The sequence below is a fragment of the Populus nigra genome, chromosome 18 (genome assembly GCF_951802175.1).
Source record: "Populus nigra chromosome 18, ddPopNigr1.1, whole genome shotgun sequence".
NCBI classification, from domain to species: Eukaryota; Viridiplantae; Streptophyta; class Magnoliopsida; order Malpighiales; family Salicaceae; genus Populus; species Populus nigra.
Genome location: NC_084869.1, coordinates 9,649,430 through 9,721,518, shown reverse-complemented (window position 1 = coordinate 9,721,518; position 72,089 = coordinate 9,649,430). Strand labels below are relative to the sequence as shown.

Sequence of the window (72,089 nt, the reverse complement as noted above, 5' to 3'; positions counted from 1 at the left end):
TATAGAGTTTGAAATAAAATATAGAATTTATGCCATGCTATCTTTTCCTCGTACAATGCTCAATGTCACTATAAATTTGTTTTTTTTTTAATTTATTGTAGGTTGGCCATTCGTCAGAATGCTGTGATGTAGAAAAGCATAACATGAATGATTCAATATATACTGGATTAAATATCTAATGAAGTAAATAACCATCTCTATTACCTTCATGTTTTTAAGTTGGGATGGTTATTTAATGCTAATAAATAATGATATGATCTAATAATCCCTCACGTTTAATATTTTTCCAAAAAAGAGTTTTATTTTTTGAAAAAAAAATTCCCAATATTTGTTTTTCAATATTTTATTTATTTATATATTTATGTCTTTTTATTGTTTTATAAACTAATCTAGAATGTAATGAAGAAGAGAATACTATGGACATGCGATAGCAAGAAGTATTATCAAACCTAGGGGCTAGCAAACTTAACCCTGTTTGTTTTTGCGTTTCAAAAGTGTTTTTTAAAAAATTTAAATTTATTTTATTTTTTTCTTTACTTTAAATTAATATTTTTTAGTGTTTTTAGATCATTTTGATACGCTGATATCAAAAATAATTTTTTTAAAATAAAAAAAAAACATTATTTTAATACATTTCTGAGTGAAAAATATTTTGAAAAGCAACCGTAACTACACCCAAATAAGAAATTGAAAATTAGAGAAAAAAGATTGGGGAAAAAATTGAAAATTTTCTATTTTTAGGGCTAAAAATCTAATTTATTGAAGAAAAAGGACTGTCATGTTTTTTTTTCTTGCAGGAGCTCTTGCCCCTGCCAAGCCCTCTTAATTTTGCCCCTAATTAGATCGACTTATAAATTAACTAATACTAAGTTTTCTCTGAAATATTTTAAAGATGCACCTGTATTGCATTTAGATAAATGAAGTTTTTTCAAGATAATATCCAATTCAAACTCAATTTTATAAATGAAATACTTATATATACTCTGGCATTGTATTTTACATCATTTATTTAAAATGAGAACTTGTTTTATTAAAAAATTTAAAATGTAAGGGTGCTAAATATATATATAGTAAATGATTTTATCTTATAGTAATTGGAATTTCTATGTACTTGAGATATTGAGGATTATAAATGTGGTCACCCTCTAAATTTTTATAATTAATAGCCCTAACAAGGCGATGTAAATATGGTGCACTAAAAAAATAAAAAATATAAGTATTGTAATTGGTGTGATTAAGAATCCAAAATTATGATGGAAACTATTGCCATCTCTCTAAACAATGGAAATTAAGATATAATCTCATTAAGCTAATTAATAACCCTACCGAGTTAATTCTCCTAAAGCCTGGCTTAGGCTAGTTGATAAAATTAAGCTGCACGTAGTGTTGATTATGAGAAATGTTGTTCAATTGAGATGTTTTATCTCATGAGGCATATATAGAAAAAACTGGAGTATTGGACGTTTGTTCGCTATGATTTAATTTATAAAGGACTGAAGTCATAATAGCAACGAGTCACTGCATCTTGAAGAATATCATTTAGATAATAATATAAATGATTTTTAAAACTTTACTTAATAATTAGAGTTATTAAATTGATTTGATTTTTTAATATGGTATCAGAGTCTTATTAATTAAATTGTCACGAGTTCAAATCTCGATCTCACTATCCTCATTCTAATTAATAAAAATTAAACATAAAATAATATAGAACTATATATATAAATTTTAAATTTAAAAGGCAACCATTCTAATTAATAAAAAATTTATATAAGTCTAAAGGGTCCACTTTTATTTTAATTCATAAAAATAAAATATAAAATAATATAAATATGTAAAAATTTCAAATTCAAAAAACTTTTAATTTAAGAATAAAAAACTAATCTTCAACCTTCTTACTTAATTCCATGTTCATCAATCACAGTAGCATAGTACGTACTGTCAATACACACTATGGCATTACGGATCATAGATTTGTGTCAGCTACTTACTCTGCTCGATATAATCAGATCAAAACTGATTAGTGGACAGTAATCGTGGGCAAATTTTACAAGACTCCATATGATTCTGTCGTAGAAGGAAGAAGAACGTACTGTACAGTTATATCGAGTTGGTACATCTACAAACCAGCAGTCCTTTCTAGGCGTATTATATTCACTGAAAGACTTGCTCAGGGAAGACATTAAAACAAATACAAATGAGAAGACATTCACCACAATACTTATAATATCAACAGTAAGTCATGATACCATACTGGTATATATATGATCAAATTCAATGCAGGAATGATATCTGGTTAGGAAAATCTGATCATAAAATTGAAGAAGAGCAAATTATCCAGTTGGTTTAACTTATTTGGATTGTTCCCAATTGACATAGTAATTAAAGATTTTGAAATGAAAATGGGTGGCAATTAGAAAAACTTTATGTAGGTTCATCTCCCATTATTCTTATATATACACGCACACAGAATGCAAGGAGGAAAAAGAATGGTTAACACTCATGAATTAGGATTGCATGATTAGCATTTTAGATGATCTTGATGGAATTGATTAATCTAGTAAAAGAATAGGAAATGCTTGTTTTAAATTATGAAATTCTATTTTTGGCCATCACCTAGCACTAGATAATTCATATTCAAGCAAAGCTTATGTGTGGTAGGGCATGCAAGTTCCGATTGAGATATAAATATTATCTCAAAAAATTATTTCAACAAAAATAACTTGAATTATTAGATATAACTCTAAAATTTATAAAAACTCATATTATCTTGTATTGTCAATTAATTGTAATTAAAAGAATGAACTATTTAATCAACAATACTCTGATAATATATCTAAAAATAATATTAATTCAAGAGTTTAAACTATTAGATAAAATCTTAAAAATAATTTTATATTACTTGCTAAGATATTCCTAGTTAACTAAAAGGTTTACTTCTTAAAAAGTCAGTGATTTAATATAACAATCATTTTTTTTTTATAGTTGCTTGAATAAACTTGGTTGTATAATATGATATAGAAGTGGTTTTTGAGTTCAAATTGTGGTGCCCCTGTATGTATTCTTTATGGTTCTTTTATATTATTAGCAAATTATAGGTAAATACTATAATACAAGTTTCACATTAATTATACATAATTAATTTCTTAGAAATATGAGATGCATGTTTAATTAAACGTCCAGTGTTCTTCTCTCAATATGTTGATTAGGGTAACCAATGAGATATAATAACCTTGTGTAATTATACTTAATTACTGCCTGTGGATCTGATATGAGAGACAAAAATCAGAAGGTTCTTTCTCTTGCAAGGGAATTAAAAAAGAAAAGAAAATCTAAAGTCGTCACATTTAGTATGATCTATATATTCAACGATACACAAATTAATTAATATTCTTTTCCATCTAATCACTTAACGAAAAACACAGCAAAAAGAGAGATCTACTTAAGAAATTCAGTGTTCTTCTTTCTTTAATTTTTAATAAAAATACGTATTACAATAGTGCATGAGAAAGGGATATGTGAAGGAATGAAAATGGGAGACATCCCCACATCCTTGATATTATTATTAGATGAAGGGTCATAGTCATTCTTTTATAGTGTACCTCTCATTTATTACCTTTGTCTTTTGCCTCAATTCCTTCTCCATTCACTAAATTCTCTTTGGTCTCCTCTCTAATTGCTACTGAATTTCTTACTCTCTCACACACACTCCCTCCCCTCAACTCCTAAACTTAGGGTTTCCTCTATGAGGAATCACCTGCTATAAATCTGTGTTGTTCCTCTCTTCATTAGCCAAGGCAACTTTATCTTTGGAGGGAACAAAGAGCATACATCTAGTTCTTGAGAGCTCTCCTCCAAGGGGGGGAAAAAGGTACTTCTCTTTTAACTCACATAATCAAAGAAACCTAGCTAGATCACAAGAAGGTGAGCATTTGTAGCTTCTTTATCCCCTCACTATGCTAAGAGTTCTCTCCTGTTTTTGTTGTTTTTGACAAGCTAAAAGCTAAAAGATGCTAGAGTCCTTTGAGTTAATGCCTCTGATTTAGGCTTTGCTATGTTCATATGTACTATATATGAATATCCAATTATGATGAATTTACTATTCAGATCCCATGTTCAACAAATTTCACAAGGATATCATGACTCTAAAATTTGTCATGCAACTGAAATCATCTAAATTTAGACGGCAGACTGAATTATGTGTGAGTAAAAAGAAAGAGAGATGATGACACGGGAAATAAAAGAGACAGAATCTCTTAACGAATTTTAAAAAAGCAGAAGCAGAAATTAAGCTTTTGTGGTTTTAAGTTCATACAGAAAATGAAAGTAAGAAGGAAAGCAGAATTAAATGGGGCCGGGAGGAGAAAGAAAGAGAGTGTGAGGTAGTTAAGTACCAAAGAAAGGGAAATGACAGTTATTTATCAGATTTCAGTAGCTATGCAGGCATCGATCCAATATTTTGTTTTTTCTTTCCCTCTTTATGGGAGATAAGGGATTTGTGCGTGTGTGTTTGTGTCAGATGGAGAGAAAAGAGATGTGGGATGGGATGCACATAAAGAAATAAACACAGCAGACATGGATTTGTGATTTTCTCAAACTTGAGTTTGGCAGGAGAAAGCTTACGAAAAACAATTTAGGATGCTTCTACTCAAATCTCAAACCTAAGCAGAATTATCGTATTAAACCTAGTCCAGAAGTTCTTTGTGAAATGAGGTAGTAAATAAGGGGGGAAAGATAGAGAACAAATTAAAAGAAAGGAGGAAGAAAAAATTTAAAAACAGATGCAAATATATTATGCATGACATAACATTCTAGCTAGATGAATCTGAAAATTGGAGTGGAATAAAAAGATCAACGAACTTCAATTAAGTGTAGATCACAAAAAAATGCCTGATGGGGTTTGTGTATACTCTCCTTGTACAGAGAACATGGCTTCATCCAGCTCTTACAACTCTCCCTGTGCTGCCTGCAAGTTCTTGAGGAGAAAATGTATGCCAGGCTGCATCTTTGCACCTTACTTCCCACCAGAGGAGCCTCAAAAATTCGCCAATGTTCACAAGATCTTTGGAGCAAGCAATGTGACAAAGCTCCTCAATGAGCTTCTCCCTCACCAAAGAGAGGATGCAGTGAACTCTCTTGCCTATGAAGCCGAGGCAAGAGTAAGGGACCCGGTTTATGGCTGTGTTGGTGCTATCTCCTTTCTCCAGAGACAAGTTCAAAGGCTCCAAAAGGAACTCGATGCAGCCAATTCTGATCTAATTCGCTATGCCTGCAGTGAAATCTCAACTGCATTGCCTGCACCACCAGGGGCAAGCTCAATTCAATCAATGGCTCCTCGTCAAAGGCCAATTGAGTATAATAGAAGGATGGGCAATGAAGGGGGTAACTATCATGCTCCTGGCATGCCATTTCCTTACACTCTTCCTTGGAATGATAACCCTTCAGGTGATAATAATGAAGGAGAAGGAGGAGGAAGCAACATGTGATCATTTCAGAGAGAGAAGCCCCATGTAGGGTTTATAGCTACCCTGAGGGTGCATGACCTTATCAAGGAACTCATCATCTCGGTATGGAATTATAAGGTTTCTAGCTAGCTAGCCTCACATGGGCTCTTTAGCTAGAACACTTAATTTAGTCTTTACATAGTAATTTAATTGGTCGGTGTGGTAATTATACGCATGGCCTGCTAAAACCAAGAAGTTAAGTATTCTGCTTGAGGTTTTAGCGTGGTATATATTTGGGGACCTAAATAAGGCTGTAGAGCATGGTGTGTGCGCGTGCGTGCAACCTTTGTTGAGTCATTGGTGCAACTCTAGGCATGTGCATGTGGAGTTGCTATTTCCCTGTCATTGTTTATGTTTGAGAATAAATGATATAAAACTTATTTAAGTTTAAAGAGGATTCTTTAGCCTAATTAGTCTACGGTTTAGTCCTCCTTTACACTAAATATTCTTACTTCTCTTTCTGCGTTTTTCAGGTGGACCACTGAGTTACTTTTCCTGCTAATTTTATTCAACTAATTCTTAGCCATAGGTTTCTAAAAGACCCATATGTACACAAGATGTCCGAATTGATCCTCCGAGTCTCAAAAATATGAACACAGTAAGTTCTTCTTCAAGACCTTCGTTTAGGTGTTTTTGTTACTGTTGTCAAGGTAAAAAAAAACATAGAAAGAGTTGCACTATATAACTTGCCGAAGTTTCTCTCTTTAATTTTTTGATAAGCCACAGGCTAACAAGCTTCTACAATAAACCTCCAAGAGGCAAATAAGCTTCTTCTTCTGTTTTTTTCTGTGAATATATGTGTGAACTGAAATTTCTAGAGTGAATGTCTTTTCTTCTTGTTTCTATGGTTTTTCAAATATCTAGAACAGTAACAAAGGTTTTTTTTTTTTTCCCCTTCTTTGGATCCGTTTCATAAAGTAGTTGTTTTCCCATGTAAGGGCCTTCAGCTTCTGCTTCACTCGCCCATTTACTGTTATCATGCCCTATATTTCCTACACAAAACAGTAACCTTTATAAGCCAAAAAACATGAACAGTACCCTAGCAGCCTTTCTCTCTCCCCCCTCCCTCTCTCTCTTGGATAATCGGGCGCTTAATTATGAAAGATGTAAGAAGAAATCGTCCTCACATATGTCATCACTACACATATCCTGAAGAACTGACGTATATTTTAACAAAAACAGCCATATGTTAGAGGAAATATATAGAAATCCCAGAAGGAACAGTGACACGGAGAGAAAAAAATAAAACCCTAAATTAAGCCCAGATGAATCCAGAAAATTTTAGTTTTTATTAGTGTTTCAAATTGCACTAACGGAAGTCATTAACATGATCAGCAGCAGGTACTCTAATTATTTTCTCTAGGAAAAAAAAATTAACTAAGGTACAAGGGCATGTCTCCATAAAACTTGAAGCTAAAAAAATGTTTCTTAATTTGTTAGTTCATCTCTAACTCTCTCTCTCTCTTACACACGCACGCACGCACGCACCCACATATACATACATGACATTTTGATTATTAATAGTGTTTTTTTTAATTTTTTTTAAATAACACAAACAAAAATAAAAAAAATATCCGGCAAACTATAACATCTAAATATTGAGGAAAAAAAAGGTTTAGTGCAATCAATTACTTTTTTTTTTTTTGAAAAGTTACCTTTGACACCTTGTAATTTGGCTCATAATGTGATTATTACTATAGTTTAAAAAATTATTATTTTCATCATGAACTTTGTACTCGGCCAATATTTAACATTATCATAAAAAAAAAAACCTTTTAATTAGTTATAGGATTATAGTTATTTTTTATTTAATGACTAAAGAGTTTTTATATTAAATATTACAAAATTTTCATTGAATAAAAAAAACCCTATCTATCTTTTTCCACCCATCTTCTTCCTATCAAGAATCATAGCTCATATTCTATCTATTTTTTTCACCTATACACCAAACTTAGTCCTTACCTTCTCTATAACGACCAAACAAAAAAATCAAGATCAATCATAGAGTTCATTGAAAAATCAAGGGAACTTTTTTTTTTCTAATCCTTAGCAATAATCTTATAAGTCTTTTAGATTATTTTTATTCCTACCAAAATTTCAGTAGAGTTTTTTCTTAAAAAGATTTAGTCTTAAATTTTCAGTTTCATCATCTAATTAACAAACAATCTTGATCCAATCATCATGGATCATTTCTCCACACAATATCATATATCTTCACGGCTTTCATCATTAATCAATTACAACGCATCTCTCAACACAAATCAAAGCATAACAAACATTAAAAATGGCATACATTATCAATTTAGAACATTTAAACCTATTCAATAATTAAATACCTAAGTTAAGAATTGCATACACAATGAAATTATGTTATTTGGATTACATGCCATGACAAACAAATTAATTGTTTACAATTCAAAAGGGCTTAAAAAATCATAATTACATACAAAAGCGGTACCTAATACTAGTAAGATAATATAACAATATCTACTGCTCATGATGAGTCTAAGATGGACCTGAAAACAAGTAATTAACCTTATGAATAACTAATTATCATCACAAGCATTAAAAGAAAATGAATAGTCTATCATCATGAAATTCATCAATCTATCACTTTTACTTTTGCAAGAATAATCGTTTAATTTAATCTTTTTTTCACAACTTCCCAATCTACTCAAACATCTTCTATATCATCAACCCATTTTCATCTATTCCTTACGGATACTAATAAATCCAATAATTTCCATTATGAAACACCAATGATTCCGACTTTTTTTTTTGTTATCAAACAATCTGGTCCATTCCCTTACATAATACCAATAACTTTGGTCCCTTTCTAGTCACTAATCAATCCAGCAATTTCTTTATGGAACGTTAATAGCTTTGCTTCCCTTTTGATCGCCAATCAATTCGAGAATTTCCTTATGGAATGCTAATAATTCCATCCTCCCTTTTCATTCACCACTCAATCCATCCAATAATCAATCTCATTCTTTTGTTAATCGTTTCCACATTATTTCTATTATTCAAACTCAAATCATACACTTCAAGGAATAACAAATATGAAATATTAAAACTTAAATACATGGTAAGATGTCGAGCACCTACTTGGAGCCTATGAACATGAAGTTATACAAGCCTGTTGTCGTTGTCCTGCGACCTTCCTTGCATTATTAGGGTCAAATTATCAAACTTAGAAATTCATAGTAAGAACTATATTCCAATTTTAATCCTATTTTCAAATCAATAATGAAGAAATCCATGCAATTAATACACACTTCAATAATAAATTTATAAATTCATGCATATAAATTCAGTTAAGTATTATTTCTCCTTTTCTTTCTTTTTTAAAAGTCATCCTATACCATTAAAATATCATATAAAATCATCTCTTGACACAAGTTTTGATACAATTTAATTACCCCTAAATCCCCAATTAACCAACCAAAACTACCAAGGAATACTTCCTTGGGTTTCCATTTAATTTCTTGTAGTTTTTTTCTTAATTTTGACACTTCAACAATTCATATAGACATAATTCATCATAATTATCATAACAATTAGGTTAAAAAATCTCAAATTTCCTTTTTCTTCACCTAAGCTAAAATCTAATCTAAAAAGGGAAGCATGGTTTTGTTCCAAATGTTTCACAATTCTCACATTACACAATAGTTTTTCATGCCCAAGAACACAATTCTAAGCTAAAAACATCATTCTAATTAACACAACACCTTAAAACTAACATTCCATAATGTAAATATAACATAACAATTAATCTCTAAAACACATCAAAACTTCAATCAACTCTCAACTAAGTTTCCTTACCTTTTAATGATAACTAATCAATGCAAAAATAGAAAAGAAATTCCAAGTTTCTTCTCCTCCCTTCACTTCCTCTTTTATCCTTCAAAACTCTAACTATAAAGCTTAAAGGAACCCTTAAATCTTAGGATTTCTTCTTCTGATCCACTAAAAAGTCTCCTTGATCTAGATCATTCAGTGTTCTCTTCTTCAAATTTGGTGGCACAAAATCAAAATCCTCTTCCTCTCTCTTGTGGAAAAACCATCGACCATACTCTCCTAAAAGGCCACCCACACACACCCACACACACACAACCTTTACGTCTTTTTCAACTCTGTTTAATCGAAATCCCTTATCGTCTTATTTTAAAATATCATACCTAAGTTCATTAATCATAAACTTTCTTTCCAATTATTACCATTCTTCCAATTTTAAATGTTAAATTTTCTTTTCTTCACCGAGTTTAATTTTTTATAATAATTTTACCAACAATATAAAATTTTATATGGGGATTTAAATTCTCTTTCGTTTGATTCAATGAAGAGTTAATTTTGGACATTTTGTATTTAATATATATGTGAGTAATTTGTTCTTTTCATCGTATTTAAAAACTTTTGTTGACCGAGGATGTAAATGCTAATTTTTCAAACTATAACAAGTAATTGCAATATAGACTAAACTACGATATATTTTCTTTTTTTTTTATCCAAAATATAAAGAAATAACGTAACCACTTAAAATATATAGGTTACTTGTTTTCAACCATGTAATCTCAAAAATAAAAAATAAAATACCCAACACTTTATGTTGTTTAAAACAACGTAACCTAAAAAACATTTGTGAAGGTTGCACTATGAATATCCAATATTATTGTGAAGGTTGTGTTATTCTTAATAGCATAGCCTTCGCAAAATAGTTTTCATATTTTTGACAGGTTAAACCATTAAACATAACATGACCTCAAAAGCTATAAGTGGTTATGTTTGTGTGAATAGTAAAATCTACAATGTAATCTATTAATTGTGCTTGATCCCTAAATATTTTTTTATATTATACTAATTTATAATGGTGTTCATAGATAAAGTTGGGTCGGGTTTAGATCATTATTGTATCCAATCCAAGTTATATTTCAAATTTGACCCATTCATTGTATTTTTTAAGCGAGCGACTTGGATATATTAAGTTAGGCTAAATGTTTTTTGGATATTACAAGTATACACGAGTAGGATTTATATTGCTAATTTTTATAAGTTGAACTTAATTATAACTAAGATTTAGGCTTAATAAATTAGCCCAAAACATTTTAAATATTGTAACAAAAAATTTAGGCTTAATCCATCAATTGACTAAAATAAAAGAGTCACTTGAATAAAAAACAAACAGAACATATAACATCAAATTAAATTTGTTGACCTAATTATGTATATAAGTTGGATCGGTTTAACCAGATTCCAAAAATCTTAACTCGTCACTTGACTTGTAATATTTATTAATTAGAGTTTTTTTATTAACATGTGTGTCTGGGTCAGCTTGCGTGCACTTCAACTAATCCCGGGTCTAATTAGTTGAACTATATTCCTCATGATTTATTAGAATTTTTTATATTTACATGTATTATACTCATGACTTTAATGAGTTAAAGTCTAGTAAAATAAAACAAGTATCACGTATACAATCGTATTAATTTGTATATTTAGACGTGTTATTAAATAGAAAAACTATTAGTTTTATGGTGGACGCGTGAAAGATGACTGAATTTCCTTATTTTCTTCGACTGACAAATTCCTTTCAGTCCATTCTCTCTCTGTCTCTCTCTCATACATTCATGTATGGTTTTAACGTAGCAGTACAAAGCTTTCACCAGTAAACACGTCCATTCCTTCTGTTTTTCACTTCACTTTTGTCAGTCTCTATCTCTCTCTCTCTCTCACAACCTGATGGGTTCTATATGCTTACTTTTGCTGTTACAAGCACGGATAAACACTGTAACACTCATAATAATCAGGAAAAAGGAAAAGAAAAATAAGTTTCATTGTGTGACGGAGGAATTGAGTCACCTCTTCTGTCCTCCATTTCATCGCCTCCACAGCCACCTTTCTCGAGATCACCAAAACGTTACCTCTATCTTCCTTGGAATTTTTGGTGAACAAAATCTAATCTCTGACCCCTCCCGATTTCTTCACCATAATTATTCATCAAAGAATACCAAGTAAATAATACGGAATGTACACACAAAGACAAAAGTTAGTAATAAAAGGGGTGTGAAATGTGAATTGCGATGTTTGTACTGTGGGATCAGAAGGGAAGTCAGGAAGGAGGGAAAGTAAGGCTTTTCCTGCCTCAATTTGGGTTTTTAATATGCGAAAAGAAAAATGCAGCATTTTGTGACTCAGAATCCATCAAACCCATCATCAATCCAGCTTTCTCTGAGACATGCGCAGGGGAAACAAAAACTTCGAAGACGTGAGAAAGAAGCAAATAGCTGGTGAAACATGGCAGGTTTTAGATAGGACAACCTAACCTAACAGGAAGGGGGCCGCGGGGTCCTTTCTTGTGTGTGCGTGTGTCTGTATTAATCTCCCCCTCATTATAGGTTTTGGAAGAAACCAACACTGATCGTTTCACGTTGGATGTCCTTCATGTTTTATCACTTTCCCACACATAACACACTCCACCGTTATAAATTTAATTATTTCGTCCGTTAGTTTCATTGAACTGAAAATAAAATATTAATATTGTACTCGAATTATAGTTAATCCAGGGAGTGTTTGGAAATACATAGTAAATTATGTTTTTAAAATTTTGCTGATTTCATAAATAATTTTTTAAAAATAAATTTTTTTTATTTTGATGCTTTTCTAAACGAAAAAACACTTTAAACTGGCACCGCTACCACAATCCTAAACAAGCTTTAAGACTTGTTTTAAAAAAAAACATTTTTCTAAGAGAGGTTTGTTTTTTTTTGTTGGATTCTTTTAAAATTGCTTTTCAAATTATTTTTATGCATTAAAAAACATTAAACTAATTTTTTATTATTTTAATATATATATATATATATTCTCATTTAAAAAGCACTTTTAAAAATCATTATGTACCGCTTTACCAAGCAAACACTTAGATTAATTTATTTAAAAAAGGGTATTAACTAACCGTTGCTATTTTCACAAGTGTTTTTTGAAAAAAATTATATTAATATTGAGATTTGAACTTAAGAAGTCAAAAAAGAAAATATACTTCTTTCATTACTAGAAAATTGATTTACACAGATAAAATATTCTATCAATGTAAAAACTGTATTTTCATCGATTTAAAAATCATGAATTTACCGATGAAAATATGTCATTGAGGATTTCAGATTGACTTAAATGTCGATGGATAAATCGACAAAATATTCGCATCGGTGAAAGAAATAGATGCCGACCATTTTCAGTTGGTTTGTCCATCGGTAAATATTACATATCATTTGTTCAATTTAAACTTATTCAATCAACCAATTATCATTTGTATAAAAATTCAATGTTACGTTAAAATATGAACTACATAAATCAAATTAATGACAAGTAATTTGTACATAACTAATTATTCATCATTTGTTAAATTCAAACTTATTCAATTTAAATTCATACCATTTAATTGTTATCAATTCCATAAAAAAAATGAATTTCCCTAAATTTCAAACTCAACAATAAAATTGATAAAATGTGATAGATACTCATTAAATAACTCATCATTTCTTCTGGTATAATACACCTAAGTTACAAAATCAAACTTGATTTCATCAAATTATAAAAAAAAAATTCAATTTTTCTCAAATCCCAAACAAACCGTAACATAAAAATCATACTTAAATATAACAAAATTATCTATGTAAAGGTTGTAAAACACATAAATATACAATCAAACTATAAATACTATCGAAAATTATCAATAAATTAATCTAAAATACAAATGGATAGGTTTGTTTATTTGGTGTAGAAAATATTTAGAAAATTTTCAACCAAAACAATAATGAGTGTTAGAATGACTGAATTTAAGGCCTATATTTACGGCAAAATAAGAGGAGGGGCTGTTGTTTTTTCTTGGTAAAAGAAGAAGAAGAAGAAAAGGGAAATGAGGTTATTGTCAGTTATAACACTTCTATATTTACTTATGAATTTTTTTATGAAAATAGATGATAGCGTAATTCTCTGACTAATTATATTAGTAAATAATGTTGTGTTATTTTACTGATGGAATCATCAATAAATATATTTTTTATTTTTATTTTTTTTATTTTTTCGGCAATTCTATCATTAATTATCAAAGTAAAAATTTTCATTGAAATTTGCCCACGAATATTTTCCATCACTATTATCATTAAAAATACTTTGACAAAATAATTTTCTTCACAAATTCTGTTGCTATTTGATAATCGTTTTGTAGTGTTTAACCATCACGTCAATATCTTAAAGTTAAATAGTTTATAGAATATTGTGCTAAATATTTTTCCAAGTTATTATCTTATTGCATAGTATTAGTTTCTTAATTACTTGCTAATTACGGTCCCTATATCATGCTTGACATAATTAATTTTGGATACATTAAATAAGTTGTCTCGCGCAGGTACATACACACATAGAGAGAGATTAATATCATTTCATTTTATTTTTCTTACACTTTCATGTATTTTATTTTTGGTTGGATGTTTTTACAGAAGCAAATGAAGGAATAAAATTTTTAAAAAGGAAATTTTAAATAAAAAATATTAAAAAAATAGTGATTGAAAAAACAAACAAGGAGGAAAGGAGGAGCAAAATATAATCATGAGAATTTGGGCCCTCTCTCCAAGCAACTAAGAGATAAGAACATAAAGATAAAAAAAAAAAAAAAAAGAAAGGAAGGGATGATTTGAGAAAGGAATAGAAGGACAAAGAAAGGAGAAGAAGATTCTTAGAAAAATAAAATAGAAAAAAGAAGAAGCATATAAATAGGACTTACGCCGAACGAGAAGAGGGCAAGAAATTTGTTTACAAATTCAATTGTAAAAAATCAAACTGTAAGAGTGGAAGGGAAGGGAAAAAACATAAAGAAGCAAAAAGCTATAAGGTTGTGTCGTATTTGTTTTTTTGAAAACTGATTTTAAAAAATCACTTTTTAAATTTTTTTGTATTTCTTTATCATTAAAAAAATTTGTCAATAAAAAATACTTTTCGATCAACGAAAAATATTTTCCGATCAACGAAAAATTTGACTTGGTTTCTAGGAAAGTATTTTCTTTTTATTTTGAGAAGAAAACACTTTCCAGAAGTTGTGAAAAAATTTAGAAATGTCATATTATTTGTTGATTATATCAAATTTGGTCCTTAAACTTTTGATTGCTATATATTTTATGTTTTGAATATTTGTTTTTTAATTTCATCCCTTAGAATTTAATTTTTATATTAATTTTGATCCTTATTTTTATAATTATTATTTGCTTTTCCCTTATCATTTTTTAATTGAAATTTTTTGTTTATCAAATTTGGTCCTCATTCTTTTGATTGTTACTTATTTTATTTGAAATAATTTATGAAATGTTAATTATTATTATTTTAATTTCGTCATCTTTCAATATTTTTTATTTTTTAGATTTGATCTCTATTATTTTGATTATTATTTATTTTATTTGAGATAATTTATGAAATTATATTTTTTTTCAATTTCATTCTCATTCAACTTTTTAATTTGTAAGATTTGTGCATCATTATTTTAATAAACTTGAAAAAAAATAAAACATTAATAAGTTATTTTCCAACTCATTTTCCTTTTTAATTTGTAAGATTTGTGCATCATTATTTTAATAAACTTGAAAAAAACAAAACATTAATAAGTTATTTTCCAGCTTATTTTTCATAACATAACCAAACACTGGAAAGTGTTTTCCAACTTATTTTTCATTACACTACCAAACATCGAAAAATAATTCACTTTCCCAGAATTCACTTTCTAAAAAAAAACTACTTTCCAGCAAACAAACGAGGCCTAAGTTTCTCTTGTTTTCCATTACCATCTTTCCATCAAACGACCTCCATCTTTACTGATCTTGAAATCGGCCCATCCCTCTCTCTCCCCCAACCAAATACCACTTTAACAAACTTCTCTCTCTACTCAAAAGTCATTTTCAGTCTTTTACTGTGAACCTAAACACAAAATAATATGGATTGAAACAGTGTAAATATAATTTTGTCATTACTAACAAAAAGTAATTAAGCCTATAACCGGAGATAGAAATGTCTTTTTCCATATGATACATTCATCATTGTAAAATTGATTAGGGAAAACAATGGTCAAACATGTTTTTGAACTGTGTAATGACTATTTTGTTCTTAAAAGCAAAAAATAATAACCTTTGGGTAAGGGACCATGTGGTGACCAAAGTTCTGCTTTCCTCGCAGCGTTGGGAGTAATGTGTCATCCTTTTTCCAATGGTATGATGCATGCTCACAGAGAATGTCCAGTTAGGTTACAGTAAAGGTTTTTTCTTTCTTCTCTCTTCTCTCTTATTTCCTTGAAAAATGTGCCTAAACTTCCAAAAAAACAATTGCATCCTTCGATTTGTAATCTTATCAATTTTGGTCCTTCTTCTTTTAATTATTGTTTATTAGGATTTTGATACTTTTTAAAGTTTGGATTTTTTTTTAATTTCATTCCTGGATATTTTATTTAATTTGATTTTTTTTATCCTTTTTGGTCCCTCTACTTTTAATTGCTCTATTTATGTGCTTTATACTTTTCTTCATTATTATTTTTTTTTTGCAATTTCGTCACTTTTAATTTTATTGCATGTGGTTTTTTTATTCATTTTTGGACCTTATTCTTTTAACAGCTATATTCTTATCATTTTCTTGATTTTGTTTTATTTTGTCCCTCAACATTTAATTTTAATTGATTTTTTTTCTAGTTTTGGTCCTCGTTCTTTCAATAAGTTTTTCATTTATCCTTTTCTTAGTTTTTTTTTTATTTTCTAATTTAGCCCCTAATTATTTTCATTCATTTTTTATATCATTTTTTGTTTGCATTGTTTGGGTTTTAATTTTTTTTACTATTAGATATTTTACTTTGTTATTTTTTCGTGGTTGCCTTCCAACAAGGCAGTTCTTTATTGAAAATTGATATTTTTTTTTAAATTCATCATTTGACATTTGGTTATTAAACCCTTAGCTTCATTATTTTTTATGTTTTCCTTTTTGTTAAGTTATCATGATCTCATATCTTGGATAATAGGTTAATTAAATTAACCATGGTTGTCTCAGATTTTTTTTTCCTTAGTTTTTTAATGAAATTGATTTTTTTAACAATTTTATACTTTGGCGTTAAATTATTGGCTCTTGAGTTATATGATGTTTTCACTTTTCTTTCTATTGGGTTACCTTTAGTGCGGGTTAATCAAGTTAATATGGTTAGCTTGTATTTTCTTACTCAATATTTTTTTATTTAACTTCAGTCTTTTTTGCTAGAACCTTCTTTTGAAAGTCTAACCCGGGTTGACTTGGTTTTTTTCCCTTAATTTTTTTTTATTTTATTTCAATTTCATTATTTTGCATTAAATTATTTTTCCTTAAGCTTTGTCATTTTTTCGCTTCTCTTTTTGTTTGTTATTTTGAGAGCGGGTAGGTCAAGCTAACCCAAGTCAACTTGCATTTTTCTTTACAAAGTTTTTTTTTTTTAATTTAACTTAGGCCTTTTTTGTTAGGCCCTTCTTTTGGAGGTCTAATGTTTTTTTTATCCTGACCTTATGTCGCGTGTGGCTGGTTAGTCAAGTTACCCGGGTTGACTTATATTGTTTTCCCTTGATTTTTTTATGATTTTTTTTTAATTTTATCATTTTGCATTAAATTATTTTCCCTTGAGCTTTGTCATTTTTTCACTTTTCTTAATGTTTATTTATTACGAGAGCTAGTTGATAAAGTTAACATGGATGGATTCAAGGTTTTTTTGATGTTTTTTTTATTGAACTTTGAAATTTTTCTTTACTAGGTCATCCATTTGAAATTCTTTTTTTATCCTGATCTCATATCACGAGTTGTTGGTTCATCAAATTACCCTAAGCTAACTCAGGTTTTCTTCCTCGGTGTTTTATTTTTAAAAGTTTTATTTTTCATTTTCATTTTTGACATTAGGTTATTAGATCTTGAACTTTATAATTTCCTTTCATTTTTTTTTCAGTCTCATATCCCAAACCATGTTTCAGTTAATTTAACCCGAGTTATCTTAGATTATAGTCGCTTGAATATTCCTTTTTAACGTTGAAAAAAGTTTGGCTTGACTCGCGGCATAACATGGGCCACCTATCTAGTCTAGTCATAAACAACAATCCTAATAACACCATCATGTAGCCAAACCATAACAAAACCTTAGATTTTGCATCCCCTACACCCACACCAACACCTACATAAAGCAACCTTCAAGCTACCCATGAAAAGGTAAATACAAAAAATAAACAAAAAAGAATATGATTTAAAATGGAAGTAAGGAAGAGCCCTAAAAATTCCCTCCATTGGTTAGTAGTGTGAATCATTGCTAGCATTTGAAGGAAGGAATTTGAACAACTTCCTCTACCATCTTTGGTCAACACGTGAGGTGCAAACATTGTCGACCACACACACAGACACACCAGTCCATGGTCAACATGTGTCGAGTCAAACTTTCTACAAATTCCAAGGATAAAAATGTCTTTTTCCTACCTATTTTATTGTCATAATATATTTTCTATATTTTTTCATAAGAGTATTTAAAGTGTTTGCATCCATATCATTGTTTGGCAACCCCTGTGGTATGAAGTTGCAATGATTGATTTTATAAGTGAAATAAAATTGGAATCAATACCCTGCGATGAAATTTGGAGGATTGAGATGACTTTGATTTATCCGGGACATAATAGTTAGATCTTGGTGTTGAAATCTTGTATGTGAGCATGTGTGATTACTTGTTTAAACTTGTGTTAAGAAAGGTTGATTTTTTTTCGTTTGCCTTGAGCGTTTACATGTTCATATATATAGTAATAACGGGTGAATGGTGAAGACAATTGAAATGTTTGTGTATTGTTTGCAATTTGTGAATGATTTCTATTTTTTCTCTATCAAGTGGCTATCAAATCTTGAGGACATGGTTTATCTGATTATTATTTTTATTTTTTTTCTATATTTTTATCATTGTAAATTAATCATAATGCTCCTCAATCGCAGTCTAAGATCAAGTCATTTGTATTGTAGACTTCTAAAAGTGAGTACTCCTCCAAGTTCAAGAGTGGTTCCTCACCTAAAAATGTAGCACTTTGCTCACTATCGTGCTTAGTTGTCCCATTCAATTACATTTAACTTGAAGCACCTAAGGCATGTCATGTAACTTGAATAACCTCAACGCTAAAGGCGAAAGCCTCTTTTTTTTTAGGGGGGTTAAAATCCTTAAGTCATTCAAATTTTCCCTAATCCACTAATATGCAACGTGAGTTATCACATAACAAAACATTGTCAAACTAACCTAGGGTTTTGAAAACTTTCAATTCAACCCTCAAAATTTGAATGTTTTTATAATAATAATTCATTTGCAAACTAAAAATCCTCTCTCTTAGTAACATTATATTCTCTTTAAACCTTCTAATAAAACCTTAGCGCTTTCTAAATTTACTTTTTTTTCTTTTGTTTTTTTGCATCCCTCCCCATCCCCTTTTACGAAATCCTAATTCTATCCCAAAATCATTTCATTTTGGAGTCATGCAATAATTTGCTAGGTTAGTTGACCATGCCAATTAGAACACCACCAAGGAAAGCCACTACATTTTTTTTTTTCGTTGTGGAGAAGGTACATAGAAATGATTAAGTTTTGAAACCATAGAAAAAAAATTTCTTTCTCAAGATAACGTTCAACAAACCTAAGAAAGGAGCAAACATTAATGAATCGGATATCAAAATAAAATAAAGAAAAGGAAAGAATTCTAAGTTAATTAAAAAAGATCTCAACTAATTAATCATGTCGCCCATGTTTGGATAAATTGTGTACTAGCTTTAGCCGCATCTTGTCCTAGATCTAATGGGGCATGGTTCTGGGGTTGCTGCATGTAATGTAAGAAAAGAATGCTCTGAGTCCAAGACTTTAAGACCCACAATTAAGCTTAATCAAGGGGGATTAAGCAATAAATTGTCCCCCATAATGCATGTTTATGCCCCCATAAGCAGTACTGCCACCTACTGGCCACATGAACAAGAACAATAACAAGAAAAAGGTCTTAGGTGCCTAATACAAACATATATATATACCTTTTACCACATGCACTGAAATTGAGTATTTCTTTGGTCAACTCGTAATGATGATGGCCATGATGGATCGCCATCGGCGTCCCTGATTAAAGAAATGCGCTTTTCCTGAGATTTATTCTATGTTTGACAATGGTTAATGAAAGAGGCTGATGCCATGTTCATATGCCAAGATATTGTAGTACAGATTTAGATTTGATGAAGAGAATAAGAATATCTTGAAGTTGTTCCCAGGCATTATCATGTAGCCATGACTTCTCTAAATTAGCTTTGAAGGATGCGAAGAAGGAATACCCTCTCTAATCATATGCGCAGAAAGTGTCCCATAAAGGAATATATATGGCCAGATTCTGACCTGTTGAAAACGACAATCTCAAATAAAGTTGCACTGTTGTTAAAACGGCTATTACAAATATATGAAAAGGCCATATATAGTCCTTTATGGCCTTCAAAGGACAGCCCAACGAAGGTTCTAACTTCTAAATTCTAATCATGAGAGAGGTGATTGGGAGTGCTGTTGAAAATTTATTTATGGGATTTTCTTTTATTTTTAGATTAATAATTTTGATTAAGAGATGGTTTCTTGATTGATATTTTATAAAATTCCATCGCATCGATCCAGACATGAAGAATGCATACCATTAACTTCATGAGGTTTACGAAAATTAATGGAGAAAAAAAATTGAAAATAGGATGAAAATTGATGGGACTGGTTAATACAAATTAATTTAAGAGACCCCATAAATCTAACATGAGGACACTGAAATTCACCTCTTTGTATGTTAAATATAATTTAGAACACTACTTATATAGTTCATTGTAAAACATTAATAATCCACTACCAGAAAATTGATAAATACAAACGGAAATACCGAGGGAATATTTTCTTTAAGATGATTTGTCATTGAGTCACCAATAGGTATAATGGACAATTCTTTAGCTTTTTGTTGAAGTCTTTGGAGTTTTTTCTTTGCCTACACTTACCTCCAATAACATTGTATGAAAATAGTAGTTAATAATAATTTCAAATATGGTCACCATACTAACCACTTCCATACTTTCTTTCTTTTTTTTTGCATTGTAATCATGGACTTTACATTGTTGAAATACCATTTGAGCTTCACTTTTATTTTTCAATTTCATTTGGTCTTCATAAACCTGTCTAAATGAAAATGATATAAGTGTATGTCTTTTTATCCTTCTCAAGAGAATATTTGTTCTTAAATCCATCATATGCTTGGCATTCCAATCAAATTACCAAGGTTTCCCTAAAAAGATGTAACTTATATGAATTGTAACCACATCACACAAAACCTCGCCATCACACTTTCCTATAAAAAACAAAACCAAGAAATACTTAGTCACTTTCACATATATGAATTGTAACCACATCACATAAAACCTCGCCATCACACTTTCCTATAAAAAACAAAACCAAGAAATATTTAGTCACTTTCACATCATCACAATCATTCACCATTTGTAACTTATAACGTCTATTATGCATAATCATATATAATTTTAGTTTACTAAAAAGAGTAGTGTCATAACCCATTTTTGGGTTATTCCTAAACATTTACTCTTTTTTATTTTAAAATAATAATAAATAATAAATAATAATAGCAAGAAAACTGATATTTTAAAAAAGCAAGCTGAAGAGAATTTTAAATATACGAAAAAATTAAGCTGAATGTTTTTGACAAATTAAGAGCCTAATTGTACCTTTTTGTACCAAAATTAAGCCTGGGGATATAATTAGATTTTCAATAGGCCAATTTGATTTAATCATGGGCCAAATTAAGAATTTAATTATGTTTAATAATTAATTTGGGTTCAATTAAAAGATTCAATTAGTCAAATTAATTTTATTAGGGGTTTAAGTGGTAAAACATTATGCTTGGGAACCCAATTTGGGCTTAATTGAAGAAATTCACAGTCAATGACCTTTCTGTAAAAGGTGTCAAACTATAGGAACAAAATTGAATGAAATAAGTGGTGAAATTAAAGAAATTTAAAAGTTTAATGGTCAATTAGGGACTAAATTGAATGAAATTAGGGGTGAAATTGAAAACATTTAAAAGCTTAATGGTCAATTAAGGTTAAATTGAATGACATTAGGGGTGAAATTAAAAAAAATGAAAAGTTTAATGGTTAATTAGGGACTAAATTGAAGAAATCCAAGATTAAGGACTAATGTGAAAACGATGCTAGAATTCAGGGCTGGAATTAAAGTTCACCAGGGATAAAATTACATAAAATTGCAAGTTTAAATCCAATCAGAGGTGTAATTAAGAGAAATCACAAATCAAAGGACTAAATTAAACTTTACCAAAACATCACTATTTTGGATACTATTCATCTTCTACTTCAATTTTCACCCGAAAAGACTACTTAAGGAGCTCTTTTTCAAGGGAATTTAATGTTTTATCTCTCCACCAAATTTGACAAAACTTGCACAAACATGATTGCCTGACATTTCACTACACCTCGGTATAATCCTTTTTGGCCAATTGACAATACAGTGGTCATGGCGGTGGCCCTAATAGGCTAACTCAGGCAGCTTTCAATTATCAAATTTGACAATTCATGATGGCTACTTTGAGTCAATAATTAGGATCCTTCGGAGCTGAATCAAAGGCAAAGATTTGGCACAATTAAAGACAAAATGTTCCTCTTCCACCCCATATAAATAGGGGTGGATTTCATGGTCTGGGTATAAAGAAAGGAGAGGCCAAAATTGAATAAAAATCAGCCGCCTACCCCTGTCTTTTTTATCCAGCATCTTCTTTCCCTCTCTCTGCCACATCCACCACCTCATGCATTACCAAAAACAGCCACCAATAGACCAACTCCTTCCCCAGCACCACTATGACACTCCTCCCTCAACATTGTCGTGGTACAACGAGAACCACCATCTTTAACAACCCTAACTATTTCTACGTTTTCCTTCAACAACAACCACCAACAAATTAACTCTTCAACCGACACCACAACCTCATGTCAACCTCTAGTCACAACCAGCAAGACAACCGCAACACTCCCTAGCCTAGGTAACTTTCTTCTTCTTTCTTTTTCTCCCCATATTAATGTAAATGTTACATGCATAATTCATTTTACATGTAACAACATAATTAATTAACATGGTCGCTAGGCTAGGCCAGTGACCATATGGGTTGGACGCGTTTTAGACCAGCCAAAATGGTTGGGCTACTTCCTACCCACCCCTAAAAAAAGAAGGGGTCAAGTCTGTTGGGTTGTTATCGGCCCAACTCAAGTCGACTGGGTTCGACCAAAATGGTTGGCCCGAACCCAACTCAATATATTTAATAATAATATAATAATATTTAAAAAAACTTCAAAATATTCAAAGGGCATTTTAAAATATTTGTGGATCCTTCGCATGTTTTTCTAACAATTTTATATAATATCATGTTGCAGACTTTCATTGTAAGAAACAGATCTGATATTAAAATTACCTGGTTTTCTCTAAAATTTAAAAAAAATAAAAAAAAAGAATTTTCATTTCGAAAAACAAAAAAAAATGTTTTATTTTTATGCATACAGTCAAATCATAAAAGTTTTTCCAAGCATATTTTCTAAAAGATAAAAATCGCAACATTTTTATCATGCTTTTTAAAAAAGATAGATATCGTATTTTTTATTATCCATTAGAGTTCAGCCAAAAAAAATAACAATTATTCTATTCAGAATGTTAGGAATTAGTTATATTTAGGAAATAACTGCGATACTATAATTTGAACCTTAGAACGATTAGGATTTTACCCAATAAGCTTAAGACTCTCTCACGAAGGAAGATCTGTCTTAGACCTTAAAAAGACTAATGAATAGAAACTTAACCTAGAAAAAAAATCAAACAACAATGCAGTTTACCTCAGGTAGAGTGCACTAGGGTTGATGTGTTTTCTCCTTACATAACTAGTCTCTTACACAAACTCTTGTAGACTATAGATTTTCTAATAAACATAATATTAAGTGGTGACTCTTGAACCTTATAATCATAACTTTATGATTATACATAAACCCTCTTTTCAACATACACCTCTTAGAAGACTAATCTGCCATTCAACGTTGCCCTGTGACAGGTAGTACTAGCTATACTAGCACAACTTTCATAATCTATAATCAAAATATGCAGATTATTTTGTATATGGAAACACATATGAAAACTATTCTCCTTTTGGCTGAAAGTTTCACCCTAGCTGAAACTAATATTCTTTCAGGTTTGATTCTGCCAAAATCAATCTTTATTACTAAGGGATGCAAATTCATAGTCATCATCATCATCATTTACATTTGTGTTTTCATCTATAAAATCAACAAACTCAGTATTAATATTTTATATAGCCTTTCGAATAGGATTTCGTATCCAATTAGCCCCTATTTCTAGTCTGTCTATCCCTTTTTTTTTTTATCATTAAAGCCATCTCATCTCTTAGATTCTTCATCACCATAGTCAGTAGCTCAAGTTGTCAGGTGAAAGCTTGCATCTGAAAGGTGTTCTCAGCTTTCGATGTCGTGGAGTCATTATTTTCAGACATATTTGAGTTTGTAAAAATTGATTAGCAGCAAGCAAAATATATGCTCACTCTCATTTTTTCACACAATTTAAGGATTTCACCTAATTGTTTTCACTTTACCTTTTATCCCTCGAATCACATTCTTATTGTTGTTTCAAAACTGAAAATCAATTAGTCAAAGTCAATGGGTATCATGACATAATCCAAATATATATAAAGTGACTCAAGAATCAATAAGATATAAAAATCAAAACAAAACTATAATTATTATTTCACGAGTAACGAAGGAAATTTGTACAAAATATAGACGATACGAAAACTCAAAATAAAAAAGAAAAAAATTGATCGAAACACTTATTTGATTCCTAAATAACCCAAATATAACAAAAATAGATTGAATAGGTCAAAACAAATATTAGTTAACATGGTTTTGTTGATGCAAATTTAACCCATTACATGATTTTAAGCACTATAATTGAAACCCAGATCAAACGCTATTGGAACAACCTAAATTTTGATATATAGTACCCTTATACCTAATAAATTGTATAAATTAGATTATAGATCATTATCTTATTTCTAAGTATCGAAAACTCATATTTGATCAATTTGCGGCAGAATTTAACTTAATATTAAAACCCTAATTAAATGATATCATAAAGAGACCCAATTAATATATAGAGTGAATTCACCCTAAATAACCAGTATATCAATTTATAAGAGATTTCAAGATGGTTTGATTTGGTTTCTATATTATTTGTGTTGTCGCAACAGAATTGAAACTAGCTTGAATAACATTTTTTTCTTACTTTTTATTTTAGTGATATGTTTAAACAAAATAAAACAACACTTTTTTTGTACTAAGATGTTGGAAACATAAATTGAACAAGAAGAGTAAAAAAAACACAACTAAACTTATAAAACAAAAAGAAAACAAGATTTTTAGAACTATATGATCTTATTTTAGAGCCTAGCTCTGATAACAACTAATGGGAACTTGGTGATCATGTGATCATGCAACCCACAACAAGACTGACAACGAATCTTAGAAAGTCGAAACAAGTCTGATAGGAGAGTAACACAATGGAAATCTATCACAGGGCACCAACATTATTTGAATAAGAACCCTTACCCTACAAATACTAATTCATAAATGAGAAGTATGAGAAAGACGCCACAAAGCTAGTTACTCTTTGATAAATCAATTTAGTTTGTTAGAAGACCAAAGAATGCAAGAATCTCTCTCACACAAGCTGAATAAATTTGACAACAATAGTATTATCTTGTCTTAATATTTTGTCCTTACAAATAGTAATTATACTCTTGAAAATAAAAACCTTAATGAATCTACCTTTGTGAGTTAAATTTTCCTACTTACAAAAATAACTCAGAACCTATACTAATAAACTTGAATATATAGACACAAATAAGTCTTGGGAACTAGTTATTAATTAAGCTTAAATAAGCTTTGAGCCTTAGCTAATTAATCAAACCCAAGCTCAATATGAACTAAGCCCATTAGAAACAATAGCAAGGCTATTGACCCTATTAAATAGCTCAAATAAAAGTTATAACAAAAATCAAACCCATGATAATAAATTTTCTTTGTTTCTGTGAGGGAAGTAGAAGAAAAAAAGCAAAATAAATCTGAAACAAGGCTTTATATAAAGCCTTGTTACCTTTACTAATGTCCTTAAAAATAAGGAAAACTTGTTTCCTTTTACTTCTTTATTTTAAAGGAGAAATTGTTGCCAGTTTGTTTCCTCTTCAAACATGGACTCATCTAAATAGCCTCCTATAATCTCATTTTTTAATAAGAAAAACCTATAAAATAAGGAAAAGAAAAACAAAAGAATTCCAAGTCTTTTTGTCACTTATAATTCAATAATGGATATGGAATCCTTCCAAACTATAAATAATAGTTGTTGTCTTAAATGTCTCTTTATTTGACATGAAATTCTTATATAATAAGTAAGCCAATAACTATTACACATGCTTTTAAGAGCATTAAGAAATCTATAATACAAAAAGAAACAATGTTTCTCTAATTTTCGTAAATTCCTCGTAGATTTCAATTCTGACTTCAAACAAGTTGTTCTTTCTTTAATAGATGAATTAGTTGGCCTATCATATATCGCCAGAAAGTTATAAATGTCTACTTTCCAACCCAATTTAAATCTTAAAATAATTCATTATGAAGCTCTAGATATAGTCCAAACAGTAGATGAAGATCCAGATATGTAGATTTTACAAGATTTGTCCAATAACTTTGACCATATAGAATAATTCATTACCAAACTCAGATTTACCTAAGGTTTTCACCCAATATATAATAGCATGTCTAAAAATTCCTGTAAAATTTTTAGTGATCTAATAGTCAAATTAAAATATATGTTTTATAGTGTAAAACTGGATAGTAAGAAATTTTATGCTAAAATCTAAATTTAACCTTGCTTGGATCGAATCAAGTTCTATTGGCTTTAAATCTCATCATTCAATCAACCTTTATGTTGTTTTATTTTCTTAAATTTAACCCTCATTATTTTATTTAAACTATTTTTCAATTCAATTTAACCCTCTAATTAAAAAAATTTGTTTGCCTTCTAATTAATGTTTTTTTTTTCACCCTTATTTTTTTAATTAATTTTTATTTTATCGTTTTGTGTAATTAATTTTTTTTAATTTTATATTTTAATATTTAATTTATTAGGGATTGGGTATTTGTAAGTTTTTTAATTTAGACTTTGAATTTTTTGATTTAAAAAAATTCATCAAGATGCCTGCATATCCGGTAATATTTTGAAAAACAATTCCCAACCTGCTGCGGCAGAACACAACACAGCAACACTGCAAACATGTACAAGAAAAGACACACACACCATGCAAGGTTCTTTCTAACATGTGTCACGTCATTATACTACGTGTCTTTCCCTCCATCTCCTAAAAAATAGCTCTCCTTCCTCTCACCGTCCCTGCCTCCCTCTCTATCTCTCCATTTTTGCATGCCATCTCTGTGATATTAATCTACGAGCTCAGCTCTCTAACTAAGCCGTTTTTAGAAGAAAATTGATCCATAGCTGACTTTCGCCAACAACAGCATCAGCAAAGACCTGGAGGCCAAGGCTTCGCGAGCACCCTCCCAGGAAAGGGACCTTCAACTTCCCAGGTCTTAGCAGTTGTAACGTTGTTATCTGTTGTTGGCACCCTTCTCTTCCTTTCAGGTCTCACTCTTGTAGGGACACTCATTGGGCTAGCTGTGACCGCCCCCGTTTTTGTGATTTTTAGCCCAGTTTTGGTCCCTACAGCCCTTGTGATAGGCTTGGGCGTGTTGGGATTCTTAGCATCCGGTGCTTTCGGGGTCACGGCACTCTCGTCACTCTCTTGGATGGCCAACTATTTGCAGAGCTTGATCAGAGGTCCCTTAACACAAACATTGGATCAGGCAAAACGGAGGGCGCAGGAAACAGCAGGACATGTGGGCCAGAAAGCTAGAGAGACGGCCCAGACTGTTCAGGGTAAGGCCCAAGAAGCTACAAAGGGTGCTCCAGGTCAAGAGGTTAGCAGGACATGAGGATTCTTGAGGGCTTGGAGACCACCTGACCCGTCTTCTTGTGTGTCAATTTAGTTGTTGTGTGGCTAGTTGTGTGCTTCTCTTGTGTATTGTTTGTTTGTTTTCTATTTATTATTTGTATCGTTTTCTATTCTCAAATAAATTATACCCTCCTCCTTGGGAGGGTTTCTCTGATTTGAATTTTGAATTTAATTTATTATATTTAAGTTTTATTTTTCTTCTGTAAATGACTGATGAGAAAGAATGAAACGAGGATGGGAGTGAAAAAGTGAAAATGAAAATCTAACATATTAGAGATGGAATGAAAACAAAAACAAGGAATTTCGTGATTCTTTTTTAAAAAGTGTTAACTAAAAAAATTGAGAAAAAGTATTAATTATAACTTTAATGTACTAATGAACTTAAAATAACTTGAGGAATTTTCGATTTATTATACCTATTCTAATAGTAAATTGTATCAAATTAATAGCATTCAACTTCTAATTATATATAAAATATTAACTTAATTCTGTTTCTTAATTTTTCTTATTTATACTACAAACGACCCATATAGGGTTTCATGTTTTGACTGTAAGAAAGTTTAAAAATATTTTTAAGAGTTAAAATATTAAAATAATAAATTAAATTTTTTTTTTATCTTTTTTTAACCTGCATCTTACATTGTTTTTCTTCTTTCCAATTGACCAATTATTAAAAAGAATTCAAGAAATAAGTATTCACACATGAATTGTTATTTTCTTTCAACTTTATACAGATAATTCATAATAATATAATTAACATAATATTTTTATTATATTTAAATATTATAATGATGATAATTATTGTGTAAAAAAATTATAGTATTAAATATAAATAAGAATAGATTACATTTGAATAACATCAAAAAATTACTTGTTAAAGAATAATATAAATTATATATTGGAACCTCATTTAAAGCTTAAGTTTTTGAGTTGAATTGATTTTTTTATATGGTATCAGAGTTTTAATGACTAAGCGGTCATGAGTTTGAATTTCACAATTCTATTTATTTGATAAAAATTAAGTACAAAATAGTGTGAGTTTGTGCAAATTTTAAGATTAAAGAGTTTTTACTTGAAGGAATATGTTATAAAATAATATAAATTATATATTAAAATTTCATTTAAAATATAAATTTTTGAATTGAATTAATTCCGGAAATGAAATCAGCATGAATAAACTTGGGCAAGAAGACATGTCTTCACACCTGCAAAGAGACAAACTAGTAGCAGTTAGCAACATCCCCAACATGAGCATAATGACAAGTTCTACACTATTAATAATACATATTATCCATCGACTTGTTGTTTGGTGTCACTAGTAATGACGAACAAGTTCTGCCGAGAATGGACTAATTTTGAAGTTTAATAGAATCTGTAAAATTAGCAAAACACCAAAAAGAAGTAGTTTAATAGATGAATGAATAAACTAATTAATTAAAACCATTTATGCTTAATGGCTTCAAATTAAGCTATTAGCACTTGAATAATTAACTTAACAAACACTAGCTACTCGCAAATCTAACGCAACAAAATCCAAAACCCATAATAGTTAATTAGCTGTTACCGGAAAAGAGAAGAAAAAAAAAATTAAGACAAAGTATTTAACCCCACAAAGAAAACCATCTACAGTAGTCCCATAGAGACGCATTCAACCTATTTCATAACAAGTTTCAAACTCATACAAAAATAATAAGAAAAAATCACAATAAATTGTGTCAGTCGACAGTTTATGGGAGAAAAATTGCAGTCACCGGCACAAAATAATTTATCAGGAATTTAAAGCCTTCAAACCTATTCAAAGACAAATCAAGAAATTCAAGATGAGATAAAACTCTCAAAAGCTGAAGGAATTTCACCATATCTATATCTGTTAATTATTAAAAATTTATATAATTATTAATTTTAGAACTCATGAAATTAACCGAAATGCATACAAATTCATCCATATATATATCCATGTTAATTAAAAAAAAAACTAAAATTTCTTCACACCCGAAGCATAAAAACCAGGCGCTCTAGAGCTTAAAAATGATTTTTAATATTGAAATATTATTTTAGTGGTTTCTTGAGTTGATTTGATTGTCAGAACAATGGAGTTTTGACACCCGGTGTAATAATTCAATAGTGTGTGTACTTATTTGATAGCAAAAATAGCCTAACTACAAAGAAGTCTGTGCAAATTAAAATGCTTATACTTCAAAGGACAAAGACACGTGAAACATAATGAAGTCGTCAAAATTTATGTATTACCGCTGACAGGAAATAAGCGTAGGGGAATGAATACATATAATCTGCTAGTGTAGTTCCATATACATGGAGACAAAGCATGTTAGCCAGAATTGGAAAAGACGCAAATTCTGGTGGGTCATATGGTATGAAAAATAAGCCAAGTCCATAACTTTAGACCATCTCGTATCAGTTCCATGCACTTGCAAAGACGTGAATGGCACTCAAGACTACTTCCTCGACACCCTCTACAGTGTACAATCTGGCGACATATATATTTCCTAATGTTTCCGGGATTCTCTACAGTGGGCCGGCAGGCTTGGGAGGTTGTAGGACAGGAACAGCTATTTATTGCTGGAGATGTGATTAGTCTACACCTTCTACGTGCGTGGAATATTCATAGAGGTAGAGACTGAAGAGATAGCGACATATACAGTTCAGGAAAACAATTTACCCTAACTGGGATATTTGTAGAGCTTCTATCTGCAGGACTGACAGACTTACTCGAAATCCAAGCTTAATTGATGTCGGATGGATTCAAATTCTTCTTGCATAATATAAATGGCGTTAGTTGTTGGAAAGAATAATCTTTTAATGGTAGGTAACGTCTCTGTTTCTTCTTGTTCAAACAGAACAAAAACACTGTTTGACAATAATCCTTGGTACACTGTCAGTTTTCATTTTATTTTCAGTATATGTTCATTGCTGTTCCTTCACGGAATAAACAGAAACCATCAAAACAGAAAAGAAGATACAAAAGCTGTCAAAAAATGACAAAGTCCCTCTAAGACTTCCCTAAGGGTGCCGTTTTCACATAAAAGACGAAGGTTAGACTCCTAACTTGGTTCTTAAACAACTACAGCTCCCTTGTCGAAGTACCTAAAATTAGTTGCGCTATTGAATATTGTCAAAGAATCAACTCAATTCATAAATTTAAGCCATCAGATGAAGCTTAATGAATGGTTTTATTTTAATCTCTATCAAATATAAATTCAGAATAATAAAAAAAGATTGATCTCGACGGATTTATCTAATAGACATTAGCTGAATTAGTCTAAAGGTGTTACTTTCTGATGTGATTGCTCATGTGAAACTGAATTGCTTGGTGTAGGTGCAACATTTGAATCTGAAAGACCTGCTGTATATAGCTTGAAGGAGATAGAGGAGGCCACAAGTCACTTCGATGGAAGCAGGAAAATCTGAAACTGAATTGTATTGGTACATTGAGAGTATGATATCATTTCCCCTAGGTGTTTGTAGTTGAGACTATTGACCTGAACTTGATCATAAAACCTTGTTGCCAAATCCGGAAGTTGTCAAATCAAAGGAATTTTACTAGAGCTCATCAAAATGTTATAAAAGATACATCATATTAATGTGCTAAGGATTATATACAGAAAAAAGGGCATGGAACATTTTAAAATACAAAGGATTATGTGATAGTTGTGATGAACAAAATATCATTCCTTGGGTGGAGTACTGATGTAGGCAGAAGCTAAAGGTAGCAATTAAACAAAGAACATAGAATAATTTAATGAGCAAAAAAAGCTGTAAATGTGAGCTTCAAATTCACAAGTGTAATAAAGTCTGCCTCTTTAAAGGTTTGTAAAATCATAAATAGGCAAAACCCCTACCTCAACTAGAAAATAAGAAAAAATCCAAAATTACAAAGGAAAGAAGCATAAAATCCAAAATAAGCAAGAAATCCGAAAATAAAAAGGAAAATTACAAAAACTACCAAAATCGGGGGGCTTCAGAGATATTTTTAATATCTAAAGATCCGACGGCTCGTGTAACAACGCAATGGCTACTCTAAATTAAGAAAATGACACTCAAAAACTCCTGTAAAAATTTGAGTGTGATCTAACGGTTGAATAAAAAGTTATGGCATTTTTTAGCTGTTATTCTGGTTTGGCGTGACCAGACCTCTTTTTGGGCATTGACCTGTCCCGCTAGTTTATAAATGCATATACTAGGTCATTCACAAGGTTGTTAAAATCGTGATTCAACTCATAAAATCATACGTTTTTACGAGTTGATATAGGCTTTACGTGCTAAATCATTTGTAAAACTCGAAAATAGGTAAAATTGGGTCAAAATTGGATAAAATCGTTAAAATCGGGTGAAATCGCTAAAATCACGATTTCACCACTGATTGAACGAGTTTACCCGCAGGAAATAAAAATACAATGTTGCTGACAGGTGTCGACCGTCTATTGGCTTTAACAAAGCAAATGCAAATTCACCGAATCATCAATCATGTATGCAGTCTTCTCTTCACATTTCAGTTCACCATTCACGTTCAGAACAAAAAAAATCCCAAAATTAAAATCTCAAAATTCTAAATCATCACTGAGGATTCCTTAGTGACTCAGTCTCTTAATCTTTTTCTCTCAGTCGTCTACGATTCCACGGTCACCGTCCACCAGTACTCCACAACAGCCCTCGCCCCTCATCTTTTTTATTTTTTCATCATCAACGGCGTCCTTTTCACTAGCCACCGTGAGAACCAGAGTCCACCTAACAACAACGGCGTCTCTCCAGTCTCCACGAGGTAAGTTACTCTGTTTATCTTGTTTCACCTCTTGCAAAAATTCACTGGTTCTCTCTTCTCTGTTGGTAACTACCAGCGGCTGGGGGTGCTTTTTTTTCCCTGTCCGTTTGGCTATTAAAATAACCTACTAATCTTAGTCATGTTCTTGGGGACTTGATTCATGATGCTCTGCCTCTGCTTGTTTCAGTTTAGTCCTTGTTAGTTGTTACCTCATCTACAATGCCTGTGGTTAGTTGGGGAATTGGGCTGTGATTATATTGAAAATGCTTGTTTCTTTTGTGTGCCTATGAACCGGCACCCAGCATGCATTTGCTATCATGTTTTAGGTGTTTATGTTTCTTTCCCTTTCCTTCTGGTTTTTATATTATTATTTTTTTTTGAAAGTTGTAATGGTTACCTTATATGCATATGTTGTTGTGCTTTCTCACATAATAGGTTGTCAAGGATAAGCGGAGTGGCAAGACCAAGGGCTATGGATTTGTTAGCTTTGCCAACCCTACTGACCTAGCTGCTGCACTTAAGGAGATGAATGGTGAGTCAGCTAGTCTCTCAATTTTTTCTTACCCTAGATTTGGATTTATTGTAATTTAGAGTGTTGCTGCTGCTGTAAGTTAATTGGGTTTAAACTTGTGATGAATGGATTTGGGTTGTAGCGTGAGTATAATTTAGAATATTATGTGACTGTTTTTATGATGCCTTTGCTGAGTTGTAAAGGGTTGTAAGTTTGTAACCTGTCATGGTGCTTTGATCTTTACAGTCTATCATTAAGATTTTGCCTGCGAATTTTAGATTCAAAGTTTACCGTGTGTGTGTGTTTATTGCTCAATGTTAGTGAGTTGATTCTAGTACTTCTATTTTTAGTTTGAATAGAAGATGGGTTGTTGGCTATTATTTTTTTTTAGTGTGTACTAAAATCAATTATCTTAGGTTTTCTGATTGGATAATAATATAGAAGATGGGTTGTTATGTATTATGGTATTTTTTTTTAACAAAAATTTAATTACAATCATAAAATATTTGGATTGATTACAGGGCTGATTTAAATTGATTCTTGAATTGTTGAACTTATGACATCTAGAAAAAATTCTTTTGGTAATAGGCTTGATGTACGATGGCAACATAGTATAAATATTAATAAGAATTCTAGAAAAGTATTTTAAAATTCCTTATGATTTTATGATTTTACGATCCGTTTTTACGGTCCAAGTTTGTTTTGCATTTTCCGTGCCGTGTCAAAATCACGATTTTAACAACCTTGGTCATTCACATAATTTGTATAGGGTAGATCCTCATCTAGTAGTGGCATACTCACACCTAATTACTCAAAACCACTCATTATCGTAAGCCTGACTACATCATTCTTCCCGGGTTAGAGAGAATTCATCCTCGAGTACGGTTCATCCTCTAAATAAGATGTCAAGTGTTGGACATTGAAGGCATTAGAAGTGTTCATATGATGAGGAAGATAAATCTTGTAAACATTGTCATTTATCTTCCGCAACACCTTACAATGACTTATCTTTCTTTCCTTCAACTCGAGATACTAACCTATTAGAAACCTATAATGTGTAAGGATTGCCCATACCAAATCACCAACCTCAGAGACTACTCTCCTACGATGAGTATCAGTCAAGGCCTTATACTTGGTATTGTTGTTGCTGATATTCTACTTGACCTGCTTATGAATTTCATATAAGTTATTTGTCTTATCAGTAGCTTGAATGCTTAATCGTCCAATGTGAGGAATATGAATTAGCTCCAGTACTCTAGAAGGATTCTATCCATAGATGATCTTAAAAGGACTTACTTAAGCAAACTCTACATATGGCAATGTAATATCCTATTACTTTGGTTTATCTCTAACCAGGCTTCGTAGTGAGCTGTCGAGGCTATAATTAACCACCTCTGTTTGCCTATATGTTTGAGGATAGTAAGCACTACTAAACTTCAGTTGATTTCTCTTCATTCCCCACAAACACTTTTAAAAATTACTCATGAATTTGACATCTCTATCTAAAGTGATGGACCTGGGATTGCCATACAAATAAACCACCTTGTTAAAGTAAAGTTGGGCTACCTGAGATACATCTATAATCTTTCGACAAGCTATAAAATAAGTCATCTTCGAGAACTTATCAACAACAACAAAAATAGAATCCATGACCCATTGTGTATAGGGTAGGCTTGATACAAAATCCATACTCATGTTTAGTCACGGGGCATCAGGAACTAGTAATGAGGTGTATAATCCAGCAATTGATAAAGCCCCCTTGGACCTTTGACAAACAATACACCTCTTGACAAAGTTGAAAACCTGACCTGGTAACTTATAGCAGTAATAGTTTGTGGAAACTAGAGTTAATATTTTATCCCATCCAAAATATCCCTCACAATGCAATTCACAGATGATATACTCTCACAAAGAACAAACATAAACACTAAGTTGTAAACCATGAAAAAAATAATTGTTTAAAAGCATAAAGTTATCTCGTTTAACTACCTCCAATAATTCAGCATAAATATGATCGAATGAGGAATTATTCAAATACATCTCATAGAAAGTATCAAATCCCAACACATGGGCGCATATAATATTGAGAAAGGTTACCCATTGACTAAGAGCATCACCCACCTTATTTAGGTTGTCGATTGGTGTTTCAATGAAAAGGTGAACTTCTTCAAAAATGACACCCACATCGCATGCCGACAACTCAGCTTAAGCTACCCATTTAAGAGCTTTATGATTAGTAATTAAAATAAACTCCTTTTGCATGAGGTAATGTCGTCAATGCTTTTGAATCTGAACAATAGTATAAAACTTTAGATCATATATAGAGTAGTTCTTCTTTAAGCTGGATAATTTCTCACTAAAAAAGATGATGGGGCACCCATCCTGGTTAAAAACAACTCCAATACTTACCCAAAAACATCACAATTTACTTCAAACATCTTTTCAAAGTCTAGTAATGTCAAAATTAGAACTTCATTTATCTTCTGCTTCACTAGCTGAAAACTAGTTTCGGCTTTACTGTCCACTAGAAAGTGTTTCCTTTTAGGCATTATGTAAAAGGTGTGATAATGAAATTGAAGTTCCTAATGAATCTTTTATAAAAAGATACAATGCCATGAAAACTCCGATCATTGATGTTTTTTGGTGTCGGCCACTAAAAAATTACAGAAATTTTACTTTGATCAACCTAATCATCATCAACATATACAAAATATGGTTGTACTTAATGCTATAATTTCAAAGGAAACAAAATTTGGTGTATTCATTTGTTGTCTTGAATTTGATTCTGTAGCCCTATTCCTTTGCTAATCAATACTCAAATCTTGAATAAGGTGGTGGGAGTTTTTTCTATAGAATTTTTCTAAAATAATTTAATAGATAGAATGGTTGGCGCCATTATAGTATAGAATTAAGTGCAAGTACTATATTATGGAACAGGAAATTTTAAAAAAAAAAACATCAAGTTAGCTTTCACTTTATTTTCAAAATCAGACGAATAATTTAATTCCTTCAAATGTCTTTGTTACACTTCATCTTTTCTTCATTAATTAAAGGTCCTGAGCTTCGAAATTATGTGAAAATTTTATAGTTATAATTTTGCAAAATGTATTCTTAAATCTTTTAAATTTCTTCTAGTTAATTTCAATGTTCTTCTTCATTTCTTAGTCCCTAAGCTTAGAGATGATCATCTTTTAAATTTATATTTAAATATTATCATAATTAACGTCATGTAACAGTCGAATAAAATCTTATATATAGTGAGTATTCTTCTTCTCCCACAAACTACAACTTTTAATTAAATAATTCCTAGCTTATTAAGCGATTTGTTATAATCTATTTTGGTATGAAAAGATTGAAAGCATATATATATAATTTATTGGGGTATAATTCTTCTTTTTTTCACCAAAAGGGTCAATTTATAATAGCTATATTCTGAATAATCTTTTGTCTCTATTGTTTTCCTTGAAAATTTTATATATTTTAATATTTTTTTTGCCCTATACTATGATGCATTGCATTTGATATTAGAGGAGCGTCAGAAAGCATTAAGTATTTGGTAACCGACCACTTAGCTTTTAAAAAAGTTATATTTTTTATGATTGTTTTTGGAAAATAACACTATTGTAGGCACGTTCAAGTCCTAAATAGATTGTAATCATTCTTTTAAAATGTATCGCGGCCATGTTTACTTTGTAGCACAAACTGACTGCAGCTCCAAACCAAGGTTGTAAATTTTGTTTTGATAGATATTTTATTTTTTTAATTAAAATATAATATTTTAGTTTTAAAGTGTTTCGGCGTGTTATTTTAAGATTGTACTATTCATATATATATATTTCAACGACTATAATTCAAATTCAAAATAAATTAATTATATATAAATTATGCAATACAAACACAATGTTAAAAGAATATAATTTTAAATTTTAAAATATTACTAAATAGTTAAGATTAAATAGAACTTTAACTTAAAGTAATTCAACTTAAACAAAATATCAATTTGATTTAATGGTTTTTCAAACCCGGAACAGAACATGTGAAATAAAACCGAAATATTCCAACCAAAATTTATCCGGAATGGACCGAGTTTTAAATGAGATGAAAATTATTCTGTTTTGCTCTATTTTTCAAATTGTTATGAAATATTTAGATCGTTTCGGACAAAACAAAACAAAATTAACAACCTTACTCCAGGTCTAGAAATATAGAAATCCTTAATTTTATTTATGAACTCATGCAGGGATGTCTCAGTAATAACAAATGAGCAATAACGTTAGCTATGGAGGAGACCGGAGACAGTTTCAAACCACAATAATAAAAAAAAAATTAGGGTTCTTCGAGCTGGAGTTTGCCAAACAAATAAACATATTTGCACTTCAAAATCATCCCACAAGTTCAATGCAACTTGAGGGGCTACGAGACATCACATTTGTCTTTTCGAGACAATATTCTTCCCATCTGCAACGATAGGGTAAGTTTCACGTTTATGAATTCATGTTGAAATCGAAGAAGTTCAGTACACATGCATGTTGAATAGTGTAATTCTAGGCAAAACGCATAAATAATTGAAAAAAACATATATATTTATTGTGGAAATCTATTATTTAAATGGTTATTCTTAAAGCTGATTGAGCTTCTCTTAAATTAGCGTTGACATGAATTGCCATTGCCCCCCTTGTTTTTACATCTTTTACAGATATGGACTCTCTTTGCCTATTCTATTCCCCCGTCTCATCCACTTGCACGGATTGTCGCAGGTGGATGGTGGACAATCTCTCTACAAATATATAGAAGTTTTCATCTCGATCTAGCATGCTTATCCTAACATATTGTGGGCTAACACCAAAGTGTTTACCACTTCTTGTTATGATGTTGTTAGATCGGAGAAAGCCTTCGCAGTCTTCCATGGGTTCTTGGCACTTCAACCACGCAAAAGCTGCACAAGAGACATAAATATAATGCAAGTGTAAGAACTTGTTCCCATAAGAGAAAAAGAAACACTCATAAATGATTGAATTGATGTTTCTATGAATGATCTAAAACATAAGCCATATTTTACCAGGTTGAGGAGCAAAGGATCTGTTGAGAAAGCTGCATGATCCAGGGGAAAACTCAGGCAAAGTAAAGAGACCACTTTGCCTAACAGCGGCCCTCAATAACTTCCACCTCTCTTCCATGAGGTGGGCAGAAAAATCAAATAGGGACCCAAGGCTGGTAGGATATTGGCAGCTATGGATCACAACCTGCAGCACTTTAGCTGCTCGAAGCTGTGAATCCTTAGACACGCCGATTGTGTTGAGCTCTACGAATTTCACCATCTTTTTGGCTACTTCTTCATCCTTGACAAGAGCCCAGCTGAGAGATGTGGAACAAAATATTTAGAAATACAAGGTGCTTAATCATCTAGTTACAACGTTTGATCCCATCTAAGTTGAGCTTACCCAATGCGCATCCCAGCATGTCCTGTGCTTTTCGACACAGTGAAGAGCATAATGTCATGATTAGCAGCAGAAGCAATTGGCGTGTATTGTGGCCAATAATATGCAAGATCATGAACCAAGATGCCCCCACTTTTGTTGACAACAGACTGCCTGACGTATCCGTCGGGATTGTTAGGGGAGGTAACGAGTTCAATAAATGGTCCCTCTTTATTGAAGCTTCGGGCATCACCAGCCCATTTATAAAGCCCCGACTTCAGGCAGTCGGTGATCAATGGATAAGACTGCAACAAAATATCACATGAAAGTTAGACCAACGCATCATAACCATCAAGTGTATCTAAGGTTTAAGAATCAATATATTAAAGAACACAGAATTTTGGTTTCATATCAAAGGAAGGATATTCTACTTTGAAATCCAATGAAGTCCTTGCATAAAGAACAAAGAAAGCCATAAAAGGCTAAAACTGTTCAGCCACATTGAGCTCAGATTATTTGGAAGGAAATTGTGCATGGAAGACGGATCTTGACAGTTATGAGCAACTTAGTTTCAATTATGAATTTTCATTTTTATTACAACCCACCTCATTGAAGGTGATGATACCATCTTCGATAGAACAAAACAGTACTATGTGTTCGAAACTCACCAAGCATACGAAGATTATGCCACTTTGAGTAAATGCAGCACATAGTTAAAGGTCATTGACCTCAGTATTCATGTACAGATACATTAACTCCTTTTATATTACAAATCTGAAACTAAAATGAACATTTGATTACCATTTAAATGCTGGTTTGTTCTATGAAATTCAGCACATGCATATTTGCATGAGACTAGCGATGGAAGATGTAGAAGCAAGAGGTTTTAATTAAAAAAGAACCAGAGCTGAAGAACCCAAAAAAAAAAAACCAAAGTAGAAACTACGCATAAAAAAATGCCAGCAATTTAATGTTGATGCAGGGAGATTTGAAAGACATATTACATATAAATGCACCCACCCTGTTGAGATAATAAATTAAAATAATAAAAAAATGAATTCTGGTAAATGACAAACTACATATCAGGAGGTAAAATCAAGCATATAAAAGAAGCAATACTCACGGAGTAGTAAGGAGCTGCAGATACAACACTGAGGGGTTCCACTGCATCTTGGGGGGACAGTGCATATAATACAGCTTGATAAAGCTGTGTAGAACCTGTCCCAACAACAATGTAGCGGTCCTCGGTGACTGCGTTGCCAACTGTTTTATGCAATCTAATAATCTCTTTAGCAAACTCTGGCTCTAAGAACCAGCAAAGGCTCCCAGCATCAGAGAAGTAGCTCATTGATTGCCAACCAGGGATAACAATGGTGGATTTGTCACCCGCTTGTTGCCAAAATCTCTCGTACATTGTCGGATCGCCACTGCATTAAGCAAATATATAAAAGCAGCACCTTAAATGTCATGTTGGTCATTATATCAGCATCCTTACATATTATATACAGCACTAATTAGAAAATATCAAATTATTCCATGGAAGTTCCAAATCTATTTCTATATTCTCTAATCTAACCATCCAAACCCATCACCAGCATTGACCAAATAAACATCTCAAGTGGTTATAATGTTTTACCTCACATAAAGAACACATGGTATGCAGAAAAAACTCGAACACCTTAAATATTTGTAACAGAAGGTAGGGTTTGGTCCCAATCTATGAAGAAATCAATGATTAGACAATGTATATGCATGGCTAATATCATGTATATGTGATGCCCCAAGTAAAGATCCAGTTATAATTAGTACATAAATATATACAACCCCCGAAGAGGTAAATCCAGAAAGTCCACTTTTCGACATGGCCTGAAAGAAGACCTTAAAAGCTGGTGCGAAATACAGGCGGCCTAAGTTCTAGAGAATACACCTCCCCAAGAGCCTCACACATGCACACACTTTATTATTCAGATCTCCTCAAAAAACCAAAAGCTAAAAGGAAGACAGCCGGCAATCGGCACAAACACACATGGACCCCACAGACATGAATCGACTTCCAAGCCCCCATAGTGCCTTGTGCTAACATGCACCTTGGGCTTTTCCAACTTGTAAATATCTATAAAGGGAATAAAATATAAAACCAGTATTCTTTTTATTTATTTTTTTGCGAAGTCTGAAGTCAGGGCCACAAGACCACAACCAAGGCACACAATGATGGTGCTGGTAAAAAGTGATCAATATGCACCACCATCCATGGTATTCAAGCGTTGTTACCATTTTTGCGCTTACATATTCACCCTTCAACTTGGGAACAAAAAGATGACAAGAGACAGTCATGAAGTGCGAAAAAGTCACCCAGTTGTCTAACATGCACCATAGAGAATCTAAGATAAAATAGTACCCTGGATTCATTTACATACCTCACCTAGGCATTGCTTATACTTGCAGTACTCCTACTACTAGGTGAAGCAAACAGATTCCGCAAGTTAGGATTCCCAGTACAGAATCATCATCTAAAAATGAAGAGAAGGAACAAAAAAAAAATCTCCATACTTTCAGTTTTACCTCCAAGTGAAAATACCAGTAAATCTCAAAAGAACTCCGTTGACCATTGTGGAAAAATAAAGAAGAAGCTAATGATGGTCCTTGACTGTAGGTGTTACCATGTAAATAAAAGGACACGTTTGGACTTAAAGATTGCATAGACTAAAAGAATTAAATTATTCAGGCACACTTTACCAACTGATTTTAGCAGTGAGGTTCACTGAACTAGCCAACTTATTCGGGTCTGTTTATGCAACAAAACAGGTGTAAAAGATAACTTTTAAACAAAAAAAAGGAGACAATACTGTACCACTTACTGATCAAGATTAATTATTGTGTCCCCGCCATCGCTATCAACTGTGGAGGAAGAAGAGGGCATGGACGGACGTGCCCTCTGAGTAGCTCGTGCCTCACTAAGCACACTATCAGTAGTCGTTAATGCATCTTTCTGATTGTCCACAGAGCGCCCATTATTGACTTCAAAGTCTTTCTCATACAGCACTCTTAAAACCAAGCTCACATTGAGTGCTAGGGACAGCACCAGTAAGTTCTTCAATGAGAAAATATTGAAAAACATCGCCATTTCTCTCACAAATTTGAGAAAACAGAACTCAAGAAAACAGAGCTAGTAGTTGCTAAAGAAGAGAAGTCTTTCACTTGATGTGAGCAATGGAGAACACAGAGAGGTGACTATATAGCGAAACCCAAAGAGAAAATACAAAAGATGCGATTGACAAATGGAAAATAAGATTTCAAAATTCGTGAAGGAATCCCGGGAGAGCTCATTAATTAGCAATGACAACTGTGGAATATTAATGAAGGAATCCTGGGATACCTTTGGCAGGACTCTGAAACCCCTTAAGAAACTGATATCTAGTGAAAGAAGAATCAAGGGTTTCTAGAGCCTTGATTCAGCACCAACTATGGTAGCTTTAAAAGAACAGGGTGCTTTAAGATGTCAAAAAATTAGTAAACATATCTTCAAGCTACTTAAATACGAACTTGAAATGAGTGAGTAAAATGAATACTAGCAAGGAAACAAAATAGTTAACCAGCAGCTACCACTTGTTTTCAAGAGTTTAAAAAAGAAGGAACGCACTGTCATTTCTTGAATTTGTACAGAGGATAAAGAAAGTAGAAGAGCCCAGAAGTGGCTTTGTGGGGATGAGTGCTCGCATGCACTGGGAGGGTGTTGGAACCTACAGGGCTACCCTTCCCTTTAAATGAATCCCAACAAGAAGATTTTTTTCTCAGGAATCAAGAAATTCTACTGTTATTTTCTTATTATGGCAGATCTCGAAAAAACAATAATATTTACAGCGTAGATTCTCTGTTCCTCTTGAGTATAAATTAATACTTTATGTTTTCCTTTTTCTTTATTTATACCAAGGTGTTAAATTTCATTCAAGTATTTTGTTTTTTAATTAAAATAAAATATTTTAATTTTAGAATGTTTTGACATTTTGAGATTGTACTATTTATATATGTGTGTGTATAAAATTCAACAAATATAATTTAAATTCAAAATAAATTAATTATAAATTATACAATACAAACACGATATCAAATAAATATAATTTTAAAATTTAAAATAATCCAAAATAATCAAAATTAAATAGAACTTTAACTTAAAGTAATCCAACTAAAAAAATACTAAAATATTATGAAAGTAAAATATTTTAACACAAAAAAAACATAAATCAAACACCATCTTCATCATTAAAATAGAAATAAGAATCTTGATCTTGGTGGTACGCAGGGAAAGTCACCAACTAAGGGAACGTTTGGTACTGCGTTTGTACCTGCGTTTCGTCAAAATTTGAAAAAAAAAATTTTGCTAAAATTGAGTACGGTTTGTACTTTTTGGATCGTTTTGATGTGCTGATGTCAAAAATGATTTTTAAAAAATAAAAAAACATCATTGGCATGCATTTCGGCACGAAAAGTTATTTGAAAAGCACTCGCAACCACACTGTCAAACACGCTCTAAACATTTCAATAGTCGATACTCATTTTCATCATCAAAACATATTTCTTCATCCTCTAAAATTAAAGTAGATAAAGGTGTTTCAATAGTCTCCCAACTTATATGATCTCCATCAAGAAGGCTAGATTCTTCACAAATCTATTCATTTAATAGGTCAATATTATCTAGGCTAAAAGCATAAGCATATTTGATGGATCATTAAGATGATTATTGTTCAATGAAAAATAGTGATATGAATATTAACATTCTAGTCTTTTAAAAATATTTGGTTTTCTCTAAATATAATCCTTATATTACATTTGAATCTAATGATTAAAAGGATGTTTAAAAGTGTTTTTACCTTTCGCTTTTAGGTAATTATTAAAAGTGCTTTTGGTTTAAAAAATAATTAAATTGATATTTTTTTGTTTTCTAATGATTTTGACATATTGATATAAAAAAATGTAAATTTTTTTTTAATGTATTTTAAAGTTATAAGCTATTTTAGAAAATATATTGCACTACAGTCTCAAATAAACTAAATAGAAACAAATATATAATATAATATCTATATGTTTGATTATTTAGCAATCATTATTCATGTTTAAATTATAATATATTGATCAAATGGGACTATTATCTTAGATTATTATTATTATTATTATTATTATTATTAAAAAAAAAGATAATTGAGGAAGGAAAATCATTGTTCCTCCTCTCACATATCATTATTGTTTATAGAAAAAATAATTTTTTTTCTTTTATTTTATATATAGAATTTTTTTTTCCTTTTGATTCTGTTTTTTTTATATTGAATTAATTTAGAATTTAGCTATGTTATTTGATTTAGTTGTCAAGGTATTGTGTCCTCATTGTGTCAAGGAATAAATCCGGCTCTCATTTATGTTTCAATTTGGAAAAATTAATACAATTTTACTAATATAAAACAATTAAATAATTGACAAATACTCAAACCCTTTTTCAGCTATTAAGTTCCGAGGGCAGGGAAAGATTAAGCCTCTCTTTTTTTCCATCCCTTGATTTATTTATTTTTTTAATTTAACCTTTTTGCATTTAATTTTTTTAGGAAAGATTATTTTTTATATATTGGCTATGTATGAGGATTTTATGATGTTGAGAAAAAAATTACCGAGCTTAGCTGATGCTTGGTTTTAAAAAATAAAAATAAATTTAATTAATTTAAAATAATTAAATGTTATCAGATCAAATTTAAAATTAAAACAAATATAAAAAATTTGATAAATAAATAAATAAAAAATAAGCTACCATGTACAATTAATGCATGCACCATGAAGGCTCATGTCTTATAAGAAAAGCATGTTAATAGGAGCGTACGTAGTGATTGATCTTCCATGAATTTTTTTTTTCTTCTCTCTCCTTACTCTCTCTTATTTGGTCTGAAAAACTTTTAAGGTGTTATATCATTTCTTTACTATATGAAATTTAGTTTTTTTTTATTATTTTAATTTTTCTTTAAACTTTTATTTTTATTAAACTTAGTTATTATTTTTTTAATTACTATTTTTCTTTATATTGTTTTTTTAAATTAATTTTGTTTTTCAATTTCATCCTTTAATATTGGTTTGGTTAAGAATTAATCTTTATAATTTTTTCAATGTGTTGATCCTGGTCTCATGACCCTGATCATGGACATAAAATATTAACCCAGATAAACATTGATTTTTCTTTTTACATCAATTTTTTTTATTTTATCCTTCAATATTATGTTTGTTGAAAATTAAGTTTTGTGATTTTTTTTATATGAGATTATCTCGATCTCATGAATTAGAACGTATATTTGATAAATTTTTATAAATTAGTTTTAATTTTTTTTCATTATTTTAACATTGAATATTTTTTCTGTTTAACCCTAATGCATTTTGTTTCTTTGATGGTTCATGATCATATTTTTTATTATTTTATTTTTTATTAGATTATAATATTCGTATTATCTGATTCGCAAGGTTTATCGGCTTTACTTATATCTATAGGTATTTTATTTTTTTAGGGTTTGTTTTTGTTGACTATTTATTTTATTTTATTCTTTTATATTTGAATTATTTGGAATTAAACATCGTTACTTGTTTTATTTTTTTTTCTATAAAGCTAGTCCAGCCTCCATAAATTTATAAAATTAATTAAATTATTTTTTTAATTTATAAAAAAAATCAATCTAACCCGCGAAAAAACACAATTCTCATATCCAAGTATTTATCTAAACACAATTGATGAATTCTCATTAAAAATAAGATGGAAGAAAGCATTGACTTTTCACGCTTGGGTTGAAAGCGGACAGATGGGAAGAAATTCCGTACAATAATAATTATATTACTATCTTCCTGCAGCGTGACCATTAATGGTCTATTTCAGTTCCAATATTATATTTAATAGTTATACTTTTTTTTATTAAAGTATCCTCACTGTTTTAAAAAATAAAATTAATTTTATTTGAGATTTATACCTCTTCCTTTCAATAAATATATTTTCTGTAAATTGAACTTATATTTTTATTTTTATAAGAATATAATAATACCATAACCGCTAAACTAATATTTCATTGATATTTAATAATTATATCTATTATATAATATAATTTTTTTAAAAAAAATACCAATGAAATATCTCGTTAGTATTTAGGGAAAATTTCATTGATATTATCAATTATTGACGAAATACCATCACCGAAAAGTTACTTGTCAGGTTTTTTGGTTCCATCAGTGATTTATAGTACTAGCAAAATCATCAATGGAATATTCTTACACAAAAATCAGATTTTGCCACCTGTTTTTAGTTGACAAATCCATCACTATTTATTTTTTCAATAAAATATTTCGTTGGTGATTCTATCAAAAGTTCCTGCGTATTTTTAAGTTTTACCAGAAGCTCTGAAATGAATGCGAATATTCTGGTAGGAATGCCGACAGAATGCATTTCCATTGGAGTTTTCAACTTCTTTTTGTTTTGTTTGTAATGATCTTTAAGTCAAAAATTACTCCCAATAAACCCACAACCATAACAAAAAAAAAATATCTCTAAAAATTAAAACAATAAACACAAATTAGAAAAACATATAATAAAATTATCTAACATCAACTTTATTTTATATATATATATTAAACTCATCAACATCAACCTTAACATAAGCATTTTCAGTAACAAGAAAACATGGATTTTCTAACTCGGTTGATAGAATTACTTGATATGAATCAACTAATTCATCCATTTAAATGACATTATCTCCCTTAATTACTTTATTGTTACCATTTCCAACTACTTGGATACACTTCTAGATTTTGTTTTGACAACAAATAACTAATTAACTTTATTATGATTATTTCTATAAAATAAAATGTATATATAATACACTTGTTGACGTTGTTTGGCAAAAACAATAATATCATTGATGTTGCGAAATCTAACTTTTTTATTTATTTTTATCAAACCACGGTGAGTATCAACTCTAATTCCTCTATTGGTATCATATTAATAGCATTTGAATAAAAATATTGTATCTTGCGAGTTATGATTCAATCACATCTTCTAAGTTACCATAATATTCAAGCTCGAACTCATTGAAAGTTGAACTTTTTATACAAATCTTATATACTATTATAAGTCTTTGTAACATCACCATACTATTATGTATGAATGACATATTTATTAATGAAATACTCATTGTAACACTAAACTTTTTTTCTAAGATCTAAATATAGGAATTTCAATCTATTAGCATTAATATCCATGTTGAAAACCTACTTATACTTAACAACTATTAACAGTTGAAGAAGAAACATAACTAATTCAAAACTTAGGAGTTGCTAATTATTAAACACTTACATATATTTTAAATCACATAGCAAATTATTCATTCTGTAATTTAAATAAATGAGCTTCACTAGAATTTGGATTTTGAGATAATAATAATTGATAATATTGCCTACAAGAAAGTTACAGAATTTAGTATAATTATTAATCTTATAATTTTCTTAACAAATATAACATGAAATAAAAATTCTATATAATTATTAAACTCACTTGTTGGATAAAAAATCTCAATTTATCACAGTTAAATAGAAAATAATTATATGTTTATCTAAATTCAATGTCTATGAAATATCTTACCCTCACTAATTTTTTTGATAATGATCATGCATGATGGAAAAATATTGAAAAAATTGCACTAAAAAACAATTCATCACTATCATTATTTTTTAATTTTCTTGATTTAATTGATTTTTTAATTTTTTTAGTACCCTGTTTGTTGCTCTTTTCTTTCAAGTCCATCTCTCTTAAACTTTGTAAAGTAGTTAAAGCTGAAACACCGTAAAACTTTTCGTGGTAACCTTATTCACATCATGAGGCAACTTTAGATAACTTTACTAAATTCACTTCAGGCGTGAATTTGGTATGTTGGCATTGCCAATCTTTCGGGTGGTTATTAATTCTTATCTCGGGATAAAAAAAAAAAAAACAAACACAATGGATATAAAAAAAAATATAAAAGTGGATAAAAATAAAATTATATTTAATAATGATATAGAAGATGTAATGATTATCTCTATATTTTATTTAATTAACGATGGACAATATAATATAAAATATAACATAAATATTTTAATTTTAATATGTGTTATTATAAAACTTACATATTAAATAAAAACACGTATACTATTTTATACTTTGGTTTACATTGAATCTTGAGATTAATAATAGTATAATAACAATAATTAAAAAAACTCAAATTAGCTTGATGGGTCAATCTGAGACCTGGCTAACTCATGGCCTAGATTGATAAATGTTTAAGAAAACATAGAGTAAAAATTGACTTAGACTAACTCAGTTAAAAACTCAGGTCGATCAGTAATTTAGTTAACCAGGGGTAAAAAAACCTCATTAGCTTATTTATTTTTTTATTAAAATGATATCATTTTGATAATTTTTAAAAAATAAGTTAACCCGAGTCAATGATTGACTTTTTCATCTCGTGACCCTTATCTTACCTTAAATTTTTTAAAATTATAATAATAACTATTTTATCTTTTTTATCTTAAATAAAAAAAATCCCTCTCTCTCTCTCTCTCTCTCTCTCTCTCTCTCTCTCTCTCACACACACACACACACACACACACACACACACACACACACATATTTTTATCTTTATTATATTATTTTTTTTTTTATTCTGGACAATGACCAAACTCCACTTCAGTGACAAGAAGCACCAGCTTTGTTAAGTGTGTGTCATAGCCGTCCGAGAGTGCATAAAGTTTTTCATATCCCATGACTGAGGCCTTTTTTTCATGTTATAATACAAGTTTCATGCTGTCTTTTTTTGCCTGCCAAGGCAGTAAAACACGAAGGGAAACGATTTTCATGCCAAATGAATGGGTTCAAGAGTGGACTCCAATTCACTTATTATAAACAAACACTTCCTGGCTAGCATTGCAATAATTCCTCTCCCCTTTTGTTAATGTTCTTCACTGGAGTCAATGTGGTCTACTGTAGAGTCCAATAGCAAAGGGATTATTCCACTAAAATATATGAATCATAGGGTTTTTTTTTTCATTTAAGAAGATTGACTTTTTCAAGATTTTTAATTAAGTAATTCCTCAATTTTTGTTGTTCGATAACATGTGATTTATCTTTTTATTTTATATCAATCGAGTATATGAGCTTTAATTTTTATTTTTATTTTGATATGTGAACATTTTTTTTATTATCTCAATTAAATAATTTATCCGGTTCTTCATTTTCTAATGTGGGTTTTTTTTAGTAGAATTACCCTTTAAAATAAGATTATTTTTAATGAATAAAAATATTTTAAATTAACATAAATACTTTTAAAAAAATTAAAAATAAACATTCTTAAGCCGTAAGCTCTTTTCAAGAGTCACTAAGGATCACAGTTATTAAACCCGGTCCGGCCCGGCGGGTCGACCTGGTGGCTGGACCGGTCCGAGTTTAACAAAAAACCGGCTGTGGCAACAGCCCGGCCAAACCCGGGCGACCCGGGCGAACCCGGACGAGACCCGTTTTTTTTTTCTTCAAATGTGGGATTTGAAACACATTAGTATATATACTCTATGTTCACAAGAAAAAAGTCATGTTTTTTCAATGTCGGATAAAAAACCTTTTAGTTTAAATACTTCAACTTAAAAGGATAACATAGTATTTTTTCAATGTGAGATTTGAACCCCTTTCATATATATACACTATGTTCTCATGAAAAAAACCATGTTTTTTAAATATGGGATAAAAAACCTTTTGGTTTAAATACTTCAACTTAAAATGATAACATAGTTTCTTTTCAATGTGGGGTTTGAAGCCTTTTCATATATATACACTACGTTCCCATGAAAAAAACCATGTTTTTTCAATGTGGGATAAAAAACCTTTTGGTTTAAATACTTCAACTTAAAAGGATAACATAGTATCTTTTCAATGTGGGGTTTGAAGCCTTTTCATATATATACACTATGTTCCCATGAAAAAAACCATGTTTTTTCAATGTGTGATAAAAAACCTTTTGATTTAAATACTTCAACTTAAAAGGATAATATAGTATTTTTTCAATGTGGGATTTGAAGCCCTTTCATATATATACTCCATGTTTCCATGAAAAAAGTTATGTTTTTTCAATGTGGGATTTGAAACCTATTAGTATATATACTCTATGTTTCCAAGGAAAAAGTTATGTTTTTTCAATGTGTGATAAAAAACTTTTTTAGTTTAAATACTTTAACTTAAAGGCTTAACATAATATCTCTTTAATGTGGGATAAAAAACTTTTTAAAATATTCTTTTAAACTTCATAATATGTATAATCTATATTTACATGGATTTTTTCATATGAAATATTAAAACTTTATTTTTTTTAATTTTTCCGGGTTAATCCAGGTTGACCAGAGTTGACCCGGGTTGACCCCTGAAACTCGGAACCCGGCCCCTTGGCCGGGTCAACCCCCGGGCTGGATCTAATAACTATGCTAAGGATTAAAATTTATTCTATAATTAATTAAATCTAACAAATAAATTATTGAAATAATTGAAATATTTATTGTCTTAACAGGATAAATGAAATATGTGATTACAATATAAATGAAAAAAATTAACAGATTATTTTATAGAGGTATTTGGTGGGAATAAAAAAAAAATGATATTTCCAAAAAAAAAAAAAACAAAGAGAGAGAGAGGCTATCCCACCAATGTGGAAATACACGTTAGAAAAGATGTAAAGTTGACGTATTAAAAATAAAACTATCTCCATTAACAAAGCAAAGCACAGTGGTTCTGCTATCCCACCAATGCATGTGCTGTTTCTTTCTCCAAATCTGCCAGGACGAAATAAAGATGAAAGGGATCATACAGCTAAATTCTTTATGCACAGAAGAGGCTGCACCTCTAGTTTATTTAGGGTCCACAAAATCAGCCCCCTGGAAATTCAAGCCTAGCTAGCAGCCATGGCTTTCTGGGACCAGCTGCTGAGAGCTAAGTCATGGCAATCTCTTGTATAGGTTTGGGAACAAATTGATGGCCTGAGAAAATATATAATGGTCCTCCTTCTAGGATTAATGCAACAATTTGTCTTGTAAGTTGCGCTCATTAATTGAGACGTTGCATCATATCATATCTCACTGTTATTGTATTGAAATAATTCATGTATTAATGTTTTTGTTTTTTTTTATTTGATAAAAATTAAATATAATATGTTAGAGAATAATATCTTGATATTTTATTTATTAACTTAATTTTCTTTTAAGTTTGCGGACTAGCAAATCATGATGTATCGTTCTGTGAGGGCAACTAGCAAGGTCCCCTGCTGCTTGGTGATAAATCCAGTAGGCCAGCTATGAGTCAGACAAGAGGGTCACATTCGAGCCGCTAGCAGAACTCCATGTGTAGGAGCATGCTTGTTTTCAGTGGAAGAACTCGAGAGGGAAGCATGGACAACCAACAGAATATGTCCAATGTTGTGCAAATCAATGCCACTTAGCCAGTTCGATCGAAGGTTTTATCGTATGCTTACAAAACAATGTTCAAACTTGGAGTTGAATCTCAATGATTAGACCTCCTAGTCAAGAAGGAAAGGAGGCCAAATGCAATTCATCGACATCCTTGTTTTCTTTCTTTTTGCTCTTCTCTGTGATTCTCAACTGCCCTCATTGGGTAGTCTGTGCAAGATCTTAGATGATATAATTGAGATATATCATGGAGCATGGAATCCATTTAATTAAAAGAAGAAAAAACACATTAAATATCCCAATCAAAAGAATTAGGAAATATAAAATATTTTCTTATTACAATTTATCTTAATTTGTTTCCTTATTATATGTAAAAAATCTAAACCCAACCATCAATTATGTCTGGTTACCATTTCTATCTTTCTTCGTAGGCCGTTTATTTGGTATAAAATATAATTTTTTAAAAGTGATTTTTGTGGAAAATAAATTATTAAAAACTAAGTTATTTTTTTATATTTGATAGTGTCATAAAAAATAAGTTGGAAAACTCTTTTTAACATTTGACTATGCCATGAAAAATAAGTTGAGAAATAACTCAAAACTAAATATATAGCAATCAAAAGATTAAGCATCAAATTTGATATAATTAACAAATAATATGATATTTTTTATTTTTTAATAACTTCTGGAAGGTGTATTCTCCTAAAAATAAAAAGAAAGCTTTCCAGGAAGTTAAGCTAAATTTTTTATTGACTGAAAGTATTTTCTGTTGATTAATTTTTCTAATAATAAATAAATATAGAAAAGTTTAGAAAGTATTTTTAAAAAAACTATTTTTCATAAAATGAGCTGTACTCAGTAAACATCCCATTTTTTATTTTATATTTATTTTTTCTCAAATAAATATCTCATTTTAATTGTTAAGAGATGTTTTTTTTTTGTATTTATTTGATATTTTAGTACTTTTAAAGCATATTAGCTTTTAGTGCAAAAGTAGTGTATGGTTAATAATTATTTTGCTTTTTAATCAAAGCAGATGTCACTGTAACAAATCACACACATATTATGTATGCCAATGTCTTCCATAATACAATTTTAAATTTTTTTTCTTTATTGTTGATTACATTGAAAAAATTTTATTGCAATTGTCCGTGTGTATTTAATTAAAAAATAAAAAAATATTAAAAAATATATAAAAACTGCCCTCATTGGGTAGTCTGTGCCAGATCTTAGATGATATAATTGAGATATATCATGGAGCATGGAATCCATTTAATTAAAAGGAGAAAAAAACACATTAAATATCCCAATAAAAAGAATTAGGAAATATAAAATATTTCCTAATTATAATTAATTTTCTTATTCTCCTATTATATTCTTTAACTAAACGGTTATATTTAAAAAATCTAAACCCAACCATCAATTATGTCTAGTTACCATTTTTATATTTCTTTTTAGACTGTTTATTTGTTAGAAAATAATTTTTTTTTATAAAAGTGATTTTTATAGAAAATAAATTCCTGAAAAATAAGTTATTTTTTGATATTTAATAGTGTCACGAAAAATTAAATAGGAAAACTATTTCTAGCATCTGGCTATGCTACGAGAAATGAGTTGAGAAATAACTCAAAACAAAATATATAGCAATCAAAAGATTGAGCATTAAATTTAATATAATTAAAAAATAATAAGATATTTTTTTATTTTTTATAACTTCGTATTCTCTCAACAATAAAAGAAAAATACTTTTCAGGAAACGAAGTTAAATTTTCTGTTGACTGAAAAATATTTTTTATTGATAAATTTTTCTAATAATAAATAAATATAAAAAAATTTAGAAATTTTTTTTAAAAAATCTAATTTTCATAAAATGAACGGTGCTTAGTAAACATCTCATTCTTTATTTAATGTTTTATTTTCTCAAATAACTCTCTCATTTTAATTGTTAAGAGATGTTTTTTTTTGTATTTATTTGATATTTTAGTACTTTTAAAGCATATTAGCTTTTAGTGCAAAAGTAGTGTTTGGGTAATAATTATTTTGCTTTTTAATCAAAGCAGATGTCACTGTAAAAGAAAACTGCTTGGTTTTTCAAACAAAACAGGGTACGCCTACTTTTCACCAAAATCACAATTGTTTATTGTGAGAACATTTAGTTACTAAAGGTTTTTCATTGCGTTTTGAAAATATTTTAAAAAATATTTTAAATTATTTAATTTTTTTACTTCAAATTAATATATTTTTAATATTTTTAAATGCTAATATCAAAAATAATTTTTAAAAAATAAAAACAAAAATATTTTGATGTGTTTTAAAATAAAAAACACTTTAAAAAGTAATCGCTACCACACTTTTAAACATACAATATACATTATATATGCCAATGTCTTTCATAATACAATTTAAAATTTTTTTTTCTTTATTATTGATTACATGGAAAAACTTTTATTGAAATTGTCCGTGTGTGTATTTAATTAAAAAATAAAAAAATTAATGTTTTAATATAATATGAAAAAAAAACATTTTAAAAGGAAAGCTACAATTACAATAATACAACCCAGCTTTTAATTCTACAAACGAGACTCCATAGCCCACTATCATTAAGCCCACGAATCTTCAGCAGTTTCTAGCCTAAATGGCAAGAACCAGGCATTTACTTTACAGATAATTTGTACATCAGATCCTTACAAGGAAACATGGTGTCCTAAGAACAGTGTTGTTATTCCATTCCTTTCCGATTTGGTCCTTTGGCATTAAGGAAGCGTTTTAAATGTTACATTTGGATTGGATGATTGCCGAATACCCTAACCACCCTCGCCGTGGCCACTACAGACTCCATATACCTCAATTCTGCTATTGCCATGGTTCAGTAAGAAGGATAAATTGTTAACCACGGGGCAAAAAGAAAAAGAAAAAAGGATGATGTGATTTTGATTTTCAAGCATGCAAATGGCTCAGGAAGGAAAGAAAATGTTTTAGTTGCGGGTGGCTGGAGTTTCGGGAAAACCATGATGATGATACATTCCAGAATACAGCACACCTTTCCATTGGCAAGGAAACAGAACCATGTGTCAAAGCCATTGACATTATTAATTTACCCAGCAGCTTGGACGAAACTAGGAAATGGTGTAAAAACCTATCAATCAAGGAATGTATATACACAAAAGGCTAGTGCCATATGATATTCCAGGTAAATCAACCAATCAAATCAGCTGAAAACAACATATAATTTCAATGTATGAATCCACCCTGCTGTGGCAAGGTTACCCATTCATCAGTTTATCAAGCACCGTATTCAAGTCAACTGACTGCCCATTCTCCGTCAATTTTCTCACTGTTGCTCTCACCAAGTCTCTACGAAATCCCATCGTAGCAACCTTGTCAACAACATCATCAACTGGTATCCTGTTTGCACTCCCACCAGAACCTGATCCTGAGCCAGCATCCACATTAGAGGCAGATGGTATATCATTCGGCAGTAGACGGGCAGTCGGTAATTGTTTGTAAATGCTTTCACCAGCCAGGACCGGAGGAGATGGTATGGGTTGCGATGGTTTTATAGATGAACTGCCATTGTTGCATGGAGAAGCACCATAATGGTAAGAGTCCATAATGTTTGTTTTCGCATGTGCTGGCAAACTTGCAAGAGTAGACTCTACATAATGCCTGTTTGGGGGTTGAGGATAGATCTGCTGGGTAGAACCCACATTATACTGTTGGAGAGGCGGAGACCTGCCAGGTGGCTGAGAGATGCTATGAGGTGGTGAATAAGGAACTTCAGTATGAAGGCTTGATGGATAATGGGCTTGAAGATTAACCATACTGGAATCTGGATGCACTTGAGGCAGTTGGGGTGACTGCGAATTTTGGGGAAAATGAGGCATTGGTTGATAAGGTTGGTGATTATAGGGTATTGGTGGCAACTGTTGAGCTGGAGGAACCTGGTATTGCTGATATGTGCTATCTGGAGTAGGAACTACCAGTGGATTGTAAGGTTCTTGCTTTGGAACAGAGGGGGCGGTCGTCTGGTTCTGGAGGAGATGGGTGGGAAGCTGTGGTGCTGTTGCAACAGGTGTTGCTGGAGCTGTTGCCCGAGGATGAATCTGCGGAAGTATGTTTGTAACACTGAAAGCAGGAGAAAGAAGTTGTGGACTAGCACCTGGAACAGGAAGCAGCTGATGGGATTGCTGAGAGACCGATGAAGGTGCTTCATATGCTTGACCAGTGACATTTTGCTTTTCCACTTGCTGGTTATTTTTGGACATTTGAAGCTTTGCCAGTTGTAGCTGAGCCTCTGCTATCTCTTGTTTATCTCTCAAATCTTGGACACCACCTTGAACCTGCAATAATTTGCCATGTTAAGAAGCATTACAAGTGCATCCCTCAAACGAGTAGTTGGTGGTATTGCTACATTGTTTCTGTGGACCTCTCTCTGTTATAGCCATATTTCAGCAGAGAGATCTACAGAAAAATTGTAAATAATATTGGCAACAAGGCTACCTTCAGCAATAGCTTCTCTTTCCCATGGAAGAATAATGAATAATATTTTGTGCTGGAAATAAATCAGAAAAAAATTGCCAACTGTTCATTAATTTGTGAGATAATGAAAAATGAATGATTCAACAGTAACCGATGTATATATGCAATCTCTTCAGGCACAAGGACCACGTATGTGCTTCATGAAAATATATGATAGTTATATTTTGGACCTGTGGAGCTTCTGCATGGCATCTACAACAAAATGGAAAACTCACCCAAAAACAGAGAGCTAAACGAATTCAATTAAAATCATATCTCAAACAGACAAGTAATTTGGGAGTGCAAATTCTAAAGGATTGTTATGTTAAAGAAAAAAGAAAAAAAAAGGTGATTGTCTACGTGAAGAAAATATGGAAACGAAAGGGCCTTAGCCATCTAAGATTTTTTCTAACAAGACTTGTTGCCCAACTGGAGGATCAAGAACAGCAAAAAATTGTGACAGCCTCGATATACATGAATAAACCACATCTCAAACTGAAAAGCACTCTTGTATATGCATACAAAGCTCATGCATGTTCTTATAAATCATGTTCACTTTCCCTCAATGTAAAGACAAAAGGTGACTGCCAAAAACTAATTTCCAGAGTAGCTAGGGATGAACCAAATTTTTTCTAAGAGTAAGCTAATAGCTCACTCAACTGTAGAAGCCACTGAACAAACTGCCTAACCGGTTGTCCTAGTAGAAACATTGACTCTGCTACCACCTATAGGGGAGAAGAGGACCAAGACTAGAGTTTCTCAAACAAGGATGCACCAGGAAAAAAAAAACCTTCACTATTAATCAATTATGAATTCCAAACTCATTGTAGTTATCAACAATCTTGCTGTTGCATGTGAGCCACCATAATATTAAGCTTACTGCTTCTCAAATGAAAGCATTTTAAACAGCCCAAGTGTAGCATCACCATAGAAAGGCACCTAACTCCATATCTAAAACATAAAAAAACCATGGGAGCACACAACTTGCTATACTAAGAGGATACCAACTAAATAAGCCAACATGTATCCATGAAAGCATCAAGTTCTACTCCCACTTATTTGGGAGCTGAACACTAGAGAGTTTCCTTGGCTTTGCATGTGCAAGGGTCATTTTAACACATGGAAAGACATCAACTTGAAACTAGAACCTAAGCTCAGGGGTCATGGGTACTTTTCATTTATATGGGCACTTAGCAAGTGACTTCTCATTAATATGAGGTACCATAACACACCTAATCTACCAAGAAAGATCTAAATTCTCTGCTATGAACTTAAGAGAAGGTTTAGGATTTAACTTGACATGATAGGCACCTCAGAGTATTAGCATCCCAATCAAATAGGTATGTCTCTAGGCATATTATGATGTGTTCCAAACCTTAATGAATCAAGAAAGAGAGCTACAAAGAAGTCCTCATCTTGACAATAGACGTGTGCTGTACTTGCACGAGAAAGATGGGCATTTGGTTGTTCAGGAATTCCAATAGATCAAATAAGAATAATGGTGCATATCTAAGTAAGACAATGGTCAAGGTACATCATAACTGGCAGTAAAAACAAGGATTAACAAAAGGGAAAACCAAGAAACAATATAACAAAAGAGTTGAAAGCAATGACTAATTGACCATACAACCCTGAGGAAGAAGCAGAATTAAAATTAGAAAGTAAAACACCCTATTAATACCAGCCAAATTACATAAAAGCTTTTTCACAAAGAAAAAAAAAAACTAAATCCCCAATCTCGCAAAGACCTAACTAACTGCAAAGAACAAGGACACGTTCATCCAAATCTTTCCTACATCATCTACCATTGCTTTATGAACCTCATGCAATACATATTTAAGAACAAGTTATTTATTAAGTTTAACACATTTAAATTGCCAAAATCATTATTGAGGATTTGACAAGAGGTATGTTTGAGAACCTGTGACTTTAAGGAGTCTAATGTCATAACTGAAGCTTGTATAAAATGATTTATTGAAGACTGCCCATTTTTCCCAACTCCTAAGCTTATAGAAGTTGATCAACTTTTCGTTTTCTTGCCCCTACCAAGCCTCCCGATTTCATTTAATGTTAGCCTAAAGCATCAGAATCGTGCTCTGAGATTGAACATCAAAGTTAATAAAAACTTTTAAGAAGATAAAAGTACCTCCACAAGAATATTCTTCATTTCCCTTAGCTTCCCATCAGTTTTCCCTTGATTCAATTCCAATAATTCCTTTATATCATCAACAACATCTTCTATTTGGTGCGTTTTACTTTCCAATTGAGACACTCGAGCGCTGAGACACTCCACAGAGTGTAGCAATATGTCAACATGCTCCTTCATCTTTCTATCGATCTCAGAAATCAATGCTGCATTGCTGGAAGCCCCAACTTTCTCGGCAGAGAATTTTGCAGAATCGATGCGACCCATGGAACTCCAACCCTGTAGGTTATCACCCAAAAAGCAATTAATCAATCTATAATTAACAATTCAATATGCATTGTACTAAAGGAACATATTTCAGCATGCTATCTCTGCAAAAATACGGGCAGCAGGCTCATATCATAGTCCAACAAAAACAAAGTGGTAAAAAAACAAGCAGCAGGCTTAATCACAAAAGCATCACCTTTTTCTCATAAATATAACCTTGCCAGATGATAATTTGGACATATAGTTCAATAACAATACAAACTAAGCTATATTCAGTTAAGCCCAAAATACAAAATTCAACTTGCTACTAAAAACAACATAAAGTTGGGTACTTTTGTCAAATTTTCGACAAGGCATAAACAAACCAACCAAAGGTTCATCGTATACTCATCTTATATCTCATAATCTCAATGAATTTGGAATCATATTTCCCAATATTTTCCCAGAAACCGAACAAAACATGGATAATCTCAACTAATGATAAAAAGAGAGAAACGGTACCGTAAGGCTGGTTCCATCAAGATCTTTGTTGTGGGATTTTGAAAGAGAGCGAACAGTGTCGAATTCGAAGCCATGATCCCCATCTTGTACTTCTTGTTTATCATCATCGCCCATGAAATTGAGGGACTGGGATTGGGAAAGTTCGGTGATTTGCTTATCCATGTACTTGGAAGTATCCATCTTTTTCTTGTTTTCTTTTAGCCAAAACAGAGAGAAAGAAACTGAATTATCCTGATATCCAGCAGAAGAATTATGGGAATCTAGTGAAGCTTGTGTCTGCACTTTGCAGCAGTCCTCTGTCTTGTCTTGTGTTGCTGTTGTGTTCTTCTTTGTTTTTTAAACCCCGTTTATTTGGCTGGAAAATAATTTATATTTGAAAAATATATTTCAGAAAAATTAGTTTTAAAAAGTAAATTATTTTTTAATATTTTGTAGTATATTAAAAAATAAGTTGGAAAACACTTTTTATTATTTGATTATGTAATGAAAAATAAGTTAAAAAATAACTTATTAATATTTTATTTTTAAAAAATTTATTAAAATAATAAGAAACAAATTTTATAAATAAAAAAGTTGAATGAGAATTAAATTGAAAAAAAATATAATTTTATAAATTATCTTAAATAAAATAAATAATAATCAAAATAATAGAAATCAAATGTAAAAAATAAAAAAATTAAAAGATGAAAAAATTAAAATAATAATAATTAATTTTTCATAAATTATTTCAAATAAAATAAATAACAATCAAAAGAATAATGACCAAATTTGATAGAAAAAAATAATAAAGGAAAAGCAAATAACAATTATAAAAATAAGAACCAAAATTAATATAAAAATTAAATTAGAAGGGATGAAATTGAAAAACAAATATTCAAAACAAAATATATATAGCAATTAAAAGTTTGAAAACCAAATTTGATATAATCATTTAATAATATGATATTTCTAAATTTTTTACAACTTTCGAAAAATATTTTTCACTTAAAATAAAAAGAAAACACTATTCTAGAAACCAAGTCAAATTTTTCAGAAACTGTTTTTCATTGACCGGAAAGTATTTTCTGTTGATTAACTTTTTTTATAGTAAACAAATACATGAAAGTTTGAAAAATAATTCTTTAAAAACTAAAAATAAAAACAACCTTATTATTTATAATTTTATAAAAATATCCGTGAAAAAATATTTACCCCATAGTGGAAGCATGATAAATATCCCATAAAACTAAGCTAAAAGGGCCGTAAAGAAATACAATTACAAGCCCAACCAAATTATAGCTTCCAAAATAAAGCCTATGAAAATCCCGTATGTAGAAATATTTTTATGTTAACAATTACAATATGTTATGAAATTGGAATTTTATAGCAAAGGAAAATGATATTATTAAATTTTTTGAATTAAATTTAATTTAGAAGTTTTAATGAGATTTTGAATATTAAAAATTGAACTTCAAATGAAAATTAATCTCTATAACTGTTATAAAAATAAATTAGATATCAGCTCCTTTGATTTATAATTTCAAAGAGGAAGAATTTAATACTAAAATTAATTTTTCTAAAATACTTATCTAGCTTAAAATTTTTTTTTTTTTGAAGAAATAAGATGAATGTAATGAAAGTAATATAAGAAATAAAATAAATTGAATTTTATCTCTTCTAAATATACATTAATTCCATTTATTTATAATTGAATTCAAATCAAACACTATAATTGCATTCAATTATAGTAGAGAATTAATTCCAAATAACCTGAAACTTTATATGTTTTAGCCTAAAATTTGTGTTTTTGATAGTTTTTTTTTTTATATAGTAAAACATACCATAATCATAATAATAACTCTTGTTTCTTTAATTTTTATATAATTGAGGAGAGATATTTGAACTGTGTAGTCCAAGATTCTTTTAAATCTCTTTATGAAAAATAAATATTTAATAATTAGACCATAAATACCAATATATATTTAATACTTTCCAGTTCTTTCTTTTACATGGACTCTAACTTTGATTTTGGCTTCTTATATCATAAAGCATTGCAAATCGCAAGAAAATGTTGAAAATCAATTGGTCAAGCTCATACTAATTAGAAGGTTTTTTTTTTTCAATCATTTGAGCAATCATCTTTTACTATTAAATGCTTTAGTTTAAGGATATCATCTTGGTAAGTTGTTATGGTGTGACTATGTGTTAGGTGAGATTGAGCACCTCGATCCCTACTATATGATCTTTTTATGAAAAAAGTAATTATGGAGGGGGAGATTAGTGACCAATTAATGATATATTCCAAACTTTTAAATTTATTGTTCTATGATGTTAAATCAACCAAGCACATTCTGACGAGATAAATAGTTGTGGAGATCCCTCATTACTTTTATTGGCCGCTACTTGGGTTAAGTCTTGTGATGGTAGGTGTTTTTTCTTTTTAATAATTTGGATTTGTTAGGCTTTCTTTGTCCTTCCTTGCTTATGGATTTTTTTTTTTTTGTAATTGTAGGTGACTAGACAACTTATGCGCATCTCGACTAACCCCTCGAAATCTAAAATTATTGACCAGATAAGCCTTCAGTGATCCTGAGATTTGTGACACTCGAACTGGTGATATCTAGAGAGCAAACTCAGGATCTGATCAGTTGAGGTACACCCCACAGGATTATCCTCATCTATGAACTTAATTCTATGTGTGTGATATATATAGATACACACATGCATGCATGCTGCCTTGGTTGAGTTCTTACACTAAACCTACGCAACATGTCATGTATTGTAGGCTCTTGTCTTTGTATTACATTTTTTCCGTGCTACACCGCACATTGTGGATCGATTTATTTATTTTTCCAGAATAAAAAATGCTAAGATATAAGAAAGTCAAAAATTTGATGTGTGATGGCCAAAATACTATTAAAATATTTAAATGGTGACATATTGGACGTCATATTATTTTTTAAAAGATATTAAGACAACGATACATTGAATCGATTCAGGCCAATAATAGTTAATTCGGGAAACCTGCGATCTAAGGTGTGAAATTGTGATCAAACCATGAAACTCATATTGAAACAAATTAAAAAGCCTAATTATCATGAACCAAATATCAAAAGCCGAAAGAGAAAAAAAATTAAAAAGACAAAAAAAATGACCCGAGCAAACTTATATAGGTGGTTGATGTAACGTCGCGGACCAGGCCAAGTTTTTTTCTGGATGTAAGAAGATGAAAGTTATGGTGACGTTAGGATTTCTAAAAAAGTAAAATAAATCTGAAACTTGAGTCATTGAGTCGATTGCATTTAATAAATTCGGTTAGTTTAATAACATAATGAAAGGAAACCCTAATTTAATAACATTAAAAACCAAGAAAGCTCGACGAATCTCCTAGACTCGAGTTAATTTTTCAAAATCATAACATGTGAAATCTTAAACCCAAACTCAATCAAGAATCCCAATTCCCAACAAAAAAAAAATGATGCCAACTCGTGTTATTCTATTAAGCTCATGACTCAAGTCATTTAACGAGAAACACCAAATTTGAAAAACCTCAAAGCTTTATTTTTAACTAATCAAATATTGAAGGATAAAATTTTAAAAGAAAAAGAATCAATCATACAAAAGAATAAAAAAAAGTAGAAATTACAAGCCAAAAAAAGACTTAAGTCTACCTAGGTCAACTCGTCAAATTCACGGGTAAGGTTATGAGATCGGGTAACCTAATAGAAAGAACAATGAAGAAAATTGTGAAACCTAATTTTTTTTTAAAGAAAAAACAAAAACCATTGTTAGCTTATAAAACTTGTGACCTGAGTCATTTGATAGGAAATACTAAATATGAAAAAACCACGAAGTCCTATTCTCAACAAACCAAATATTGAATGATGAATTAAAAAAAAAATCAAACCCACAAAAAGATCCAAAAGAATAAAGAGTAATTAAATGCAAAAAAAAAAAGGTGTGAGCCCATTCGGGTTAACTCGCCATACCTACGAGCCAAGTCATGAGATCAAGATAACTTTATATAAAGGATAACAAAGAAAATCAGGAAGCATGTTTTGTTAAAAAAAAAATCAATGTCTAGTAATGAGATTGAAAAAGAAAATAAGTGAAGAAAAAAGATGTCAACCCGTGTTAGCTTATAAATCCCATGACTCTGGCCATTTGATGAGAAGCATCAAATCTCAAAAAACCACGAAGCTTAATTTTTAATAAATCAATATCAAATGATAAAATTAAAAAAAATCAATTATATAAAAAGATTCAAAAGAAAAAAAATAGCAATTAAAAATATAAGGATCAAACTTACAAAAAAATAAAAATAAATGAGAGGATGAATAATTTTGGATTGAAGGGTTAGATTGAAAATAAAAATAAAATTCACAAAATAATTAAAAGAAGAAGCAACCAAAAGAATGATGACTAAGTTTAAAAAAATAACAAATTAATTTTTTGATATCAAATAATGAAATTGAAAACAATTAAAAGTGTATAAAAGAGACAAAAAATTAAGAAATAAAAAGAATTAGTACTAAAATTGAAAAAAATACATAATAAATGTAAATTGAATGATGAAATTGAAAAAAAAACTAAAAATTAAATAAAAAACCTAGAATAAAAATTACAAATCAAAAGAATAAGAACTGACACTCAAATATGTCAAACTAAGAGAATTATATTGAAATTTTAAATGAAGAATTCAATAACATGGTGGAAGGAAATTTTTTACTACTAGAGTTAGTCTTACATTTTGCTCGAAGGTAGCTGAGCGATTGAAGAGTGCAATGTATATGTTAATAATGGTTTTTTTAAAAACAATCATATACCACATTACTTTTAAGACCAAATAATTACTATGAAATGTTTTTTATGAAATTATGCAAAAGCCTCTAAAACCATGCCTCGAAAATTTTGATTCGAAGAGCAATTGGGTCATTATACTATACTTAAAATGTACAAAACAAAAAATAACCCTAGGCCATAGACAAGTTATTTTTTTAAAGGTTATTAAAGTAATTCTACTATGCAAGAAAATTGGAAAAAGACCAAGTTTCCCTATAATAAAAATAGAATGATAAATAGACCCTGTGAGAACGTCATTTGACCCAGGTCAGTCCATTTAATTTTTTTTTTATCAAGGACAAAACTATAATTTTATTTTTTCAATTCATAGTCAAACACAATACTTGTAGAATTGTTGTTAAAAGAAATAAAAGCTTTGATTTCCACTTGATGTATGATAGAGTTTGGATTATAGTAAATTGAACGATAATATTTATTAGACTAGTTGAAATGTGCATAAATTTTGAAAAAAATAATTGTTAAGACTACAAGAATTAATCAATTAAGAGCTTACATTTTTGTTTCTTTACCTTTTTGTATGTAGAGTTTGCCTCTTTGCATATTATAATTTACTTATCAGATCCTCCAAATCTTAGTAAAGGAAAGTCAAACTTTTTTTTTAATGATCCATTTGAAAGAAATGAATAATATATTGTTGTTATTTAGAGCATGTATATCACTTTGCATATTGATTTCGATATACATGCTCTAAATAACAACAATATATTATTCATTTCTTTCAAATGGATCATTTTAATAGGTTGTTATTTAGAGCATATAAATCGAAATCAAATCATCTCTCCATATGAAGAGGGCATCCCTCACGTTAAACAAAAATTACCAAAAAATAATTAATTATGCGTGGATTGTAATAATTATTTTTTAAAATGTTTTTTATTTGAAAATGTATTAAAATAATATTTTTTTTATTTTTAAAAATTATTTTTAAAATCAACGAATCAAAATGATCTAAAAATACCTAAAAAAATTAATTCGAAGCAAAGAAAAAAATAAAAAAATTTTAATTTTTTTTAAAAATGTTTTTGAAATGCAAAAACAAACAGAACAATAACCATTCTTTTGGTTCTAGTTTGAACTTATATAGATAAAAAAAAAATATTATGTGAAAAATTTCAACAATATCACTTTAGCCAATATCACTTAGTAACACTTAATTTTTAATCAGATATGGGGTTTTGCATGCTTGTAAGATAGTAATTAAAAATAATTATTTATTTTTTTAAGAGGAATAATAAGAAGCTGTTAAGCAGTAGAAATTATTTACACTGAATTAGATAATATGCTACTAATTTTTTATTTTTTCGTTTCAATAAAAATAAAACTACAATTAAAAATTTAATCTTCAACAAAGATCATTAGCAGAGTGACGCAAATCAATTTCAGTGTACGTATTTAATATTTCAATCACTAAAAAAGAACTATTATTCCAAGCATAAAGAAAAAGTAAATAAACTGAAATTTTAAGAAAACTTGTAACTTTTAAATAAAATGCTAAATAAAAAATAATAAATTGAATAATAAAGATAAATTGCAGAAATAAAGTTGTTTATCTAGGGCTTGCCATCTTTTCCAGTAATTGAATGCTTATATATAATAATGGTATATTATTAGAGTTTCTTATAAATATATAATTCTAATTCTATACATATTGTTTATTCTACGAGATGAAATTATATTTATTGACTCGGCTTTACTGAATTGTTAGATTTATATTAGTATAGAGAAAAATAGCAAGCATTATAATATACTACAACTATTAATTGGAATAATATCAAATTTAGTCAAAATTTAAGAGGCTTTTTTTTGTCAAATAGATATTTCCTTTTTTATATATATACAGTATGGATATGTTGTAATCAATATTTCCTATACTATTGTTAGCAAATACAGAAAAACAATCATCCTTTTGTTTTTGCATTTTAAAAATATTTTTGAAATTTTTTTTACTTCAAATTAATATTTTTTTGTTGTTTTTAGATCATTTTAATGCGCTGATATCAAAAATAATTTTTAAAAAATAAAAAAATTATTTTGATACTTTCTGAATAAAAAACACTTTGAAAAACAACTGCAACTACACTTCCAAACAGGAAATATGTTTATGTTCTTATAAACTTATTTCCTATATAGTAATGGCTATGATTTTTGCCAAGTATATATATAATTTTAGAACTTTTCGCTAACTAACTTCATACATTCAAGTCGATTCTTTGGTGCATTGTTGAGTAAATTAAAGGTTTTCTCAACTTTTTGTTTGGTTAATTAAGCTCTTCTCTACTATATTTATTCTAATTAGTCATTCTAATTTATTCTCCAAAAAAAAAAGAAGAGAAATTATTCTGTACTTCATGCTTCCTCTTGTTAATTATATTACCTATTTAGCTAACGAACTGATCTACTTTTGTTTTCGTTTTTCTATTTTCCCAGACGATTTTAAACTAGCATGAAGACCGAAGAACAAATTATGACATCAGGGCTGCCTGACGCTGTAATATTCGTCTTCGTGGCTGTAATATTCTTGACAGTTTTGTGGTCGTTTGTTCGTTGCTTGGAGGATGAAGAAACAAGGCCTGGGACGCCCTAGCTAGCTGCTAGCACGGTCACGCCCTCCCTAGCAGAATCTACAAAAAGAAGAAGAAAAAACTATGCTCTTCAAGATATCTGACAGTGCTCATGGTCAATCGACCCAGAGACCAAATTGTTTTTCTAGAATATTTGAGAACTTGTTTCCGTTCTCAGCAAATTCTCCGAAATCTATTAGTACTAGATTAGTCCATTAGCGTGTACTCTGTTGTATTAATTTTTTAAAATGTAAAAAAAAAAAAAAACATTAAAAGTGTAGAGATATTTTTACAATACAGGTGAATTTTGAGATTCTTTGACCTAACTCTTTGCTTGCTGTGAGTTTTTGAACAAACCATTTAAGAGCTGATCCAATATAAATGGGTTAATTTAATGAGTTCAAAGAAAATTAAATAATTGGTAAAAATATTGATCAACTTACAAAAAAAATAAGATTTTTTTTAAATATTGAGACAATAATATATTGAATAACCCTGACCATACGTGATTTTGTTCATGGATTTAACTGGGTATAATAATTTTTACTTAATTATATGATAAAAATTAGATACTTGCATAATCGAGCATCAATCATAAAATAGATATTTGTTCGAGACCGTGGTAACTCTTAACAAAGCAAAAAAAAAAAATCATTCACAAAGTTTATTTCCCAACCAATTAAATATTGATTAATAAAATAAAAAAAATAATTTTTTCAATTATTATCGACATTAAATTAAAGACTAAATCGCTCCTAAGATGACGATTAAGCCTCTAAAGTCAAGCTTTACGAGTGATTTAAAAAAAAAACAATAGACCTAAGTTAAGTGTTGTTTTACATTTATAGGTATTATAGCAACTTAACATTGCAAAAATAGAATAAAATAGACAAGAGTAACTTTGATCAATTATAAAATGAATAATCCAAAATAATTGAAGGACTGTGAGAATGAAAACCATTGTGAGAAAAAACGGTAAAATAATAGTTTAAACCCATATTAATTAATTCGGGTAAATATTTTAAATTTGGGTTAATATTTAAAATTCACAATCCGTGAAATTGAAAACCTTAGTTCAATTAAAAATTTTAATTGTCAATCAATTTAATTTTTTTTTGGATTCGAGGAAACCCCACCTCCCTGAAAGCGCACCTTGTGGACTCAGGTGAGTGAGTAAAATCTCGGCTGTCCCAGGCTCTTACAAGAGGTGCATGTCCTGACTCGAACTCGAGACCTGCTGTGCAGATCTCAAGCCCTTTACCACCACGCTAGACTACCTTGGGGACTATCAATCAATTTAATGCTAAATGATAAAATTAAAAAACAAAATTTCAAATTAAAAAATTAGCCAAAAAAAAAGAATGAGAATTAAATATGAAAGAACAAAAAAGAAGGGGTGAAATTTAAAAAGAAAACAAATTAAGAAAACTATTTAAAAAAAAAATCAAAAGAATGAAAAGATAGAAAAAAGAAAATAGAATGTAATTGACAATAAAAGGAAACTTGAGAAATGAATTAAAAAAATAAATATAAAAAAATTGAAGATAACATCAAAAGAAAAGTAACTTGAAGGGTTGATATGAAAATGTAAAAAGCTAAACATAAATTTCTAGAAAGAAAAAGTAAAAAAAAAAAAAAAGATGCCGACAACGCATCAAAGGTCTGATAAATGCATGCGTCGTACAAAGAATGAGAATTTAAGATCTTGATTGTATTAATTTTCCAACAAAATGCCAACTAAATTAGCCAGCCATTCTGCAATAGTTTTATTACAATAAATGAGCTGATATTAAAAAAAAACTATTGTGAACAGTGCAAGAAGTGATTTATGCTTACTTTTCAGCTTGATTAAAAATGCTGGCAGATTTCTGATTTCTTCCTGGTTTTGCTGAATAACCCGAGTTATAAATTAACTCGGCAAGTAAGATAGATTTTACTAGATCAATTACAAATTTAAATTTAATTTTTTTTTAAATCCATCAGATACTCGTATAATTAATTGATTTATTTCTATAATAGTGTAAAACTCATGTCTTTCTTAGTATAGAAATTAAATCATTCTAATTATGTTAATTAACTTGAAAAATTTGTTTACATAATTATATAAAGGAATAATCCTAAAAAGAAAGGACAAAGAAATTAAAAAGAGATGAAGACAAGGTTAGGAAAGCTTGAAAAGAAATAATATAAGTGAAGCAAGAGATGATGATGGGTGTGTGTATGTGTCTTTTATATATATATAAATTTAATTTTCAAAATTACTGATCGTTTAAGAATATAGTAATAATTATTTTTTAAAATATTTTTTATTTATAAATATATTAAAATAATATTTTTCCACTCTATATATATATATATATATTTTTTTTTTTTTGTAGATTTCGATCTATATATATTTATCTCTTCATTTTTATCTTTGTTTATTGTTAATAATTTTTATTAACACATATTATTTTTTATTTATTTGATTATATTTGTATATAAGTATTTTGATTTATATTTATATTTTTTTATGAATATACATAAAAAAACTTGTATATATAATTTATTCTTAAAAAAAAAATATATAAGCTACCGTGTAGTGCGGGTTGGATGGGTTTGGTCTGTGGACCTCAAGATCAGAAGTGGTCTCAGCTTATTGCTCCTTTCCATTCGGGCAATAACTAATACTAAGCCCAATACACTACCAACTAATCCTTCTTTATTTATGAATTTCGAATCACATTGCCTAATGCCTCAACCCTTTCTTTATTAGAAGAAGAAGAAGAAGAAGAAGAAGAAGAAGAAATGGGAATGGCAAGTAGGAGTATAGGATTGAAGGAAATAGGAGAAGCATTAAAGAAAGCAAAATCAGGATGGTACTCCCTTCACATGGCAGCCGCGTCTCATGCCATCGCTCAAAGAATCCCATTAGTTGATTTCATTCTTGAAGTCAGAGATGCCCGGGTAACACTATAATGTCACCACCATGCACCACCATACCACACCAACTGTTTGATGATATGTCTGACTTAATTTGTATATATACTTTTCTTTTCTTTTAGATTCCTTTGTCATCCCACTGTCAGCTTTTGAGCAACTTCCCGCCTTCCTCTCTTCGCCGTATTATAGTAATGAACAAGACCGACCTTGCTAATCGCTCCCAACTCAAGGAGTGGACTAAGTATTTTGAACAACAAAACTGCATTTCTTATGGAGTCAATTCCCATAACAAGGAAAACGTCAAAAAGGTTTCTTTTTCTGTTCTTCACTACATGCATTTTGCTCTTCTCTCTCTCCCTCTCCCTCTTTTTTTTTAGCCCACATTACAGAGTTCCTGATGGATGCCACAATGCCACATTGTTACGTCGGATCACTTCTCGCAGTTCCTCAATTTCTTACAAGCCCAAGTTAGAGAATTGAAAAGAATAGATCATTCCGGTCATACCACTACAATGATGATAATTGGGATACCTAATGTTGGTAAGTCGGCTCTTGCCAACTCTTTGCATCAGCTTGGGAGGATTAGTGCTGCAGGTAATTCAACAATCTAAATTCTTATTTTCATTGTCTGCAATGGGAAATTTTGAATACATCCAAGTTTCTGAGAATATTGGCTTTCGTAGAGAAAGGAAAGTTGAAACATACAATTGTGAGTCCTCATCCCGGAGAAACAAAAAACATTAGCAGTTTGAAGGTGAGTATCCTTTGCTTACAGTGTGACATTCTTTGTAGCCAGGAAACCAAGGATAGAGAATGGAATTTTGGATCAAAGAACTATTTGTGATTGAAATTGATTTCTGGGATATATTCTTTAAATCAGAAAACCCATTTGACTGACTGCTTCTGGAAACTGTTGCTTGAAAGCTTGTATCCAAAACACTTTTTTTTTTAATTAACAGGGCATACCATTTTAAGTTTTCAAATACTACTTTGACAACACTTTTGTTTTTTAAGTTTATATAAACTATTTTAGAGCACTGTTTGACATATGATTCTTATATGTTCACCATGAAAACAATTTTTTCATTGTATTTTTTCTTTTTGCTTTTAGAAATACGGTTTAGGAATAAAGGACAGTAACCAAATAGGGCATACAATCCCCACTTTCCCATACTTAACTATTCCTTCCATTTATCTTCATCAAGTTGTCATATTATTATTGAAATTTGCCTCTCATTTTCCAGATTGGTAGCCATCCCAATATTTATGTATTGGATACCCCAGGAATTTTACCTCCCCAGATTCATGACTCTGAAGTCTGCACCAAGCTAGCTTTAACAGGTACAACTATGCAAACCCTTTCATTCCGCCGTGCAAATGAGTGATATGTTTGTCCAGTGGTTGCATTAAACTTAAAATTATTATGAAAGCCTCTTGATCAGCTTATCCATATGGTTTTATAAATTAGGATTGTGAGATACTTTTGAATTTTCAATTTTTTCCACAATCTCAGCTGAGGTTTTTATTTCCCTTAAAATAGGAGCAATTGAAAACTTGGTTGGGGAAAAAGAACTTGCTCGATATTTTCTTGCTATTCTCAACATAAGTGATGGATATAAGAAATGGGAAAGGTTATCCACACATGGAAATGACAAATCATTTACAGGGCAGGAAGTAGAAGGCTCAAGTGACTCAAAGTTAAACATGAAACGAAAAAGGCAATATCCCTCCGATCACACTCAGGTATTGGTATTTGGTATCTTCTCTAATTTTATATGGTTATAAGTTGTCCTTTGATCTTTTTTATTTATTTTTGAAAAAAAAGATGCTTATGATGATGTTGTAGTAAATTGAATTGCAAGTGTTCTTCTAGGAAATAATTGAAAGAGAGAGAAGGACTTCGAAGAATTATAAGAAGAATTTGACTGGTTGTAGTCCTGAGGACTGATGGAGAAAGGCTACTCTAGTTGTAGGAGATTAAAGAACCCAAAATAAATAATAAGTAAATAAACAGAGAAAATAATTCGATACAAATAGAGATAACCATTTTCCATACCTGTACTTTATCAGGATTTCTATTTGAGTTTCTTTAATTTTTCTTATTTGACTTCTCATACAATAAAAAAATGATCAATCAAGTACATTCGTTTTAGAAATACATTCTCAAGGGTCTTTCATTTATCCGATGTTTATTAGAAATGGCTAATATAATTTGGTATGCAATTGTGCTGTAAATAGCTTATTTGAATAAACAGTTATGTGCCTCTATGGAAGGGGGATCTAAAGATTTGTTGTCTTTACTTTTTCCTTGTTCCTCAAAAATTTTAAAATGTTCATTTTATTATTATTTTCTTGAGATGATCGTCATAAAAGAACTTGGATGTTGAACGATTCATGTTCTGAACTTGAAATGCAAAATTGAAGTATCTTTAGACTATGCCAAAAGATCAATAAGTAGGTGGTAGTCTGCATGGCATGAATCCATGATATCAGTACCAGCTGTAGCCTCGCTTACTGTAAATGTGTAATCTAACAGTAATCCCAGAAAAAAAGCAATAGTCCTTCTATCTATGTACATCAAGCAATTATATGATTAGTTTATGACTTCGTTTCATTTTGTTTCTTCCTATTCTGAGAATGACATTTATTATTGTTATTGTAGGATTTCATGGTGAATAGGGTACGTCGGACTCTGCTTGAATCTATATCTTGTTTAGATGGAAATGTACAAAATGAGAAGGATTTGGAGGAGCTAATTGAAGTGCAATTCACAGCGTTGAGAGAAGCTTTCCTGGTTTCTTTGGAACCAGGCAACGATTCTCAAACCAAGATTTCAGCTAAGTTGCTCAATCTTTATCGTACTGGGAGGCTTGGACACTACACTTTAGATCCTCTCCCTTTGTAAAGTAAATTGCCCAAGCCTGTATACAGCAACAAGAAACTGTAAAATCAGTTTGGTTGGCTACTCTTTGTTGTGTTCAGATCCATTGTTTATGTTCATTCAATCCTCTCTCATTTGTATTTTTTAAAGATGGGGGATCTTGTATCTTGGAAAACTCATGGACATGTGGCAGAAGGTTTGAATGAACGTAAAAATTTTGGGTCGTCAGGTCTACCGTTACTGCTGCTTCTGAACTTTGCTTCTGTTTTAACAAGCTCCAGTCTGTGCAGCACCACAATCGTCTCAAACTTCTTTCTATAAACATAATCCTGAACAACTGGCTACCCTGCAATCTCGTCATGATGAAGTAAGCAAGCTACCTGGTTAACTCTGATTTTGGTTTGGTTATCCAATTTTCAACAACTTACAGAGATTTCAAGTTTGGTGACAGATAATTTCCTGTCTAATCTGCACATAGCTTTGAGATTGTCTAAACATCTTAAACAAGGCCTGCAAGGTAAAATATCATCTTCATATAGTGTTATCGT

The 72,089-nt window shown here is 30.4% G+C and overlaps 5 protein-coding genes across 7 annotated transcripts; 3 read left to right on the top strand and 2 right to left on the bottom strand.

The window, feature by feature from the left end:
• Positions 1-3,610: 3,610 nt before the first annotated feature.
• Positions 3,611-6,222, top strand: LOC133677812 (protein LATERAL ORGAN BOUNDARIES-like). Of its 2 annotated transcripts, none has more exons than XM_062099936.1 (2): positions 3,611-3,871; positions 4,924-5,899. In XM_062099936.1, exon 2 carries the CDS (start codon positions 4,929-4,931, stop codon positions 5,484-5,486), a length of 558 nt encoding a protein of 185 aa, XP_061955920.1. In that variant the 5' UTR covers positions 3,611-3,871; positions 4,924-4,928; the 3' UTR covers positions 5,487-5,899. The 2 variants fall into 2 exon arrangements, 1 of the variants encoding a protein (XP_061955920.1); XR_009835838.1 differs by lacking the exon at positions 3,611-3,871 and adding an exon at positions 5,978-6,222 and having other exon boundaries at positions 4,717-5,567.
• A 20,669-nt stretch (positions 6,223-26,891) lies between these two features.
• LOC133678864 (oleosin H2-like) lies at positions 26,892-33,144 on the top strand. The gene is made up of 4 exons (XM_062101373.1): positions 26,892-26,906; positions 27,213-27,671; positions 32,922-33,018; positions 33,140-33,144. The coding sequence occupies exons 1-4, from the start codon at positions 26,892-26,894 to the stop codon at positions 33,142-33,144; spliced, it is 576 nt and encodes a 191-aa protein (XP_061957357.1).
• Positions 33,145-37,559: 4,415 nt separating this feature from the next.
• On the bottom strand, positions 37,560-42,238 carry LOC133678069 (tryptophan aminotransferase-related protein 2-like). Its single transcript, XM_062100249.1, has 5 exons — positions 41,273-42,238; positions 39,538-39,841; positions 38,439-38,719; positions 38,057-38,352; positions 37,560-37,933 (listed from the first exon to the last, which is right to left on the bottom strand). The coding sequence occupies exons 1-5, from the start codon at positions 41,536-41,538 to the stop codon at positions 37,716-37,718; spliced, it is 1,365 nt and encodes a 454-aa protein (XP_061956233.1). The 5' UTR covers positions 41,539-42,238; the 3' UTR covers positions 37,560-37,715.
• An 11,771-nt stretch (positions 42,239-54,009) lies between these two features.
• Positions 54,010-58,655, bottom strand: LOC133678008 (protein transport protein SEC31-like). The gene is made up of 3 exons (XM_062100154.1): positions 58,336-58,655; positions 57,568-57,846; positions 54,010-55,243 (listed from the first exon to the last, which is right to left on the bottom strand). The coding sequence occupies exons 1-3, from the start codon at positions 58,513-58,515 to the stop codon at positions 54,167-54,169; spliced, it is 1,536 nt and encodes a 511-aa protein (XP_061956138.1). The 5' UTR covers positions 58,516-58,655; the 3' UTR covers positions 54,010-54,166.
• A 9,668-nt stretch (positions 58,656-68,323) lies between these two features.
• On the top strand, positions 68,324-71,769 carry LOC133678312 (DAR GTPase 2, mitochondrial). Of its 2 annotated transcripts, none has more exons than XM_062100599.1 (7): positions 68,324-68,684; positions 68,783-68,968; positions 69,104-69,254; positions 69,344-69,414; positions 69,905-70,001; positions 70,327-70,403; positions 71,323-71,769. In XM_062100599.1, the coding sequence occupies exons 1-7, from the start codon at positions 68,526-68,528 to the stop codon at positions 71,563-71,565; spliced, it is 984 nt and encodes a 327-aa protein (XP_061956583.1). In that variant the 5' UTR covers positions 68,324-68,525; the 3' UTR covers positions 71,566-71,769. The 2 variants fall into 2 exon arrangements, with proteins under 2 accessions (XP_061956583.1, XP_061956582.1); XM_062100598.1 differs by having other exon boundaries at positions 68,325-68,684; positions 70,201-70,403.
• The last annotated feature ends 320 nt before the right edge of the window (positions 71,770-72,089 follow it).

Coding starts and splice junctions, on each gene's coding strand:
- LOC133678864 (XM_062101373.1), top strand. Junction 27,672..32,921: donor AGGGTGCTCCAGGTCAAGAG/GTTAGCAGGACA, acceptor CTCACATAATAG/GTTGTCAAGGATAAGCGGAG.
- LOC133678312 (XM_062100598.1), top strand. CDS start 68,526: ATGGGAATGGCAAGTAGGAGTATAGGATTGAAGGAAATAGGAGAAGCA. Junction 68,969..69,103: donor ACAAGGAAAACGTCAAAAAG/GTTTCTTTTTCT, acceptor CACTTCTCGCAG/TTCCTCAATTTCTTACAAGC. Junction 70,002..70,200: donor CACCAAGCTAGCTTTAACAG/GTACAACTATGC, acceptor CCCTTAAAATAG/GAGCAATTGAAAACTTGGTT.
- LOC133678069 (XM_062100249.1), bottom strand. CDS start 41,538: ATGGCGATGTTTTTCAATATTTTCTCATTGAAGAACTTACTGGTGCTG. Junction 39,842..41,272: donor ACAATAATTAATCTTGATCA/GTAAGTGGTACA, acceptor TGCTTAATGCAG/TGGCGATCCGACAATGTACG. Junction 37,934..38,056: donor ATCCTTTGCTCCTCAACCTG/GTAAAATATGGC, acceptor TCTCTTGTGCAG/CTTTTGCGTGGTTGAAGTGC.
- LOC133677812 (XM_062099936.1), top strand. CDS start 4,929: ATGGCTTCATCCAGCTCTTACAACTCTCCCTGTGCTGCCTGCAAGTTC.
- LOC133678008 (XM_062100154.1), bottom strand. CDS start 58,515: ATGGATACTTCCAAGTACATGGATAAGCAAATCACCGAACTTTCCCAA. Junction 57,847..58,335: donor TTGATGGAACCAGCCTTACG/GTACCGTTTCTC, acceptor GATAACCTACAG/GGTTGGAGTTCCATGGGTCG. Junction 55,244..57,567: donor TGAAGAATATTCTTGTGGAG/GTACTTTTATCT, acceptor AAATTATTGCAG/GTTCAAGGTGGTGTCCAAGA.